At 37.6% G+C, this 72,089-nt stretch overlaps 3 protein-coding genes across 5 annotated transcripts; 2 read left to right on the forward strand and 1 right to left on the reverse strand.

The window, feature by feature from the left end:
• The first annotated feature begins 13,481 nt into the window (after window positions 1–13,481).
• LOC130966188 (AT-rich interactive domain-containing protein 4) lies at window positions 13,482–23,637 on the forward strand. Of its 3 annotated transcripts, XM_057890964.1 has the most exons (16): window positions 13,482–14,296; window positions 14,410–14,601; window positions 14,696–14,749; window positions 15,285–15,373; window positions 15,963–16,233; window positions 16,350–16,406; window positions 17,124–17,155; window positions 17,581–17,716; window positions 17,815–17,988; window positions 19,562–20,101; window positions 20,245–20,382; window positions 20,456–20,554; window positions 21,509–21,609; window positions 21,697–21,790; window positions 22,247–22,386; window positions 23,408–23,637. In XM_057890964.1, the coding sequence occupies exons 1-15, from the start codon at window positions 14,129–14,131 to the stop codon at window positions 22,340–22,342; spliced, it is 2,241 nt and encodes a 746-aa protein (XP_057746947.1). In that variant the 5' UTR covers window positions 13,482–14,128; the 3' UTR covers window positions 22,343–22,386; window positions 23,408–23,637. The 3 variants fall into 3 exon arrangements, with proteins under 3 accessions (XP_057746947.1, XP_057746946.1, XP_057746948.1); XM_057890963.1 differs by lacking the exon at window positions 23,408–23,637 and having other exon boundaries at window positions 13,483–14,296; window positions 22,247–22,714; XM_057890965.1 differs by lacking the exon at window positions 23,408–23,637 and having other exon boundaries at window positions 13,484–14,296; window positions 21,700–21,790; window positions 22,247–22,714.
• LOC130966189 (E3 ubiquitin-protein ligase RSL1-like) lies at window positions 22,861–24,294 on the reverse strand. The gene is made up of 2 exons (XM_057890966.1): window positions 23,387–24,294; window positions 22,861–23,149 (listed from the first exon to the last, which is right to left on the reverse strand). The coding sequence occupies exons 1-2, from the start codon at window positions 24,292–24,294 to the stop codon at window positions 23,071–23,073; spliced, it is 987 nt and encodes a 328-aa protein (XP_057746949.1). The 3' UTR covers window positions 22,861–23,070.
• Window positions 24,295–59,058: 34,764 nt separating this feature from the next.
• LOC130966190 (uncharacterized) lies at window positions 59,059–59,643 on the forward strand. Its single transcript, XM_057890967.1, has one exon. The coding sequence runs from the start codon at window positions 59,059–59,061 to the stop codon at window positions 59,641–59,643; it is 585 nt and encodes a 194-aa protein (XP_057746950.1).
• Window positions 59,644–72,089: the final 12,446 nt, after the last annotated feature.

Here is a 72,089-nt window from a genome sequence, read left to right on the forward strand (position 1 = left end):
GCTTATCTAAAGAGCCGCCTTGAGACATGACACTTAAAGTCGAGGTCAAAGCACAGAAACTATAAGCTGCTTCAAGGTGATTACATATAAAGAGATCTCCATGATACCATTTGGATGAAAATCCTAAGACCTACGACTCCCAATATGTAAAGACTAATGAGCACTGAAACCCTTGCTTGAGCATAGAATTTAGAGTTCACCCCACTGTTACTTAATCACTTCTCTCACTGTACTTTACAAGTGTTCCTCAATCCATCTTAACTGAAAGAACCTTTGAGCATAATTCATCTCTTGCTTGGGGACAAGCAAGCTTTAAGTTTGGTGTTGTGATGACAAGTCATCTTAGCCTAGTTTCACTAGTCTTTTTCTTTTGTTTTCACTTGAATTATGCACTTTCTTGAGGCTTAAGCAAGCCAATTTAGGTAGATTTTCATGCTTCCGTTGATTGAATCAACCATAGATAAATTAATGCAATTTCATGAGGTTTGATGCCATAATTGGTGCATATTAGGATAGAATGATCATCTCATGATTTCAAGCATAGCTTTGATGTGTTTGGTTGATTTATGATAGGGGAAGAAAGCTTGGAAAAGGATTGAAGTGAGAAGGAATAGCTAGAAGCTAAGAGAAGACAATGAAACAAATGCAATTGAATCAGGAAGAATGAAGTTGGAGTTGAAGTTAGCCTCAACGTTAGCCCCCTAACTTGGAGGCTAACGTTGGAAGCTAAAATTTCCTCCCAGGGCTAGCCACGTTAGCGCCAACGTTAGCCCCCTAACTTGGAGGCTAACGTTGGCATGAAATCTTGCTCCCAGGAAGGCCAACGTTTGCGCCAACGTTAGCCCCCTAACTTGGAGGCTAACGTTGGCGCCACTCCAACACTAAGCAAGGCCAACGTTAGGGTCAAAGTTAGCCCCCTAACGTTGGCCCCAACGTGAGATGCAGGAAGTTGTGTTTGCTGCTAGAAAAAGTTAGCCTTGAAGTTAGCCCCCTAACTTTGAGGCTAACTTGGATCCAAATTTGCAAAACTCACATCCGGTTCAATTGGTTCACTTGGGTCTCTCTCCAAACTTCAAGAGCAATCAACCAAGGCCTCTTTCAACCCAATTCCATCAAGAGCAAAGGCCCAACTCAAGGCTTGAAGATCAATTGAAGAAAGTGTATAAATAGGCTAGAATTCAATTCATTCGGGGAGCTTCCCTTTTATAGTTTTTAGAGAGTTTTCTTTTCTGTTTTGGGAGCTTAAGTGACCTTGTTTAATTGCTTTCAATTTCAATTACACTTGTCTTGGATCTTGGGTTAGAGAATTGAAGGAATTCTGTTTCAATCTCACCTTGGATCTTGTTTACTTTCACTGCAAATTGAATTTCCTTTTCTGCTACTTGCTTTCTCATTTAATTTCCTTACAATTTACAATTCCTTTGATATTGTTCTTGTTGGATCTAGGAAGGCATTGAGATCTAGACTTGGTTTTCTAGTCTCTGGGTCCTGAGATCCAATTTCCCATTTCGATTCCCTGCTCCTTGCTTTAATTGTTCATTTAATTTCCTGTTTCGAATCTGTTTCAACTCATTCCCCATTTACTTTTCTGTTTGATGCAATTTAAATTCTCTTTGTTTAATTCTTGCAAATTAAAGTCCCAATCCCCTTTACAATTCAAGTCATTTACAATTCTTGCCATTTAAGATTCTTGCAATTTACATTACTTGCCCTTTAAGTTTCTGCCATTTAATTTCTTGCTTCTTAAGATTCATCACTTTAATTTCTGTTCCCTTTAAATTCATGCCAATTCCCCATTCCCTTTACTTTCAATGCAATTTAAATTCTGCAAATCATCAATCAATCAACCAAATCTTGATTCGCTTGACTAATTCAACCACTAAACTAAAATTGCTCAATCCTTCAATCCCTGTGGGATCGACCTCACACCCGTGAGTTTTTATTACTTGATACAACCCGGTACACTTGCCGGTTAGATTGGTGTGTTTTGGGAGAAATTCATTTTTTTCCTTCAAAAATATCCCATCAAGTTTTTGGCGCCGTTGCCGGGGATTGATTAGATTGACAATGATTAAGTGAGGTGGTTATTTAGATCAAGCATTTTTTTCTTAATTTTTTTTGACTAACCCACTAACTGTTTGAAGATTTGCCTCTACTAGCCCACTAACCATTTGAAGTTTTGTCTCAACTGATTACACTCAATTTTCAAAAATAACCACTGTGTGTTCCGTTTGTTGAATTATGTCACAGAAAAAAAGAGAGGCACGAGGGAAGGCTGTCATTGAAGAAGAGATTTCGAAAGAAAAACACCACAACATGAAGCCGCAACTCGTTACACTAATCAAGAACAATTGCTCCTATGGTGGAAGTCCATTGGAGGATCCTAAACAGCATATATCCACTTTTCTGAGAACTTGTGGTGTTGTCAATCTCGAAGGTGTAAATCATGACACCTGGAAGCTCTCGTTATTTCCCTTCTCATTAAGGAATGAAGCTGCACAATGGCTCGAAACTATGCCCCAGGGCAGTATTACTAGTTGGGACGAATTGGTTACCAAATTTCTGACCAAATTCTCCTCATCCCAACAAAACATCAAGATGAAAGAGGGGATTCAGCCATTCATACAAGGAGGGGAAGAATCATTGTTCAAACCGGGGGAAAAAGACAAGAAAGCAAATGACAAAGAGGACTTCCAAGCGTTCTATATAGGATTGACCTCAGAAACAAGGAGAGCAGTGGATTACGTCTTAGATAACCTCTTCAAAGCAACAGCAGCTGGCCAAGGAACTACAGGGCTCAAGAACAAGAGAGCCAACAACCAACACTCACCTGAGACTCCACAGAATGCAACTTCAGATGAGGAGATAAAGAATCTTGAAGGAGTGAAGGCAATCATGAATCAAAGCAAACAGCTACATCAGCAAACTCAGCAACAATTGGGGTCAATAGCTAGACAAATTGACTTTCTCCATTCTACTACAGTGAAAGCACAATTTCCACCATGGAAACCACATTCGTATCTAAGAATGAGGGAATCTCACTATCATGAACAAAGGGACTTCAGCTACAACAATCCCAATTTCCCAACCTTGCAACCACACTACACACCCTTCCAACCCATAACACCCCATAACCAACCCAGTCCACAAGACTTTCAGAGGATCACTAATCTGGAAATCTTAGTAGAAAGAATGATGACACATCAAGAGATGATAAGCAAGAACAATGAGGAATCACTCAGAAGAATTGAGAGGCAAATAAAACAATTGGCTAAGAACATCACAGAAGTGAGTGAGGAGATGGTCAAAGGAAAAGAATCACTCATCCAGGATGAACTTTCTAAGGCAAAGTCTCACTTAGGAGGACAAGGGGACAAGGAGAAGGAAGCACAGAATCTGAGCTAAACAAGTGCAGAGGATGTCAAGCTAGTGACACTAAAAGAGCGCTTGTTGGGAGGCAACCCAACCAGAGGTAACCATCTTTTCGTATCTAATTCAATAAAACTATTAATTAGTTTCATCTAGATTGCAAGAAGCTAAGTTCGGTGTTACACACCAAAGACAATCTAAGGGAGAATGAAGGATTTTAAGTTTGGTGTTCCACCAAATTCACATCATAAAATACATTCTCACTTTCTGCCATAAGGCTAGCTTCATGCATTTAGACAAACTAGTAAATTATCTTGCTGTTTTCTAGTTTTTAGTCTATTACCTTAGAAAAAGAAGAAAGAGTTTCACACATGGTTAATTTGATGCATTGGCAAGGTACTAAGTTTGGTGTTCCCACACCAAAGTAAGTTCAAAAAGCCCACAAATAAATCATGCAGACTAACCATTGTTTTTAAGTGCTTGGGGAACAAGCAACTTTTAATATCATTGCAGAATGTCATACAAACTTTTGGAGGGATTTATCATCATCAATCAAAGAAGCAAAAGATGAACATAAAGGCTAGCATTAATGATGATGAGAAGGAAAGCAAGTGAACTCCAACAGGTTGTATTGTTAAATGATTGTTTTACATCAATTGTTGCTGTGATTGAAAGTTAGATTGTATCCTTAATTGCCCTGATTGTTAAGGCCTGGCCCACAGCGTTCCTTCTCCCTCCACTCCACTATCATCCACACCACAGGAACCTTCAACCAATCAGCTGCTCCTTCAGATCCTTGAGAGGTTGGACCGGCAAGACCGACGGGCCAAGCGAATGGAGCGCTATAACAAGCACTGATATCACTACCTGAAGGAGCTGATTGTTGGCACTCACCATCCTAGAAAAGAGATAGATATCCCGGAGTCCGCTTCGACTCATAGCATGGAGAGCCATGACGAGCGAGCCAGTGGAAGCAATGCTCCCAACACCACTTTTTTCATCACTAACGGCACGGAGGACCATGCCAAACCTTAAGTGTGGGGAGGTCGGAATGACTTTCAGAGATAACAACTCTCTCTCTCTTTCAACACCAATATTTTCCTTTTCCCTTGTTACATGGAATAACTTGCATGACTAGTAGTAGTTGCTGCATTTAGGTACTACTTGGTTGACTGATATATTTTTTCTCAAGACACTATTCTATAGTATTTCATTAATTCAAATTAAATATTTCGTTAAACTTGTTTGAAGATTTTAATTTGGAACATAGTTTAGAGCTAAGAACACACAACCTGTGAGATTTTGAGCTTAATCATATGGTTACATTATTTTAACCATGATTTTTCTTCTTGTGTATTTCCTTCTCTATGATTATAATATTTGATTTGTTCCATTCTATATGTCCATTGTTTAGTGTATATTCATGCATACATGTGATTGAGGCCATCATTTGACATTAGCTCACTTATCCCAAATAGCCTACCATCTCAATTACTTTTGCTTGCCACTTTGAACCTTTTAAACCCCATTTGTTCTTTATAATACCACATCACTAGCCTTAAGCGAAAAAACAATTAATCACCCTATTTGAATCTTTGGTTAGCTTAAGATAGAGATTGTGTGTCAACTAAGTGTGGAGAATTGTGGGAATTATGGTTGATGAGAATGTCTTTTTACTCTTATTGACAAATATTGGGAATTTAGGTGCTCACTCGTGTAAAATTAGAAAAACCATATGCATTGATAAATTTTACTTCCAATTAACAAAAGAAAAAAAAGAAAAGAAAAAGAATAAATGGATAGGGGACAAAATTACCCCAATGTTAAGTTTAATAAAAAGATCAATGCATATGTGAAGGAATTAAAACTAATACATAGTGTGTGAAATTTGGCAAAAATGAGAATTTGGGTAGCTAAGCATGATTTGAGAATTATATAGAGTGTGTGTATGTGTTAGGTGAGAACTTAGGTTAGTCAAAGATTCAAATCATAGCTCATTTGGCCATACATATATCCTCATCCTTATCTTAGCCCCATTACAACCTTGAAAAGTCCTCATGATGTTTGCATTTGTACACTAAATAGTTGTTGATTGGTTAGATGAAGAACAAAATTTTAGAAAGCATTACTAGAGGAGACTAGAGTGGATTAACCCTAGACACTTGAGTGATTAGAGTGCATATACACTTCCAGTAAGGGTTCAATGCTCAACTTTATGTTCCCGGCTTTCATGATCTTTCTTCTTACAAGTTTAGTGGTATCTTATTGTATGATTTAAATTATTGGAATCTATTTATATTTGTCTTAGAGAGTTTGTTTACTTTTAACCAAGTAGGTAGAACATTTTAGTATGTAGTTGCATTCATATAGGTACGTTGCATTGTATAAGTCTCTCCTTTCCTCCTTTACTCTTTTAGTTTCCTTGAGCTTAGCATGAGGACATGCTAGTGTTTAAGTGTGGGGAGATTGATAAATCACTATTTTATGGTTTATCTTGTGCTAAATAGAGTGGATTTTATCAACCTTTTATATGATGTGTGGAAAACGATCCAACACAAAACTCACCGGCAAGTGTACCGGGTCGCATCAAGTAATAATAACTCACATGAGTGAGGTCGATCCCACAGGGATTGAAGGATTGAGCAATTTTAGTTTAGTGGGTGATTTAGTCAAGCGAATCAAGTTTTGGTTGAGTGATTTGTGTTTAACAGAAAGTAAATGACAGTAATTGTAAAGGGGAAAGGAGAAAGGGCAGTAAATTGAAGAACAGAATTGTAAATGTGCAGAATCTTAAAGAGCAAGAAAGTAAATGACTGAAACTTAAAGTGCAAGAAACTTAAATTGCAGTAACTTAAATGGCAAGAAAGATAAATGGCTTGAATATAAAAGGGAACTGAGGAATGGGATTGCAAGATCTAAACAAAGAGGAAATAAAGTGCAACAATTAAGGTAGCAGAATTTGAATTAGGAGCAATGGGAATTTAAACAGCAAAGAAATTAAATGCAGCAGAGGTTCCAAGAGGAACCAAGTAAAATTTGGGTCTCAGGTCTCAAGAGACTAGGTAGCAGAGCCTAGATCTCTATTTGCCTTCCTAGATCCAAGTAAACAAAGCGATTGACAGAAAATTAAAGAAGAAGTAATAGATGAACAGAATTTGAATTGAATTATGCAGAAAACAAAGTGCAAAGAGCTTGAATGGGAATTGGGACAGAATTTCCCCAATTTCACACACCCAATACTCAGAAACAGAAGAGTAAAACTGCTAAGGCAAGAATGAGGGAGAAGAGAGATCAATTCCCTCCCCAATTCTCAAAAATCTCCAAAGGAAAACTCAAAGTGAAAATTCAAAAGTAAAGGTCCAAGTGAAATTGGCCAAAGGTCCTAATTACATCAAACTAACTACTATTTATACACTTTCTATTCTTGGATGATGGGATTTGGATGGGCTTTTGGATTGGTGAAGAAATGAATTCAAATGAATTTTTAATTTGAATTTTGGCCCAAAAACCACTCCCAGGAGGCTGCCCTGCCCTTGTGGAGGGCAGGGCAGAAAATTGATGCTTGGTGCTTGGAGTTGGTGCGGCCATGGTGCGTTTTGGTGCTGCGTGGTGCGCGTCTGGCATGAGGTTGGTGCGCCAGAGGCTGCCCTGCCCGTGCCAAGGGTGGGGCAGAAAATGTTGATGCGCCAGAATTGAGAAGCGCGCGTGCGCGCGATGCACGTTGGTGCGTGGGACGCTGCCCTGCCCGCGCCAAGGGCAGGGCAGGATCGGTTTGGTGCGCCAGGGAAGGAACGCGCGCGCCAGATGCTGCCAGGACGAGGAAATTGGTGCGCCAGGAAGCAAAGTTGGTGCGCCATTCAAATTTCTGCCCTACCCGCGTCAAGGGCAGGGCAAGGTCCCTTCCTTCACATCGTGGGTTCGATCCTGGGAGGGTGCAAACACGCTAATTATTTTCTTGGTTTCTTGGCACGCTAGTCACCCTTAGTCTTTGGCTTCCTTATGGTCCCTTGCTCGAGCCTTGTAGCATGCATAGTTGATATTTTCTCCTTGATTTTCTTCCTCATGGAGCCCGATTCTGCTCTCCACAAGGGCAGGGCAGAGATTGCTTTCTCTTGGTTCCTAGGCACCATTTTGTGCTCTGCCCTTGGAGTGGGCAGGGCAGAGTTGCCTTTCTTGGTTCGGTCACTTAATGCTGCCCTCCTAGAGGGCATTCTGCCCTTGTGGAGGGCAATGTTGCTTCTCCCATTGTGATGCGGCACGCTTATCTCCTCTTTGGCCACGCTTTCCTTTTCTTGGCTACACTTCTTAGGCCACGCTTTTCATTTTCTTTTCTTTTCTTCACCTATAATGAACCAAACAACCACTCAAAGTATCACTAAATTCAAGAGGCTTATAAATCAATTAAAATTCAATTAAAATGAGCTCAAACCTCAATGATTAACATTAAATTCATGGTGGTTGCTTGATTTAAAGAAGTTATGCATTTTCACTCCAAATCACTAACTTAGGATGCAAGAAAGTGCATAAATGCTAACAAAACAAGTGAAATTAGCTTGAAAAATGGGTATATGATGACTTGTCATCATTATACACTTATTCATATGAATGCATGGTTTTACATTTGCCTTCCCAAATTGATGCTATGATTGATAACATGCTTCTTTGGCCTTAAATTCACTATTTTTAATTCTCTCTTATTCCCATTTGATGCCGTGATATATGTGTTCAGCGTTTTCAGACATTACAGGGAAGGAATGGCGTAAAGGATGGAAAAGAAGTATGCAAAAGAGGAAGGAAGACAAGGAATTAAAGATTTCATGGGCGAGCAACGACACGCACGCGCGAAGCACGTGTACACGTGGTTAGGAGAAAAAGCAGCAAGTAGCAACGCACATGCGCATAGCACACGTACGCGTGATTAGAGGAATGCACATCGACGCGCACGCGTGGACGACGCATACGCGTGGAAGGCCGTCACGTGCTGCATATCAGAATTCACCGGGGGCGATTTCTGAGCCCCTGTTTGACCCAGTTTCAGGCCCGAAAGTCCAGAATAGATGCAGGGGTGTAGCTGAGACTTGACACACTTTTTTATTCTCATTTTTTTAGTTTTAGTTTGGAAAGAATTCTAGAGAAGAAAACACTTGCTCTCATAGGGTTCTTAACTTTTCATAATTTTTCTTAGTTTTGCTTGGATTGGATCTTGAGAGAGAGTTGCTACTATCTTCGGTGGAAGTATTCGTCATTATAGTTTGCCTTTCTCTTACCTTACTCTTGTGCTTTTCCATTCAATTGCTTGGATTTATGTTATGATTTTCTTAATTTTACATTTCTTAATATAATGAACCAATTTCAGTTTTAATTCCATTACTTGTTGAATTTCTTTCAATTACTTACCATCTCCAATTTTAGTTTGATTAATTTTAATTTTAATTACTGATGAGTGGATAATTTATACGCTTTTTGGCATTATTTTTAGGTAGATTTTAGTAGGATCTAGCTACTTTTTAGTATATTTTTATTAGTTTTTAAGCAAAATTTACATTTCTAGACTTTACTATGAGTTTGTGTGTTTTTCTGTGATTTCAGGTATTTTCTGGTTGAAATTGAGGGACCTGAGCAAAAATCTGATTCAGAGGCTGAAAAAGGACTGCAGATGTTGTTGGATTCTGACCTCTCTACATTCGAAATGAATTTTCTCGTGCTACAGAAGACCAATTGGCGTGCCCTTAATTGCGTTGAAAAATAGACATCCTGGGCTTTCCAGCAATATATAATAGTCTATACTTTGCCCGAGTTTTGACAATGCAAACTGGGGTTCAAACGCCAACTTCCTGCCCTATTCTGGCGTTAAGCGCCAGAAACAGGATAAAAGATGGAGTTAAACGCCCAAACTGGCATAAAAGCTAGCGTTTAACTCCAAGAAAAGTCTCTATACATGAAAGCTTCAATGCTCAGCCCAAGCACACACCAAGTGGGCCCGGAAGTGGATTTTTGTATCATTTACTTATTTCTTTAAACCCTAGTAACTAGTCTAGTATAAATAGGACATTTTACTATTGTATTAGACATCTTTGGATTATCCTTAGATCATCTTTGGAACGTTTTTCCTTAGACTTAGAGGCTGGCCACTCAACCATGCCTAGACTATTTTCACTTGTGTATTTTCAACGGTGGAGTTTCTACACACCATAGATTAAGGTGTCAAGCTCTGCTGTTCCTCGAGTATTAATGCAAAGTACTATTGTTCTTCTATTCAATTAAAGCTTATTCCTATTCTAAGATATTCATTCGCACACAAGAACATGATGAATGTGATGATCAAGTAACACTCATCACCATTCTCACTTATGAACGCGTGCCTGACAAACACTTTCGTTCTACAAGAAAACAAGCTTGAATGCATATCTCTTGCGTTTCTAATCAACGATTCACATCGTCTCCCCTCTGACAATGGGGTATCTGAATCTGAGATTAGAACCTTCGTGGTATAGGCTAGAATTAATTGGTAGCATTCTTGAGATCCGGAAAGTCTAAACCTTGTTTGTGGTATTTCGAGTAGGATCTGAGAAGGGATGACTGTGACGAGCTTCAAACTCGCGACTGTGGGGCGTAGTGACAGACACAAAAAGGATCATTGGATCTTATTTCGACACGATCGAGAACCGATAGCTGATTAGCCATGCGGTAGCTGTGCCTGGTATTTTTCATCCGAGATGAGAAATCCGACAGTTGATTAGCCGTACAGAAACCGTAGAGGACTATTTTCACTGAGAATACGGGAGGTAGCCATTGACAACAGTGATCTCCAACATACAGCTTGCCATGGAAAGGAGTATGAATGATTGAATGAAGGCAGTAAAAAAGCAGAGATTCAGAAGGATTAACGCATCTCCATATGCTTATCTGAAATTCCCACCAATGAATTACATAAGTATCTCTATCTTTATTTTATGTTTATTTATCTTTTAATTATCAAAGCTTAATAACCATTCGAATCCGCTTGACTGAGATTTACAAGATGATGATAGCTTGCTTCAAGCCGACAATATCCGTGGGATCGACCCTTACTCACGTAAGGTATTACTTGGACGACCCAGTGCACTTGCTGGTTAGTTGTGCGGAATTGTGAGGAAAGTGTTGAGATTACGATCGCGTGTACCAAGTTTTTGGTGCCGTTGTCAGAGATCACAATTTCGTGCACCAATTACCATGTCATTTCTCTACTCCCTTCATATGTTTGTGGAAATGGCATTCATATCAATGGAGTAGAGCTCCCAACTTGACTTTGGAGTTGATTAATAGGGAACCCATGAGTTGGAATACTTAAGTTTTAATAGGTAATTGGAAGTTGCTGCCAATTAGATTATCACTAACTCTAATCCTCCATTGGGAAGCGATTAGGACTTGTGAATCGAAGTTGGTTACCTATTTGACTTTCCTTTATTAATTAAAGGATAACCAAATAGAAGCAACAACCATTTCTCTATTATACTTGGGAAACCAATAAGGAAAGAAATTTCGATTAATTTTCTCCTAGTCAAGGCTTTTTATTTTAACTATACAACATCTCTTATTATCATTCTCCGCTTTAACTTTTAGCTATTTAATTTTCCGTTTTCAAACCTCATAAATTTCATAAAAAACTCCTAATCAATAATTCGCACCTTGTTTCAACTCGTTGGGAAACGACCTAGGAATTCTACTCCCAGTGTTTTATTCTTAATTGTGACACCCTTTTTAAATTGATAAGTGGAATTTTCGCCGGTTAAGAACTGTGCTCGCAATACTATTCTTATTATAAATTCTTAATTGGCAATTTTTCGCGCGTCATGAATCCAAGAGAAGAGTGCAAGGCCATCACCTCTGAGGCTGAGGTCGAATCTGGAGAGAATGGGGTGGCGTTGAATGCCAGTGAAGAGCATATCACCGGGCGTTCAACGCCCAAGCTGACAGCAAGCTTGGCGCTGAACGCCAGTGAGGAATCCCTCACTGGGCGTTCAATGCCCATCCTGGTAGCAGAGCTGGCGTTGAACGCCAGCCACGGAGCACTGGCTGGGCGTTCAACGCCCAAACAGGCAGGCATTCTGGCGCTGAACGCCAGTGAGGAACCCCTAACTGGGGATTCAACGCCCACACAGCCAGGGAAGCTGGCGTTGAACGCCAGCAAGGATACCCCTGCTGGGTGTTCAACGCTCAAAAGGATAGAGGAACTGGCATTTAACGCCAGTAAGGGTGCACAACATGGGTGTTTAACGCCCAAAGAGCTAACAGAGTTGGCGTTAAACGCTAGTGAAAGCACACCTTCTGAGTGTTCAATTCTCACTCAGGAAACCCCTATCCCAGAACCAAAGGAAGCCAAGGCTCACATAAAAACCATAGAGGTTTCTTTGCATGCACTTCTACAATGCATGAGTTCTGATGATTACTCATCCTCTGATGAGGATGAAGTCACTAGGGAAGAGCAAGTTGCTCGGTACCTAGGAGCTCTCATGAAGCTGAATGCCAAGTTACTTGGTACAAAGCCTTTGGAGGAGGAACCTCCATTGCTTTCCAAAGAACTCAATGCTTTGGTTCAGCAGAAGCTACCTCAAAAGCTTTCAGATCCTGGACGCTTCCGGATTCCTTGCACCATAGGCACCATGACCTTTGAAAAGACTCTGTGTGACCTAGAGTCAAGCATAAACCTCATGCCACTCTCTGTAATGGAGAAGTTGGGAATCCTTGAGGTACAAGCTGCAAACATCTCATTAGAGATGACAGACAAGACAATGAAGAAACCATATGGCTTAGTAGAGGATGTCTTTGTAAAAGTTGAAGACCACTACATCCTTGGAAACTTCATAGTCTTGGGTATTAGAGAGGATGAGGATGACTCTGTCATCCTTGAAAGACCTTTCCTAGCCACTGCCAATGCTATCATTGATGTGGCTAAGGGAGAACTGACTCTACAACTAGGGGAGGACCACATCTTGTTCAAGATGCCTCATCCCAATTGTCCCTCAAATAAAAGAGAGATAACTGTGCAACACCTAGTGTTCCAACCCTCTCTTTTTGCATAGAGCTTTACAGAGCCCCCAAACATCAATTCTAAATTTGGTGTTGGGCAGCCATCAACAAGCTCTAAGCACAAAGGTACTAAGAAGAAAGTACCTAAAGGCTGGAGGGATAAGAAAGTCCCAACCGAAGGCCTCTCCCCCTGGCATAATAGTTGTCTTCACAAAAAAACCAGTCTTACCACATAAAGTGAGTTGTATCTTGTCTCTGGAGCATGTGGAGTTCATTCATGAGAAGACAGAAAGAAAGTTCACTGTAAGAGGCGAAAATCTGAGTCCATATTCACCTCCGTAAGGAGCTAACTGTCAAGCTAATGCCGTTAAAAAAACGCTTAGTCTTATGTCAAAATTCTTGAAGATCTAATGGTTACTTTATTCAGAACAAATATAATTTGTATCCATTATTTTTTTGGTCTCCATTACTATTTTATTTGATTTGGCCTGTATGAATTTTATGAACCTTAAAGATTACAAGCTCTGGAAAGTAAGAAGAACCTCATGTGGTACAACAACAAAGAGAACCAATTGTTCTATCCTTGGGAACTATAGAACACAAGAAAACATGCTGAGGTTGGTGTTGGTGGTGTTGTCGTTGTTGGGATTGGGCGCAAAGTTATTAATTTATTCTTCCTTTCTAAAAATTACGGAATCGTGTGAAAGAGATTTCTCAATTCTCATGCCTCTCATTTAATTTAATACTATATAAAATAAGAACAGGAATTTATCTGTCTAGCTATCTATATACAATTATCATTTTCATTTTCATTCTCCCCTTCTATTATTTTAATCTATTTCTTTTGGATTTGATCTCATTATATATATTGTTTCGTCAAAAGGTTAAATCTAATCAGAATCGTACGTATATGGATTTAGGAAATCGCTGGCCAAACAACAACAACAACAACAACGTGGGCAGGATTTTTAATGCTTTTTGTGTGGTTATGTTGGTTACTTTGACTGACCCCAATCACTTGTGCTTTCAAGAGTAAGAATGTTTTAGGGACTGTGCCCTCAATACACACAAACACAAAAAGGTCTCTCAGTTTTTCTTTCTTTCTTTCTTTCTTTCTTTATTCATTTTGTTTTTGTTTTAAGGCGCATAAGTAATTTGTTATTTTTTTATTCCTTTTATTTTTCTGTCTAATTTACTAACGGGTCTTTTAGTTTGGTGGTGAATTGGGGGTTAAAGAATTTGCTTCCTTTTCAGACCTATTAGGCAGCGTTTCTTCGATTTAGGGGTTTGGATTTTCCTTCTGATTTCTTCGTTTTAGCCTAGCTGTGGATTGAGGATATTACCTCGTTTTGACCAATTTGGTTCGCAGAATTCTCGCCTCCCCTTGAGCTTGCTCGCTGCCTTCTCTTCTTTCTCAAAGTTCCTTTATTTTATTCGCCAAATTGCTGGGTTTTTGCAAGCCAGAACCTTCTTCATACTTGCTTATTTCTTGGTGGATTTGCCATCTTGAGGAGTTAATTTGGTGTTCTATGATTTCTTTTGTTTTGGTGGTTTTGCAATGGTTAGAGGCGTTGGGTTGATAGATAGATAGATAGATAAGTAGATAGATAGACAGATAGACCAGTTGGGGAACATTGAAGAAGTTATTGTAGTAGTTTTGGGTTTTTAGTTCTTTTAGTGAGAATTGTTAATGTGCCCTTTTTTTACTGATATTTAACTGGAGAAGTTGTGCCTCTGGCATGCATAAAAAATGATGTTCCATTCTCAGGGTTCTTCAAGGCCTTCTAGTCTTCTTGCTGTCCTGAATGGTGGTAAATCATGTGAGGATAAGCAAAAAGAGAAGCAAGAGGAAGCTTCTGCTTCGGAGAATCAATCACAATACCCCTTTCCGGAGCTTTCTTCCTCTGGTCGTCTTGAGGTGACCACTGAGTTCGTTCCTTTTGTTTTAATTTTTTTTTTTTGTTTTGTTTGATTTGCATTTAGAAGAATTCTGATGGAATGGCATGTTGAACTTGTGTGAGAATTCTTTAGGTGACGGTATTAACTAAACCTACTGTGGATGAACTCGGTCGAGTAATTGAGCAACTGCAGCCAGATTTTGTTTACCTACAAGGTAGACAGCTAGAAGAAAGTGGAGAAATTGGATCTCTTATATGGGAAGATTTTGACCTGTCTAGTCCAGAAGCATTATGTGCATTGTTTTGTTCAAAATTACCTAATACTGTGAGTGTCATATGAATAGTGATTTTCTTTCATGATTGTTTGACATGGATGGTGTGGTGTTTTGTTCCCAACCTATTTTCCGGTGATTTTGTAGGTTTATTTGGAAACTCCTAAGGGAGAAAACTTGGCAGAGGCACTCCACTCTAAGGTCACATTGATAGCAGGCAATCTATAGTAATTTTTTTATCTGAAAAGTTAGATTGGTCTGAAAGAATTTAAAGAGATCATTGTTAAATTTGGGTGCTAAAGCAGGACTTACCACCTGTTCCGATAAACCCGCGTATCATTTTATTTTAATTCTATGGAAGTTAAAAAGAGACAATTTTAATATTTTTTGGTCACATTTAGCCATAAAGCTTATAACATCCCAAAAAGTCATTTTTAGTGCTTTTTGAGAATCTAAAATATCTAGCTTCTTAATCTGCATTTTTTCAGAAATACTCGAAAGAAACACTTATGTTAATCTTACCATATACCTTCTATAATATAACTTATGCATTAGCTATTTTTTAGTAGTTCGTTTCATAGAAGTGCTTAAATAACTTATCTACTCGAAATGGCCCTTAAAGACGTGACAGTACAAGATATGGGCTTTTTTCTAATGAAAATTAGTCAATGTGATTATATTTTTCCTAACTCCCATTTCCAGTGAAAAGCAATTTAATTAAGGTTCTGTTTGGCAGGGAATTCCTTACACCATATATTGGGAAAATGACTTTTTAAAGTATGCAGCTTCTCATTTTCATCAAGCTTTGTTCTCAGTGGCACAGAGGTATGGTCATTTACCAGGTTGGGGCTGTTGAGCTTTACTTTTATCATTGTCTGTACTCATTTGTCATTTCTGTTATTTCCTGGGTGGCAATGGGTTTATGATTGTGATAGGAACTGAGATCTAGCAGAATTAGGGATTTTATTGATGAACTGGGGATTGTGAATCACAATCCCCTTATTGAAGTATACTGTTGGAACTAACCAACTCTCTGGGAGAATTTTTCCTCTCCTGAACCAACAAACTGAACAGATTTTTTTCTAACTGACTTAAAACTAACTAATCCCTAGTATTTATGAGCAGCAGCTAGGCCTAGCCCTACTGCTACTAAACCTGCTAAACTAGCTTAAAAGGAACAAACAACTTGTTTCTATCCGATTGTCATCACACTTCACTAATTAACTTTGGCTTCTAGTAATGAAGCAATGACATGAGATATTTTTGCTCCTTTTAATTGCCTTTAGCAAGTTGCAGAAATTGGATGCAGTTTTGTTATGGATTGTTTCTTATGTATATACATATATTAATCAATATATATAGCATGTATATGAAGTAATATTTTGTTTCTGATGATTGATATTATGCACTGCAGTACATCGAGTCACACATGGGATGCTTTCCAGCTTGCTCTTGCAACTTTCAGACTATACTGTGTACGAAACAATGTCTTTCCTCCTAACAATAATAAAGGTGGTGGCAAGCTTGGGCCACAAATTCTTGGTGACCCTCCCAATATTGATGTTGGTACAAGTGAACATGACATAGAACAGGAGGAGACTGAACCTGAGAGCATTTCTGCTATAACAATATATGATACTGATGTGAACATGAGATTTCTTGTTTGTGGAGTTAATTGCACTTCGGTAGGCATGCATGACTTAGCTATTTGGCTTTTGAGAAGGTTGTTATTGTAACTCCCCTTAATACTTACCTGTTAAAAACTAATTTTTTTTGCTTCTTCTTTCTTTCCTTGGAAAAGGATGCTTTTTTATTGGGGTCATTAGAGGATGGACTTAATGCTCTCCTATGCACAGAAGTAAGTGGCCTGTATATGATTGTTTGCAGTTCTTGGGTTATCTTTTGTTCCTTTTTGGGTGTTGGACGTACAGCATTTTCAAATGCTTAACAACTTGTAATATGTGCTCTGAATAAAAGGATTTGCTGCATCTTTGTATGCTTTTTCCTTGAAATTGCTTGCTTTCCTTTGATCAGCTGTTGTACTAAATTTGGACCTTAAAAAGATCTGTCATTATTTGAAGAAAAACTTATTGCATTTTTCAAATTGTCTGGACAATACAATCTACATGAACATAATACGATAGAGGAATATGGATGGATCAGTTTGGTACTTGTTCCTAACCTTTTTTTATTCTTAAAGGTTGTTATGTTTCATCAATAACACACCCAAAGTAAACTGTTTATCTAATATCAAGATCACATCGAGGATAAGTGCCAAATGATGCAGTGGTTTTTCCTTAAATCACTGGAATAATGAAAATCTGGTATAATTTAGTGACCATATAAGTGTAACAACACCAAGCTTTTTCCCAATATACGGGGGTCAAAGGACATAATGATATTATCATGTAAAATTTGTTTGTCAACACAATTTAAATATAGTGGTTTTATTCTACCTTTTAACTGTTGACCTCAAATCCATCTGGTCTACTATTTGTACTCTCCTTACTGGGAAGTTCTTTTAATTGCTGATGTCTAGTATTTCTGTTTTCACTTTGTTCTGGCTTTTCTGCAGATACGTGGATGTAAACTTTACAACCGAACAAGGTATTTGATGTTTGTGGTAGATGACACATTTATATTCCTGTGATGTTTAATTATATATTATTCTGTTGAAAATAGGAATATAGGATTATTTTGGTTGACTGGGATATTTTATAAGTGACTGTCAAACAAATCCACACGTGTATTTTTTAGGAGCACTAATATTTAACTTTTGAACTGATATGACTTGTTTAACAACAATAACTCAAATATCATCCTCATAGGTGGGGTCAGTTATATTGATTAAATAACATCATAACATCTAGTGTAAATAACACAAGAATTTGTGGAATAGGCAAAGAGTTGGCCATACTAGGACTATGAGTTTTTATTCTCTAGTTTCTTCTCTTCTTTTTCTTTCTTTTTTTCTTTTCAACATCTTATTCTGTCATTATTTAATTATTTTTCCCATTGAACGTATTTTATAGTGCTCCACTACCACCTCTCCAAGCAGCAACATTCTCACGTGGTTTGGTGACCATGCGTTGTGATATATCCACTTGTAGTTCTGCTCATATATCACTTTTGGTGTCTGGTAGTGCAGATACTTGTTTTAATGATCAGGCAAGGGTGAATTATGTTTTCATGACCTTCAACATCTGTACTCTTTTAACTTCTTATTTACTCGTACTATTTTTCTACTTTCTTTGGGATTTCCTCAGCTTTTGGAGAATCATATTAAAAAAGAGCTCATTGAGAAGAGTCAGCTTGTTCAAGCAGTTCCTAATCACGTACGAAGCAAATTGTCTTACTCTGAGCCTCGAAGATCATCCTCAGTAGCCTGTGGATCAAGCGTCTTTGAAGTTTGCATGCGTGTTCCTGCATGGGCTTCACAGGTTAATGATCAACTTTGATGGTGTCTTTTTTATATGGAAGTTCTTGCTTCTGTTATGATGATGAATAACTGGGTTACTTGGATGCACTAGTTATATTAACAAGATGTATGGATTTATGAGATGCTATATGTAGATTTAATAAATAAAGTGGTGTACACTGCTCAAGTAAATAATTCCATTTTGTTAGTTGGTGAGAAGATTAAGCAATGCTAGCCAATATAGGAGGATTTGCAAGACAGGATTTCTCTATTGTGTTATATATGATTATTATAAACTTTGTTTATGAAGCCTTACATGGTTGATGGTCCTTCATTTCCAGTATAAGGTCACATAAAATGTTGTTGTCTTTTAACTTATGCTTTAAAGGTCCTTATACTGGTCTCTCAGACTTTTTAAAGCAGGCATGACTTCATTCTAGAAATAGAAGGAATAGCTGAAATTGTTTGAATGCCATCTTTTAGTTATTTTTGGTGTTTGTGACAGAAATAATAAAAAAAAAAATCGAACTTTATCTATCATAATCAAACTTCCGTGGTACATGCTTTTTTGTCGATGACATCATCTTTATGGGAGAATCAAGGGAAGATTTAAATTATATATTAGATTTGTTTAGAGAAGCTTTAAAGATGAATTCTTTGTGCATAAGCCATAGTAAGGCTGAATATATGGAATGTAAGTTCGAAACGAGGAGGGGAAACACTAACATAGAAGTGAAAACTGGGAAAGCATCTTATTGTACAGGATTCAGGCAGGCTGGTTAGTGTTGAAGTGTGTCTAGTTTTATGTGACAAAAAAGTACCTATAAAATTTAAGGGTAAATTTTATTGCACTATAATTAGGTCAGCTATGTTATATGGAACGGAGTATTGGACCATAAAAGGGTAAGTGTGAACACAAGTTTAGTTTAGCAGAGATGTGGATGTTTAGATGGATGAGCGGCCAAACACGTATAGATAGAATATGGAATGAGGATGTAAGAGAGAAAGTTGGTGTAGAATCTTTTGTTGAAATGATAGTAGAATTTTGTTTTAGGTGATTTGGACATGTGGGAAGAAGATTGGCAGAGCAATCTAGTTAGAAGGGTGAGACAAGTGCTGAAAGATAGAGAAAGACCTAAAAAGACTATACACGAGGTGGTGAAAGGTGATCTATGCGCAAACAGCGTTGCTATAAACATGATATATGATATGGCATAATGACGTCATTTGATCTATGTAGCTGACCCCACTAGCGTCGTTGTATTAGGTCTGTAACATTACATTGTGAGCTTCTCGGCTTTTCTATATTTTGAACAGCTAAATATTATTTTGGCAGAACATATGAAGTTATTTATAATCCTCTCCTATGAATGGCGTTGTTGTTGTATTAGGTCTATATTACATTGTTAGCTTCTCGGCTTTTCTATATTTTGAACAGCTAAATATTATTTTGGCATTATTATCCTCTCCAATGAATTGGCTTGATCTTTTAAGCAGTTGTGACGGCATGATCTTTGTTGAATTCTCATTACTTAAGTTTCAATTTAGTGCAGGACCTTATCTTTTGACTTGGGTGTTTTGTTATTTGTTCACAGATTCTGAGACAGCTGGCTCCTAATGTATCATACCGTAGCCTAGTGATTTTGGGAGTTGCTAGTATTCAAGGATTGCCAGTTGCATCATTTCATAAAGATGATGCTGAACGTCTCCTTTTCTTTTGTACTAGGAAGGGGAAAGAAAACTCTAGTAATGATCCTGTTTTCTCTGGGTATCCTACATGGCTGATGCCTCCAGCACCTAGTCGAAAAAGATTTGAACCATGCTCTAGGAAAAAGTCAGAGGATTTTCGTAGTGATAGACATAAATTAGATTTTGCTGCAATGAGACCAATTCCTCATTCTAATTATCATAAGATTCTTCCCTTTTCGGGATTATCTGAGGGTGAAAGGCATGGGGAACATGGAAAGTCAAATCAGTTACTTGCTCCTATTAGGCATAATGTTGTAGGCATAAATTCTGTACCAAAGAGGAAATCTGCATCAAACACATTTCAAGCTCTTCAGGTTATTTCTTTAAATCCGCTACCTATGAAAAAGCATGGTTGTGACAGAGCTCCGATACGAGTTTGCTCAGAGGTGTTTACTTGATTTTTGCTTGGTGATCTTTGCTATCCTCATTGATATCATGCCATGTTTGACCTTATCCTTGTGTCAGATATGATATTATCAATGCAATTTTTTTTAATCTTTGACTGGGTTTCTCATAAATTGTCTGGCAGGAGGAATTCTTGAGGGATGTGATGCAGTTTCTAATCCATCGAGGGCATAATCGCCTAGTCCCACCGGGTGGGATAGCGGAGTTTCCTGATGCCATTCTCAATGCAAAACGCCTTGATCTTTTCAACCTGTATAGAGAGGTACGAACATTTGACTATGTATAGCTAGTTGCATGGTATTCTAGAATTTGTGACTAACACATTAGCATTTCAGGTGGTTTCAAGAGGAGGCTTTCATGTTGGGAATGGTATCAACTGGAAAGGGCAAGTTTTCTCAAAGATGCGGAATCACACTTTGACAAATAGAATGACGGTATGGATTGTAATGTTATCTCTGTTTTCCTCATTACAAGTCATTCCCCCCTGCTAAATACTGTTACCGAATGTTTCCTTACATTTCACGTCATTCCCCCTTGCTAAATAATCCTTTTTTTTATTGACAGTTTTATCAAGCATCTTAAATTTGAGATCAGTGTGGTTTTTTTTTTACCTCTGTTTTCCTATGTTGTTCTTGTCCATATCAAGCATTCAGTAGTTTGTTTTAGTTTACAACAGCATGGTATGCATACTTTTCCCCTTTTTTTTAGTACTCTCTTACATAGTTAAGCATTCATTGTAGGATATGCATTGCTTATTCCCTTGTTTAAGTATTAGGAGTTCGTGTTCTTATCATTTCCCTCTCCTACTTTTTGCATTGAAGTTTGAACATAACTTGTTCTGGACTTGGGAGGTGAGTAACTTGTCTATCCTTGGTGCTTCTTTTGTTGCTGCTAATTTTGGTAAATTCCATTGGCACGATGTCAAGCTGATTTGCATGTTTTGTACTTATGTTTGATTCTGATAATCAGGTGTTCCCTGAAGTGCAATTATTGTGAGCTCTAGTGAACACCAAAATGTTAAATTGTATATGCAAATGCTGACTTAGACGTGGCGTACCTAAGTCAATTGCTCATTGTGCTATAATTATCTGATATTCTAGTTACATTATCCATTGTGTCAGCTTTGTCAGAGATTCTATTTTCCTTCACATGAAATACTGTCTGTTCTTTTCATAACAAGTTCTACAAAATGGAAAAGGAAAACAAGAAATATTTTTGTGCGCAACATCTGTTTAATCGTTCTTAGAACTTTGTGAATAAATTGGAAACATTTTGCGTGTATTTGTGGTTTGCAAACGATTGCATTCATGCTTATTGCTATTCTCAGGACTTTTAACTTAAGAATATGTGCAATCTTAGAAGCATTGACAGTTTCTTTCTGTTATCAGGGTGTTGGCAATACATTGAAGAGACATTATGAGACTTATCTTTTAGAATATGAATTAGCTCACGATGACGTAGATGGGGAGTGCTGCTTGTTGTGTCACAGGTCTGTCTCCTCTCTAGTCTCTATTATATAACTGAAATTTGCCAAATTATGTCTTATTACTATCTTTTACTTTTCATGTTGGCTCAGCAGTAGTGCAGCAGGGGACTGGGTGAACTGTGGTATATGTGGTGAGTGGGCTCACTTTGGATGTGATAGGCGGCAGGGACTTGGGGCATTTAAGGTATTATGGAACTTTGATTCTTTAGTCTCAATGCCTTGTTGATCTAAATTCTTAACAACTAACAATTTCATGGTTAGTAAAAGCCTTAAAAGATTTACCGCGTTTTTTTTGTCAAATATGTTGCAATTTAAGGCTTAATGGCAATTGTCTTTGTTGCCATTTTGGTGGGTGAAAAAATTTCAAGGGGAAGTGAAGTTGGATTTGAAATTTCAATTGTCTTTATTTTGGGTTGGATTGTAATTATTAAGTTATGGTCTTGCTTGTGGCTTAGTCACAATTGGGATGTGTATACAAGTGAATACCAATTGAAATGCGATTTTCGCATCTGGGCAGCAAGTGTCACTGTGCGAAAAATCATGCACTTTAATTTTCACGTCATCTGGCATATAGCCACAAACTTTAAAGAAATGAATAGAAAATTTTTCATCTTTGTCTCTGATTTGTTTATGATGGCAGGACTATGCTAAAACTGATGGGCTGGAATACGTTTGTCCTCACTGCAGCATTTCAACTTACAGAAAAAAATCTCAAAAAACTCTCGCATTTGACTAGGAAAAATGTAAATGGCAAGGGTCCTAAACCGTTCAATTGTAAGGGTATGTTCTGAAAATTGTTGTTCTTTCGCACGTGTAATTGATTTTGAACCTTCAACATAAACATATTATGCTCCCCAAAAGGGCCATTAAAATTTTCCGCATCACTAATATATTTTCTTAATGGTGCAGTCGGCTATAGTATATGCAACATGACAATTTTGACCCTCTTTTTGCTTGATGTGTCTATATACTCTATTGTTATTGCTTGCATTTGAATCTCATTGAAAATATGTTATCCCATACAAAAGTTGCAATCTTGAAAGAGGAACAATAGTTGAGTTATCTCTGAGATCTCACTCACGGGTTTAAACCGTGAAAACAGCCAGTGATGTATATATATTACGTCATTTGGATGTGGTTTTTCCTGGACCTCGCGTGAATGAGAAATGTTTTTGCGCTGAGCTGTCATTTTATACAAAAGTTGCAATCTTGTGCAGAGTTTTAAATAGAAAAAGGGAAAAATAATATGGCTGAATTAACAAACATATAAGTTCCAAATTCAGTATTAGATAAAACGGAATTATGGGATAAACTATATTCAAGCCTTTCTTAAATATTATGATTTGAGCAAATAAACTAACAAAAATCCATAGGCATTAACATCTATACAAGTAGTTAAAGGATGAACCACTAGTTAAGGGTTTTGGTGGTCTGCAGTAATTCTTAGCTCTAAGAACTATGCACTTAACGCTTGCAGCTGCTGCAATAGTGGGTATTTTTGTTGGAAAGAGCTCCACAGCTGTAACAGAAGGCATATCCACATCTGTCACCCAAAAACACAGGAAAAATATTAACTAGGGAATATGTAGCAATACGGTATGATGTAGCAGCATCATCAATGGTTTTAATCTTCTAAGATTACATGAAGATGAATATGGATAGTTATGCACGTAATTTTGTCTTGTTAAACACCCTAGATTAAAGGGAAACAGAATATGAGAGTTATGATATAATAATATTAATAACCACAAGTCAATCAAATATCAATCGAACATCTAACCTGCATTTCATGTACATGCAGCCCTCAGATTTCTCAACATAATACTTGCACGTGGGGCACCTCTTCCACTTCTTGGTTTTAGCCAGATTCATCAGCATAATATCCTCCTTCTCCCTCTCATCCTTATTCAGGGTCTGAAACTCGTCGCAGCCAATCCCATCATGCCAAGCAACCTTGCACTGGGCACAGAACAGCCTCCGACAGTTAGGGCACTCTGATTGCCTCACCAACTCTCCGCCGTCGTTGATCATAAGCGCTGAGCAGTCCTTGAAAGGGCAATAGAATCTCTCACCCTCAACAACCACAGCCTCACACATGGCCATCCCCCATCGATCGAAAACCTCCTTCGGGAGAATCTCACGACAATCTTCCAGCTCTAAAAGCCCCTTGCATCCTGGCACCGGACACCGAATGTTAATCACATTCTCCTGAAGCTTCGACCCAACATACAGTATCACACAGTCGTTGCAGTAAGAGTGGTGGCAACCGGTGACGCAGAAAGACTCCACTAATGACTTTGTTTCAGTGCAGATTTCGCAGATGAATGGTGGGGCGCTGTTGGAGGACTCGCCTTTCTCGTTCTCATTGTTGTCCCTCTTTCTTCGTTTCCCGAAAGGGGTATTTTCGGGTTTTGCAGCGAGGATGCTGACGTCGTCGTCGTCGTCGGAGGATAGGTTGATGAGATGAGGTAGCGGGACAGCGAGGGAGGCGGCGATTGCGAGCTGGAGGTCCCTGTCTAGGGCGTAGTGTTCGACGGAGATGGGTGTGGTCTTGTCTGTGCCCTTGTGAGTGACTGGGGTGAAGACGAAATTGTCAACGTCGATTACATCGTTGGAAGGGGGAATCGGTGCAGTCCTTCTCCTTCTGTTTGATCCTGTTTGGGGATTCAGAGGGGACTGGAGGCTCATTGTTAGCAGTGGTTGAATTGAGAGCACTTGGTGTGGTGTGATCGTAAAGGGGGATTGCGGGAAGGTCTGGGCACAGACGGTTAGTGATTTATTTGAGGAGATTAAGAAAAATTTTAAATTTTTTTTGCCGATCACGTATTTTTCAACCTGACAGGTCTGTTACGGATCGTAACTCTTTAAAAAATTTGTGATTGGTCAATGGGTTATTACATGTATAAAGCAGGATTCAAATTTCTAACCCTTAGTTAAGCAAACAAGTGAATTGACTATTTGACCAAACTAAATCGGTTAAAAAAAATTCTTTAATTTGAGTTAGGTATTTTTTTTTATTGGTTCTTGCTTTCATAAGAGAATTACCTTGTGCGTATCAATACTATAAAGAAAATAAACGAGTACGAAGTCGACAAGTGAATTATATTTTTTTAATCATTATTTATTATTTATTTATTTTTTAAAAATATTATATCAAAATATATATATATTATAAATTGATATGTATATTTTTATGATTATTTTAATATTTTTTGTTAAAAGAATAAATAATTTTTTTATTATTGTAACCAAAAGATCATTTTACAATTAAAACATAAAAATTAATTATTACTCTAATAATTTCAAAAAAATTAAAACAAAATTTTTAGAAAACAAATTAGAATTTATTTATCTTCTCAGTTAATGTTTTTTTTATAGAAGTGAAATGAGTCATTGTAAGACTCTAAATTTTTAAAAATTAGATTATGTTATTTATTTATGATTTTAAAAAAAAATTCATTTAAAAATAATTTGTAAATTGAAGAATAATTTAGTATTTTCAAAGTTAATTATGTTGGATTAAATTTAGTTTTAAATTAATATTCTACTCCTTAATTGTATTAAAATGACCAAAATTACTTAAATCCTAATTTCTATCCACACCACTCAAACCCTATAATAACACAACATACACTCACCCACACCATACCTTAGCCGTCACCCTTCACCCCCTTTGGAGAGAGATGTCGCAGGCACAACTACCATTGTCACAGTCGTTGGAGGGCCGTCACCATTGGCTGAGGGTGAGAAACGCGAGGAGGGAGAGATGTGCGAGCTGAAGGAAGTTGGAGGAGTGCCGCCGCCTTTCGTATGTCGTCGTCGTCGCCTGTCACATCCTCCATCGGCGCTACTGCACGCGAGCTGGAGGAGAGGGAACTGCCGTTGCTAATCATTTTGAGTTGCTCCGTCGCCGCTGTTGGATCTGTCGTGGTGAGAAACGAGATGGAGGGGGAGCCGTTCGCCATTGTCGCTGCTGTAGGCTACGCTGCCATGGCTGTGGGCGTCGGAACCATTGCTTGAGCCGCTGCTGTTCGGTTTAGTCATTCCTCTTTAGTTACGGTAAGCGTTTTCATTCTGGAACCCTTGAAAATCAGTTTCTGTTATATATTGCTGAGATTTTTGTGGCTTTATTGCCATGGAGTTGAGTTTCGATTCTTGCATGTGCGATTAAAGTTGCTACGGCTGTTGCGAAAGTAGAGTGGAGCTAAAATTGCGGTTGCTGCTACTGCAGGCCGAGAGAAAAAGGTCTTTTTGCGCGTTTTATAGCTTTTGGATTTTGACTACTCGAGGTAGGGGCTTTTTCTTAAATTTATTTTACTTCCAAGAATTGTTACAAGTCGATATTGATGCGAAAAACGTATTTTATGATTATGTGAGTCTTATGGATTGAACTGAGTTGTTTTTATAAATGTGATTGTTTATTTGATTGCTTTATTGATTGAATGAGAATGTTTGGTTAGTGGTTGCCATAACGCTATGTTTATTGTGGGATTGAAATATGATGAGTAATTGATGAAGTCGGGGTTTAATGATTAAACTAGTTTTTTGAAATTGGTTTCTGGATTGTGATAAAATGATTATCGAGTGTTTGAATGTGTTTTGATAATTGCGGTTGAATTATTGTGATTGATGGGATTGGTTGCTTGAATTCTGGATTTTGTTAATTTCCTTGAGTCGAGTTGGTGTTGTTGTGATAATGGTTTATTGGAAATGATTTGGATGGTTGAGAGATGTCTAGTTTGGTTTGGTTGGGACTCTTGAAGGGTGGCAAAGTTCGAGTTTTAGAGGAGATACTGCCGAAACTTTTATAATTATACAAGTGATTTTAAATCATTTGAATTTGATTGAACGGAAATGGATTTTTGTTTGATTAACTTTGGTTTAAGGACTATATTTTAAAGAGTTTTAGAGGAAATGAAACTAATAGAAGTGAATTGGATATTCAACTTATTTCGGTTTGGCTAACTATGAAAAGAAATATGTTTTGAGTACTTGCTTGAATGGAAACGAGTTTTATTAATTGATTTAAACTAAAGAGTGATGTTTTGAGGATTTTAATGAAAAATAAAGCAATGAAAATGAGTATTTAAGAATAAAATGACTTTTGAGTCTTTTAGAAAAAGTTTCATGCTTAAGTTAGTTTTGAAAAACTTGGTTAATTTGAAAATGAGTTTCGTTTGATTAATTCTAATTAAAGGGATTATGTTTTGAAAAGATTTAGTGAATTTGAAGTATTTAGATTCGATTGGCGAAATAGAATGCTTTCTAAGACTTTGGAAAGGCCCAAAATTCAAAAATGAAATTGAAATTCTTTTCAGAACTTGGTTACTTGAAAATATGATTAGATAAAATTGTAGATCTGGTTATGATATTGAAATATGATTAAATATAATTGCGGTTTTGATTCCGATTTGATTAAAGTTAATGATTATTGATGAAACATCTGATGTAAGGATTGTGGTTTTGTCCCACTTGCTCTAGGTTGAGACTTTAAACACCCGCCTGGGTAAGATGCAAGAGTTGTGGTTTGTCCCACTTGCTCCGGATTAAGCGAGTAAGATGCAAGGGTTGCGGTTTGGTCCCACTTACTCTGCATTGTGGTGTTCCATATCCGGGTTAGGTACCGGGTGTATGTTGGGTTTGGCATTATAACTGACAAGTGAGCTCATGACCAATAGGACTGGCATGCATCATATGCATTTATGTGACATTGTCTGGGTGTGTATATTGTATTTGGTTTGCCTATATGAATATTTTTATCTAACTGCTAATTGTCATACTTGTTGTAATTTCTCTTGATTGTGTTTGAACTTTATTACTTGTGATTATGGCTGTTGGTTCGGAATTATGGTGGTTAATTGATTATATGTTGGGCCAGAGGCTATGGTTTGCTTATATGTTGGGCCGGAGGCCGTAATTAGTTGAATTATTGGTAAGTCTGGTTAGAGTAGTTTGTTGGTATGTGGTAAAATCTTTTGGATATTATGTTTGATTGAGTCTTTTTAAAAATTAAAATGTGAATTCAAATTTTGAATGATTAGCTGCTGCTTTTCAAAAAAAATTATAGGAAGAGCGATAATCATTTACATTTGAAATCCCTTCATTTCTTTATAGTATCATCTTATAATAATTCTAAACTTCCTGGTGAGACCATGTGGTTAGGTTCTCACCCCCTACAGCCTTATCTTTTTCAGGAAACGGATGAGAAAGCATATGAAGAGTTTTCTGTAACACCCTACCATTTATTACCTTATGCTTAAGTCATAATTCAATTATGGTTTGGTGCTACGACACAAGGTTAAGATATAAATACGTATATATAGAAATGAGTATTATACTAGAAGTCTGAGAAAGGATTTAAAACTCGAGGAAATTCGTTGATCGCTCACACACGATAATGTATATATATATAAGCGCGTTGGGAGAAAGGTAGATAATTAAAAGCTCGAAGGAAGAATAAGAGTAAATAGACATATATAAGTATATATAAGTATCAACTAATCTCAACCCACGAAGATTACGCCGACTAGAGTTACAACATTAAAAATAGTTGGATAGACATAACCTATCTCTCCAAAATACATCATAAGCCTCTAAAGGAAAGTCTTCAAAACAAGTGCATAATATAAATGTTTCCAAAAGAAGGAGAGAGTCTAAGATTAGAGCAGAATAAAAGGTCTTCTTCACTGTCCTTCCAGATAAATCTCTTGCTCACTGAGAAGCGCCGGGACCTGCATTTGAAAAGTAATAATTTTCGAAATAGATGAGAACATTATCCCTTACGGGGTTTTCAGCAGGGCAATAATTCCAAATAGAGAGTATGTAAAACCACATGAACCCGTTAGGTAATCCCAATCTCCAATCACACAAAGTTCAAGCCTAGGGTTCTTTCTAATCCGATCAAGGTAGATAAACTAAATCTCAACTATATTAGTGATCTTTAAATTTCAATTTTTCCTTATACAAATCATCATCTCTCTCAATATCATAGATTCCTAACTCATTTAATAATTCAATATTGAAATTTAGTTTCAATATTATCAATTCATTCTCAGTTTTTCTTTTCTTTTTTTTTTCCAGAATGCTTAATCATCACCTTTTATTAAGAACAACACTCAGCATTACCACCGTCAGTATAAAGGATCTCTTAGCTCTGCAAACACATATAAGACAATACAAAGAATACACAAATAGAGAGAACAGATAAAACAATTAGCATATAGGTATAATTATTCAAATAGGCAAGTCCAATACAAGATACACACCCAAACAAAACACACAAATGCCAATAATGTATGCCTGTCTTTTGGCCAATGAACTCATCTGTCGATTATACAGCGAAACCTGACATGTCCGGTAGCTAACCCTGGACAATCCCTCGGTGTGCGCATCCCCAAGTTCAAAGTCATATTCATTGATCAATGTCAATGGGAAAACATCCGGGAATATACAAGTGCCCGGCCACATCTTACGACGGAGGGTCAACAAAGTCTCAATTTTGACCGGGAGCAAGCGAGATAAAACCATCATCCTTGCATATTACCCCGAAAGCTCAAATACATACTGGGAGCAAGCGGGACAAAACTACAATCCTTGCATCTACCCTAAAAGCTCAAATACCGACTGGGAGCAAGGGGACAAAACCATAATCCTTATATCTACCCCAGAAGCTCAATTATCAATCAAATTCATTCTCATTATCCTCTCAAATCAACTCGATCTCATCATTCAATCATATAATCTCATTCTCATTATACTCTCGAATCAACTCAATCTCATAATTCAATCATATCATGCCATTCTTACTATCTAATCATATTAACTCATTCTCATCATCCAATCATATCAAATCATTCCTGCAATCAGTTCAGCTCACCTCAACTCAATATTTTTCTTTCCAACACTTTCTACCTTCTAATTCACCGGTTCATACCCGTTATATACGATTTACGAAAGTTTGGAAAGTTAAGGAAATGGTTTAAAGGCATAAGATTCATTCCAAATCCTAGGGGAAAGTAACCTAGGTTTTCACATAACCTTACATAATGCCTACTCAAAACTACCACCCGTACCTTAATGTCACAATTCCAAGATTTCAAGCCTTTCTTTCTAAAATTTTACCAAGCCAAGCTTCCAATTACTCGATTTAAGACCATATTATATAATTTGGCACAATATTAAAAACTTGAATTTTCATAAATTGATGAACTAAGAGGAAAAAAGGGTTCTTTACCTTTACCCACTGAAATTAGTGATGAACACCACCAAGAACACAAGTTAGAGAGTCCCTATAATATCAAAAACACCAAAAGTCCTCAATACCGAAACAAAAAATATGATTTTAGCTTTGAATGAGAATATGGGATTGGGATTTCAAGTTACTTACCAAACTATTTTAATAGAATTGAAGAGGGAGAGACAAGCTTCGCATGGCTGCAAATGGTGCAGCAATCAGAGCTTCGTAGCAAAATTTATGGAGGTTTAAAGGTGGAGCTAGGATTAGGTTTTCTCCTCTCTTTTCCCTTCTCTAAATTTCAGTTGCCCCCTTCCAAAATGAACGAGGAATGTGCTGAATTGTGTGTTAAGTGTGGGTAATACTTGGGCTTGGGCCCGGTGTGGCCCAATTTTATTTTCTTAGTCTGCTGGCCCAACTTTAGGCCAAAACCCTTAAGATAAGCATTTTAATTTGCACCCTAAATATTTTTATTTCTCCAAATTATAAATATTAATTCTCTAATCCTTTTATGCTCTCATTTAATTTATTTGTTAGCTGTTAATTATTTATTTAGTATTATGCGAGATTTTACATTTTCTGTGCTTTTTGGTTGTGATTTATGGTTGTGTTATCTTAGATTTTTGTTCCCTCGCCCTGGTTGTCGATGTTTATATTTTTGTATAGAGGAATAGGAGTTGTGGTTTTATGACAGGGTTTTGTATATATCTACATATATTGAATGTGAATGTAATAGCATTGTGTATATATATATAATTGTATGTATGAATGTGTGGAGTAAAAGAAAAAGTACTTTTGGTTTTTCAAAGAAAACAACCATACGATTTTGAGTTAAATGCTCCTATTTTATTATTCAGTATATAGAAGTCGTTGTAATATCCTCACTATTAGAGTGGCGCAGCCGGAAGCGTAACATTCTGATAGTAAAGATATTATAGTCATATACCTCAACATTATGATTTTGGGTATTTTTCAAAACTGTGGGAGAAACCAAAATCGGAAGGTCCGAGTTCTGTACTTTAAATTTTTGAAGAGAAATTATCCAAATCAGTTGCTGAGTATTTTAAAAGCGGACACTTTAGTCCCCAAGAAAAATTAATACACAAAAATATCCCCAAAGCTTTTCTCTGACAGACAAATCAATCCTTGGCTTGCTTTCCCCATTTGTACTTGACCGAAAATGATGAAGTGTCATGCTTAGACGCCACATGACCTGTTACATGTTAGGGTGACGCAGATGGACAAAAAAGTCCCCATCCTTGTCAGCAGAACAATGCCATTTCTTGCTGCCTTCCTCGTATTTGTTCTTTGGAAATAAAAAACCCTACATTTTTCACGTTCAAAATTTGGGTGTGTTCCAATGGCAAGTAGTGGAGGAAGCTTAGCCGCTTCTAGCCGCTACAAGATGTAATGACCCAACTTCTAGCACGTCATGATCGTACCAAAAGTAAGGCATTACTAACCTAATTTCTTTATTATCTATTTAATATTGAGCCTTTACATGTTAATCTATCTACAGTTTTTTCAAAAAGTTAAAAGTTTTGCATCAAGAATGAATAACACATATTCACATACTTAATATTAATAATACATTATAGTATTACATACAAAACCAATTACAAAACATACCCCTCTGAATAAAACTCCAACTAATAAGGCAAGGGAAAAATAAATCCTAACAACAACTCAACTCGCAAACATATTCTTCTATGCTTCTACAGCTTTGCAATAAGCCTTCACACTTGTAACTGAAAGGATTGGAAATAGGGGGTAAGAACTAGGGAGTCCTTAGTAGGGTCGGGGTTGCAGTTAAGTTCATTTTATTCTTTATTACACAGCAAACAAGAAATAGAACTGATACAACTTCAACAAACAAAGAATAGAAAAGTAATTAACCAAAACTACACATACATTCACAGAAATACACAACACAGAAATATGCGCAACCAAATATGATGCATGTCTATTCTATGCAGGCCATGAGCTTATGTGTCGGTTTACACCATACAACCCGACATTATCTAAGAACCGGTTTTAGATATGGTTTTCAATTGCATGCTGTACGTGCATATTGGTCGATATGGTTAAGAACACCATCAGTACGTGACCACCAGCAATCGTCGCAAAGCTAGATGCCATAATATATGCACAATGGGAATCATAAATCAACAGTACGTGGGCGTCCCTAAGTTTAACAATCAATTAGTACATGGGTTTTTCCGAGTTCAACAATCAATTAGTACCGTGGGTTTTCCGAATTCAACAATCAATCAGTACGTGAACTGGACAAGCGGGACAAAACCCTCGCCCTATCTAGGCAAACCTTCAATCACTTAATTCTCATTTACCAATCCCTATATCTTTCTCAAATTCGAGTTCTCAGTTAATCTTAGCCATTCTCATTCTCTGTCATTTGTTCTTTCATATTGTTTTTGTAAAACATTATTTGAGCCTCCTTTCTCTACTTTCTATGGCAATTATTTTTTCAAATTATTTATATTTTCTTTAAATATTCTATTAGAGCGAAAATTCTTTTCGTTATTTAAAACTCTTCCTTATCTTTCACTTCTTTCAATGTCTTACATACCTTTTCCTATATATTTTGTGAAGAGGATCTAAAGGTTCTAAGATTTACTTTGTCTTTCTAAAGCTTTTAGAAAAGATTACCGCTTTACTTTTTTATTAAAAATTATTCAAACTAAATAATATCTTTAATAAAAGGATTATAATTATATTATTATGAGTAGACTAATATTAATAATAAATGGGTAATATCATTATTATTTTAATAATAAAAACCTGTTTATTAAAAGTCTTATCGTTAAACTTTTAGGAATTATATTTTAATTTTGAACTTTTAGAAAGATTTATATCTTGAACCATGGTACTTTACGAACTTACTAAAATAATTTATATACATTATAATTATCAAAAAATATCCATATACTTTTATAAAATATCTATTTTACTCATTTTTACTTATTACCCAAAATACGTATAAACTTATAAAATTACTATCTTTAACTAAAATCTTTTATCAAAATACAATCTTACCTTCAAAAATAAATTTTGTGTTGGTGTTCACTCTTCCATACCAAAACCGAACCTCTCCTTAAGTTTTCTATTTGATTTTTAATCAATTTTCGAGCTTTTCGGTTATCGTTTTTTTTACAGAGTTTACCTTAACCTTTCAACCACTAAATCTTATCAAATTATAACTTGAAATCATTCCCAAACACATCCAAAACAGTTCGGTTCATGATTGTCTCCTCAAGGCCGAACCATAAAGTTCACAAAATCACCAACATTTCAACAAAAATCAAGCATAAATTCATTCAATTTCAAGCAATAATCATCAAACTAACAATCACACATTAAGAATACATTTAATTATTATAAAATTATCAAACTCACCTTCTCCTCACTTTGGCTGAACCATGCAAGCTTAGAAAAAACTTCACTGTTGATTTCTCCCGAACAAAAGTGGCATCAACATGAAGAGGAGCAAGATACAAACAATTTAATCGAATGAGATTTTTAATTGGAGTTACAGAACTAAAAAAATCAAAGTTGAAAGTTCATGGAGGAAGTCACAGTTTCTCTCTTCTTTCTCTCAGCTCTTTCTCTCGTTTTTCATCAAAAATGGATCATGCATAGCTGAATGATGATGATTAATGGGATAATGATGATTAGGTGTCTTAAGGGGGGTTCTGTGTTGCGATACAAAGCTGATGAGTCAGTGATTCAAGTTATAAATATCTTACACGAAAAACTATAAAACTTGGATATATTAAAACACAAGTAATAATATATATATAGGGATGAATAGGTAGGAGTTACTAATATAAATGGCATTAGTAACATAATGATTATAAGAATAAAAGATATATGATGAAGTATTAGCAAAGCTAAGTTCATTGAAGAGTATCGATATTTACTCATACCGGCTGATTTTGAACTCGATAATAATATTATTGAATAAATCCTTATTTTAATTAAAGTGGGTAAAAATAAAATATCAATATGATGATAATAATAATAATAATAATAATAATAATAATAATAATAATAATAATAATAATAATAATAATAATAATAATAATAATAATTTTAACTTTTTTAAAAATATTTCATTATAATAAAAATTGTATAAAAATCCTAATTAATTTAAACTCTAGTTAGCATAAAATCAATCACGTAAAATATCTTATTATAGAAAAATTATATAATAATATTAATTAATTCAAACTCAAATAATAATAATAATAATTATAAAAATTAATTTAATTTTATCTATTAAAATAGTTTCTAATAAATAGTTCAAACTAATATAATAAATTATAATTATTTTAAACTTTAATAATTTTAAAATTAATGTAATTACTTTTAATGAAATAGTCCATTATAAATTTAGGTTAATAAAATAAATCGTAAATAATTTATAATAAAAATTTCAAAAATACGAATTGTTACACAAGAGAGATTCATCTATGAGAGTGATGATAATCTAATTATCAAAACAAGACTATCCTTGCCTCTCAGAGGATTATCTTCATTCAAGTCGGTCACTAACTTTGCATTACCATATCATCTTCATTTAAGTCAGCCACCAAAACTGCAGGAATAATCTGCCGAAGAAATGTAACGATCCAACTTCTAACACGTCATGACCAATGCTAGTTTGCCAAGTATTACTTCACGGTTAACTTACAGCCCATTCCAACTTACATACATAGATATGGGTAAAGTATTAAATTGGTCCCATATGTTTGGGCGTAATCCTATTTTGGTCCTTAAAGTTTAAAGTGTCCTATTGAATCTAAAAAGTTTCGTTTAGTTTCAATGTAGTCTCATCGTGAGGTTAAAGTTAAATAATTAACGGAATGTCCTACATGACAGCAATACAAGAACGAGGTTGATAATCTGAAGAACAAATACAAGCTCCAAAGGCATAAAATCAATCGTGGATTTATCAATACATTTATTTATCATTTTTCTTACAATTTAAATGAAATATTTTCTATAGAACTAAGGAGAATGATAAATAAATGTATTGATGTATCCATGGTTAATTTTGTGCCTTTGGAGCTTATACTTGTTTTCCATATTATCCACTTTGTTCTTATACTACTGTCATGTAGGACATTCCGTTAATTATTTAACTTTGACCTCCCGGTGGGACTACATTGAAGCCAAATAAAATTTTTTGGATTCAAATAGGACACTTTAAACCTTAAGGACCAAAACAAGATTACGCTCAAACGTAGAAGACCAATTTAGTACTTTACCCTATAGATATTTACAAAAGCAACTAGCCCTCTAAAAATCTATACAGATCGAGGGCAACTACTACTACTACTGAGGAAACACTGTGCTGAAACAAGGAGAATATCACTCGGACACAACCGTGATATTGTTACTACTCTTGTAACAACCCAAGTTTTTTAAAATTAAATAATGAATTATTTATAATTTATAATATTTATTGAGAATTTTATTTTAAGAAAATTATCTTACTAAAAATAATTAAATAAAATTTTATGATATTTCGAGTTTAAAATTAATTAGGATTATATGTAATTTTCCTAAGAATTGGGTATTTTGTTATTTAAAATTTAAAGTTTTAGTAATTAAAAAATAATGAGATTTTAATAATTAATTTGAATAATTGAGATTTTTAGTGTAATTTTATGAACTAAAAGAAAATTAATTAGATTATGTCGAATTTTAAATTAGAGTACTTATCTTAAAACAATTTTTAAGTTGATAAATACGTAAAGTAATTTTAATGGATTATATTTGGTCTTAAACTACTATTATACCTTTAAATTTGATCAAAATACCTATTCTACCTTTATCCCTTTATAAAATTCCTAACTCTAATCCTAAAATTCCTAATTTTAAACCTTAATTTCACAAAAACATACACTAACACTAGCTCTTTCACCCAACCGCCACCCTACCCCCTTTCAACCTAACAGAACACTGATGCACCACTATTTCGTGGTACATTTTGTGCGTAATTAAGTGAATTTTATCCACTACTTTCACACTTATTCATAAAATTCGCATGTTTTACATTTTCCTTCCTGATTTTGTGCTATGATTGAAAACATGTTTCTTTGGTCTTAATTTAGCTAATTTAATCCTTTTTCATTACCATTCGATGCATTGATATGTGTGTTAAGTGTTTTCAAAGATTACAGAGCAGGAATGGCGTAGAGGATGGAAAGGAAGCATGCAAAAGTGGAAGGAATACAAGAAGCTGAAGAAACTGCAAAGCTGTCAACCCTGACCTCTTCGCACTCAAATGGTCATAACTTAAGCTACAGAGATTTAAATGAGGCGGTTCTAGTTGTGTTGGAAAGCTAACGTCCGGGGCTTCGAAATGATATATAATTTTTCATAGTGGCCGTACAGCTAGGTGACGCACACGCGTGAATCACGCGCACGCGTGCATCACGTGCACGCATGCATCACGTGCACGCGTTACATCTGCGAAACTTCAGCGTATCAGAATTTGCCCCCAGTAATTTCTGGGCTGTTTCTGGCCCAGTTTTAAGCCCGAAAAATACAGATTAGAGGCTGCAGAGTGGAGAAATCAAGGGACGCTTCTCATTATTCTAAATTTTAGGTTTTAGATGTAGTTTCTAGAGAGAGGGGCTCTCTCATCTCTCTAGGTTTTAGGATTCATAGTTCTACGTTTTGGATTGGATAATTGAAGAGAGTTACTACCTCTGTAGAGTCTTTATCATTATAGTTTGTTTCCTATTTCCTTATTCTTTTATTTTTCATTTATCTTATTCACGAGTTACATATGAATATTTTTGATTTTGGAATTAATTAATGCAAAGATACTTTTCCATTTAATTTCATTATTTCTTGATTATTTTTAATTGAGTTTTATTATCATGTCTTCTTCCTACTCCCTTTACATGTATGCGAACATGGCATCCATGTCAATGGAGTAGGCTCTCAACTTGACTTTGGAGTTAGATTAATATTTGGAGACCCTTGAGTTGGAAGACTCAAGAGTTAAATTGTAATTGGGTTTATTGTTGGCTAGCTCTCTAGTTGCTACGCTAATCCTCCCCAAAGGAGAGGATTAGAACTTGTGAATAGAAGTTGGCTCTCAACTTGACTTTCCTTTATTCGGTAAAGGTCAACTAAGTGGAAACAACAACCCATTATTATTAATCTTGGAAAATCCAACAAGGATAGAACTTCTGATTAATCTTCTCCAAGCTAAGGCCTTTATTTTAATTACATAAAACCTCTTGTAAATTTTCCTTGCTTTAATTTATAATCATTTATTTTTTCATTCTTCAACCCCAAAAATATAATTTTCCATAACCAATTATAAGTACACCTCCCTGCAATTCCTTGAGAGACGATCCGAGGTTTAAATACTTTGGTTATTACTTTTTAGGGGTTTTGTTACTTGTGACAACCAATCTTTTGTATGAAAGGATTCTTGTTGGTTTAGAAGCTATACTTTCAACGAGAACTTATTTGTGAAATTCTAAACCATCAAAAATCCGTTCGTCAAACACACACACACACACACACACACACACACAAACATGCGTGCAAAGGAGGAGAGAGGGAGAAGAAGAAGAGAGGAAATGTGATGGAGGAGAGGAGAAGGTCATGCTCTGTCATTGTTGAAGCCTCCATGGCCACCGCTGCCATCGAGCTGCCATAAAAGGAAGTTGTTGCCACCATTGAGATGCTCCGCCATCGTCGCCAGGGTCCGCCGTGGAGGGGAGCACGAATGGGAGAGAACAGGGAGTTCTCTGTCGTCGGGAACAGCATTGTTGATGCTGGAGAGGGCTGCTGGGATTGCTATTCTGGTTCCGTATAACTTGCCCTATTTTTATTTATTTCTGTTCGTTGCTCAACCTTCACCTAAGCCCTCTACCATGTAAACCTTAGGAAATTAATAAATAATTATTTAAGTAGCAAGCGAAGTTGAGACCAAATTCTTATTGCGAGAGGATTTTCACCTTAGAGATAATTTGAGTGGGCGATAGACTTAGTATTGAAAACCAGATTAGTTTCGATTGTATTACGTAAGGTAACACCATTATAATCGGCATAACTTGGGAGCTAGTTGAAGGGAGTAATAGGAAAAAAATTCGTTCGACCAAGTATTTCCCTGTGGGGAGTGCCGGTTATATCAGGTGAACAAGAAAGACAACAACAAGAAGCTTTATGCGAGGAAGAGAGTGTGCCAACGAATCTTCCCGACTCAATCTTGCCTTTCTTTTGTAATATGCTTTGGAATTCTATCCCAGAGTTCTTCTTAAATGATTTGACCATCTTTTCAATTTTATTCTTTACGTGCATGAATCTTGTCTCTTCTGGGATAAGCCTGAGCTTATCTTAGTATAATCACATAATCTTTGAATCTTGAAAACCTGTTGTAAGTGGGGTTGTGCTTCTTCGAACCTTGCAATCCTTTTGACAACAGCCAATACTTACCTGATTCGATACACTTTGTTTTCTCTCTATCAATGTTTTAATTTGAATTCCTTTATTAATATGCACCTTAATTCTTTTCCTTGTGCCTTTCGTTATTTTCTAAGACTTAGTTTGATCACCATACATGACATCCTTCTACTTTCTAGCAAACACCATTTGTATTGTTTGGTCGCCTTTGAGCCTAATAACCTTCTGGAAATCAACTCGAGCTTAGTGAACATCTCGTATAATTCCAGGATATAACTATCAAGAGTTTAGATCCTTAGGGCAAGACTTCTGAATGCAGGAGATGAAATGTGTAAGTATGCAACATTAAGGGGAGTTTTGGAGCCTTAATTCTTACCAACCGTATTGCGTGTGATTAAGTTGACACGCCAGGATGCACCGATTGTATGGATGCCTAAATGCGAATAAAGTCTTTGGACCTTAAGAGAAAGATTAACCTCAGTGCCAGTATTCGTAATACCCGAACCTAATGAACTAATTGAGGACTACTGCGATGTATTATTGAAGGGCTTAGGATATGCGGGGATACAACATCATGATGTGGTGATAGACGTCCTAAGCAGAAAGTCTCTAAGTGCTACTTGGATGCTGATTCAGGAGGAAGAATTGTTAAGTGAATTGAGTCTTAATTTGGATGTTGAGAAAGTGGCTGGAGAAGTTGGACTGAATCAATTGCAACTACAAACAATGGAAAGACTGAAATTCAGGAAAGCGCAGGATTCTCGCTCATGTGAGGAAATGCCGTTTGAGCAAGATTCTCGTTTAGGTGAGAAAGTGCTGCTCATGAAAGAATCTCATTTGGGTTAGAAAATCTCTTTTAAGCGAGTTTTCAGATAGCTTCTCTTTCAAATTGCTTTTAGAATACGCTTTTTCACTCCATTTTTTTCGATCCTTTGAGGCCATTGATATATGTTAACCCTGAAACACTTAAAGAAATTTCATATTAATATTAAATAGCATAAAAATATATTAAGAAATTAATAATTATGAACAAATTTTTTTTTCATACACAACTTGGTCAGAAGTAAGATTCGAAAAATTCAATTAATTAAATTAAAATTATGTAAGTTAATTGATAGATTTTATATTTTTTAATATAATTTAAAATGATAAAATAAAATTTATCACTCAATTTATTTTCTGAGATTGTTTTCATGTGAGTTTCATCTTTTTTAAATTCAGAAGATACCTAATTTACTTATAATACTTAAGGAGTTTTCTTTAACATATTTTGAGCAAATATTAAATAGTACATAATTCTATTAATTATCAAAATTCAATTTGAAATATCTTCTAATATCTACCATCTAGATACTACGTATCATTCGTTCTTTTAAATGTAAGACAAAATTTGCATAATCTTTTATGTGACTTTAGGTATTTAAATCCATTTAGATCATTTTATGTTAATTTTTCTTGCTTTTGTCAAAGTGTATTATGTGCTAGTTTAGATTGACTTTTTTTAGTGAAAAAAGTACTTTTTTTTAAATAAAGTTCTTTTATTTAGTTTAAAATCTATTTGGATACGTATTTTAAAAAAAAATATTTTTATTAAAAAAATAAATTATTTACTTTTTTTAAAAGCTAGTAATACCTTACTTAAAAAAAAAAACAAAAATAAAAGATATTTTTAATACTTAAAAATTTTTTAAAAAATTTATCCAAATATAAAATAATTTTTATCCGTTAAAAAAAAATAAAACAAATAAATATTTTTTAAGTCAATTCAAACTGAACCTATAATCGTTAACATTTTGTATAGTTTATCACGAACTAATTTTTTTGAAAATGAAACATCATCATGTAACATGACCACGTCTTTTGCATTTATAGCAAATGTTCCTTCTAGCTAAAATAGGTAGGCTACATGAGAATTTTACTTTTATGTTTTTTGGTTGCGAAATTTTCAAATTTTTCTTTTTCAGTTTTACAATACATCAATTGGCTTTTCTTTTGATATTCAGAACTAGATTTTTTAAAAGCGAACCTTTGATTAACAAGCAATTTGTCAAGATTTTCATAATCTTGAATAAATCTAGCTAAATCTTGATAAAACAATGCGTCAACGATCAATTTTTTCAAAGATAACATAGTCTTGGCTCCAACATTAGAAATTGTTATAGAAAAAATCTAGTTAAGCCCTGATTCATTATGTGTTGAAGAGGGAAACAAGGAAGTTGAATTGGATGCATTTTCTCCTCAAAATTTAAATGGGATTAACTGTTCTAGTCTTCCATTGCGTGAATCTAATCCTCAAAGTTGGTGTTCCAGTCATGTTGCTTACTATTGATCAGTCCAATTAATTATATAACGATATGAGGTTGCAAGTAAGGAGATTGTGCAATCATATCATAGAATGACTAAGCTTGATTGGCAATAAAATTGATGGGTTCCAAATATGAATCATATTTCCAATAATGAACATTGCCTTGAAATTTTAGAGGAGATAGTCTTCAATAATTGTTTCCTTTGCAACGACTATAAATAAATCGCATGGTCAAACTTTGTTAAGAGTTGGAATATACTTGCCCAGACCAGTATTCATTTATGGATAATTTTATGTTGTTTTGTCAAGATTGAAGAGAAATAAAGGTCTGTGTCTTCTATTGAAGGACGACTGTGATAACTCAAATTATTTCTAATAATTTATTTCATAAAGTAGTCATCATGATTATAATTTCATGTAATAATTGTAGATTTGTTAAATAAAATTAAAGTTGATGGATTAAAATAGTTAATTAAGGATCGAGGAACATAAAGAATATTTGGAGATAGAAATGAATATTTTGGAGAGAAAAAAGTCACTAAAACATCACTCCAAATAATTTGAGCGAAAATTCACTTATTCACGTTTAATGATGTATATATATTAAGAAGATTTTATTATATTAATATATTATTACTATTTAATTAGCATTTTATGAATGTGAAATGAGATTTAATTAATTTTATCACCTTAAATTTACTATTATTTTGAATGTTATAACTTTTTTTTCAACATTAAATAAACAAATCAAATATAAACAAATTTTAATTGGATTGAAAAAATAAAATAACACTAATTCAATTCTATTTACAAAATTATATGAGATATATTTTTAAAATATATGAAAATAGTTATGTTTAAAGAGTTATATCTCTGTGACTTGTTAAAGAGTTTTAACTTATTAAAAGATTGTGACACATGGAAGAGTTATACCTAATAAATTCCAAGGTGGGTTACCAGAAACGAAATGAGGATTAGGTCTGTCAACCATTTTAAATCTGTTTCTTCGTGTATTATTGGGACGATGATTTCGGAATACCTCTAAAGAACTCGATGTCAAAATCATCAAGTATTTTAGTAAAATATGGTTAGAAGTGAATGATATTTTACCTCAAGTGCGATGATATTTTGTCCCTAAAGTTTACTAAAAGTTTTAAAATTACCCCTATGTTTCAATTTGTTTAAATTTTATCCCAAAAGTTTTCGACTTACATCAATTCTACCCTTTAAATTGATGCCATTTAAATCAGTCACAAATATTAATGATGTGGCAAAATAGAGTGTCTAATGTGGCAAAGAAAGTGAAGTCCCCAAAATACCCATGTGTGAGTAACCCAAGTATACCAATTAGCTTCCTTTTTCAAACGTAACCCATTTGTCTTCCCTTTGGCACAAAGGAACATAGTCAGAGAAGCAGAGTCGCACGAAGAAACTTGGTGGGTGGTTAGACGTCTGATAAACCACTATTTTATGGTTTATCTTGTGTTTAGTTGAGTGGTTTTATCAAGTCTTTACCAACTTATTCATATGAACTGCATGATTTTACAATCCCTTCCTAAGTTTGTTCTATGGTTGAAAACTTACTTCCTAGAGATCTTTAATTTGTGTAATTCAATTCCCCTTTATACCATTCAATGCCGTGATCCGTGTGTTAAGTGTTTCAGGCTTCACAGGGCAGGAATGACTTAAAGAATGGAGAGGAAGCTTGCAAAATGGAAGGAACACAAGAAACTAAGGAGATAACCAGCGAGCATCGACGCGCGCGCGTGGCTCACGCGATAGCGTGGAATGGAGAAAATCGCAGCGACGCGTGCGCGTGCCTGACGCGTACGCACGGATTGAAGTCTGCACGAATGACGCGCACGCGTGGACGACGCGTACGCGTGACAAGGAAAATCGCTGAATGACGTGCACGCGTGACTTGCGCGATCTGCAGAAATAACAGAAAACACTGGGGGCAATTTCGGGCCGAGCTTTGACCCAGTTTTTGGCCCAGAAACACAGAATAAAGTTAGGGAACGTGCAGAGACTCAACACACATCAACACACATTCTCATTAGGATAATTTTAGGATTTTAGATCTGAATCTAGAGAGGAACTACTCTCCCTCTAGGTTCTCTTTACATTCATAGTTTATTAGTTCTATGCTTTTTTTGCTTCGAATATTAAAGAGTCATCACCTCCGTTGAAGATACTATTCTAGTTTGTTTCCTTACTTGCTATTTTATTTATTCCATATTCTTAATTCTTGTTTAAAGTGGTAATTGGATTATTTTCATGGATTATTGATATAGAGGATTCCTTTTATTTTTAATTAATTTTTCAGTCTCTATTCTATTTAATTTATTATGTCTTCTTCTTATATTTTTCTGAGTATTATATTCATGTCAATGGAGTAGATCCCCTACTTGACATGGGGGTTGATTAAAAGGAGACATTTGAGTTGGAAGACTTAAGTGAAGATTAAACTGGAAGTTGTTGGCTAGTTCTGTATTTACTAACGCTAGACCTTTCCAAGGGAGAGGACTAGGATTTGTGAATAAGAGTTAGCTCGATCACTTGACTTTCTTTTATTTAGTAAAGGTTGACTAAGTGAAAACAACAACCTTTTTGATACTACACCTAAGAGATCCCAATAGGGATAGAACTTCCAATTGATCATTCCCTCAATCAATGCCTTTTATTTAGAATATTAATAATCATTCTTAGTTTTTATTTTACAACTATTTAATTGCTCATTATTCAACTCAACTCTCTTGAAAACCCCTGATTAATAAATTAGCATTCTCTCTGCAACTCGTTGGGAGACGACTTAGGACTCATACTCCCAGTATTTTATTTCTAAAATTTGGGGACAACACTTTTAAATTGATACATGGAATCTTCATTGGTTAAGAGCTATACTTACAACGCCGTTTTCTCTATAAACTCTTGATCGGTGATTTTCCGCCACATCAATTTTTGCCGCCGTTGTCGAGGAGTTGCAACAGTGTGCTAATTTTTTGGTTGGATTTTTATTTTATTTGCACTTTATTTTATTTTATTTTATTACCATGAGCTGTATGTCTCTTTCATTGAATGACGCATTCACTACCTGATCCGACTCTACCCGTATTTGATCCTGAAATTGAAAAAACTATCTCACATATAAGACGGGCTTGGCGTTGGTTAGTCCTTTCTGAGGACAAATTGAAAATGTCATTTAATGAAGAAACAGGTTCTCTTTCTACTGATTCGGTTGATTTGAGCGCAGAGGACATGGTAGCTCCCAGGAGGATTACTCTTCAGGAGGTAGGAGCTCCAAATTTTACATTACCACCTTTCCAAGCGCGTAATCCAAATCTGGGTGCAGATATTGAACTGAAAACTGCACTAATTAATTTATTGTCGAAGTTTCACGGCTTACCTTCTCAAGAGCCTTTCAAGCACCTCAGAGATTTTCAGACAGCCTGTTCTACTGTTAGGCGTAATGGTGCGTCTGAGACTTCTATTCTGCTAGCCGCTTTTCCGTTTTCTCTTGAGGGAAAGGCGAGGGAGTGGTACTACACTCAACCTGAAACAGTTGTTACTAACTGGGATACACTCAGGAGAGAATTCCTAGAAAAATACTTTCCAGCTGAAGTTACTGGTAGACTAAGGAAAGAGATTTCAATGATCATCCAAGGCGAATCTGAGACTCTCTACGAGTATTGGGAGCGCTTCACTAATCTCCTAGACGCATGCCCCCACCACATGATTGACAAGTTGGTGTTGATCGGCTACTTCACACAAGGCATGAAGCCTCAGGATAAGACTACATTAGATGGTGCAAGCAATGGTTCCCTGAAAAAGTACAAGACCACAGATGAAGCATTGCAACTGATCGCCGACTTGGCTGAGTCTGCTCGGACTCACAAGTGCAATAGGAACAACCACCCCAAGGCCGTGGCAGTGGTTTCCTCTAGCAGCGAGAATACTGCTCTCACACAATCACTATGTGAGATGACCAACCTACTGAAGCAGATACATCTGGGCCAATAACAGTCTCAACTTCCTTTACCACAACGTAGTCAACAACTGGTTCCTCAGAGAGTATGCGGAATATGTCCCGATTATAGTCATTACACTGATAAATGTCCACAGCTCCAATATGAGGACAACACCTTGGCAGCTACTCACAATTTCTATGATTGCCCGAACCAAGGATACTATCAACAAGGCAGCAACTATAACCAAGGTGAAAACTTTAACCAAGGTTGGCAGGACAACTCCAACCAGGGTTGGAGAGATAATTCCAACCAGGGATGGAGGTACAACTATAATAGAAGAGGCAGAGACAACAATAAAAATCAGAGGTGGAATAATAACAACAGACAACAGAATCAAAACCAGCCTTACAGAGCACCTCACCAAAGACAGTCCCAAGCACCACAGAACAACCAACAGCAGAACCCTTAGATTACTTACCCCCTTCCTTTTCTAATGACGAGTTACTACACTCGATTGATCAAAGACAAAAGACCATGGAGAACAACCTCACTTCTACCTTGAACGGTCTAAACTCTACCTTGCAAGCTCTTGTCTCACAGATTGGATCACTAAATAACTCCAACAACCAGCCTTCAAACTCCAGTGGAATTCCCTCTCAACCTTTACCCAACCCCAAGGGAGGTATTAATACCATCACTTTGAGATCCGAAACCACACTGCAAGAGAGGAATTTGAAAGAGCCAAGCTCACTAGAACACACCCCAATGGAGGACATGGTTGAAGTGGAGAAAGTTGAAGAAGAAGATGAAGTGCAAGACTTGGTTAAAGAAGAAATACCTCACCCCAGGAATGAAGCACCAAAGGAAGCAGAAGCTGCAAATGGTGCCATTCCTATCCCATTTCCACACCTTACATGGAAATCCAGAAAACAGATGGAACTTGATCCCAAAATGGTAGAAATTTTCAAAAAGGTTGAGGTAACTATTCCCCTTGTTGATGTTATTCAACAAGTACTTAAATATGCAAAGTTTCTGAAAGATTTATGAATACATAAAGATAAAATTAATGAATTAGAAATTATTCCTTTAGGTAGTTCTATATCTGCTTTAATGGGAGGTATACCTGAGAAATGTAGTGATCCAGGTCCATGCATGGTCAACTGTACCATTGGAGGTGTATTATTTTCTGACTACATGTGTGATTTAAGAGCGTGTGTTAGTATAATGCCATTATCTATATATGATGCTTTAAGGCTCCCTCCCTTAAGAAGGTCGGCAGCTCGTTTTGTGTTAGCAGATAAAAGCATTATTACAGTAGTTGAAATTGCTGAAGATGTATTAGTGAGCATTAAGGAGCTCACATTTCCCATCGACTTCTATATCCTGGAAATGCCCCCTAATGACTCAGGAAGACTGTTGGTGGAGGAAATTGTGATTCATATGTTTATGTAAAATTCATTGCTCTTTCTTTCCCTGGTAATGGTGCCAAAAACATGATGCCAATACCATGGTTCACAACTATGTGTGGACATAACTCCGTTCAACTAACCAGCAAGTGTACTGGGTCGTCCAAGTAATACCTTACGTGAGTAAGGGTCGATCCCACAGAGATTGTTGGTATGAAGCAAGCTATAGTCATCTTGTAAATTTTAGTCAGGCGAATTAAACCAATTGATTATGGATTTTCTAAAATAAATAGTAAATAATAAACTTAAAATAAAGATAAAGTTACTCATGTATTTCCATGGTGGGAATTTCAGATAGGTGTATGGAGATGCTGTGCTCCTCCTGAATCTCTGCTTTCCTACTACTTCATCCAGTCCTTCTTACTCCTTTCCATGGCAAGCTGTATGTAGGGCATCACCGTTGTCAATGGCTACATCCCATCCTCTCAGTGAAAATGGTCCAAATGCTCTGTCACAGCACGGCTAATCATCTGTCGGTTCTCAATCAGGTTGGAATAGAATTCCTTGATTCTTTTGCGTCTGTCACTAACGCCCAGCCTTTAGGAGTTTGAAACTCGTCACAGTCATTCAATCCCAGAATCCTACTCGGAATACCACAGACAAGGTTAGACTTTCCGGATTCCCATGAATGCCGCCATCAATTCTAGCTTATACCACGAAGATTCTGATTAAGGAATCCAAGAGATATGCGCCCGGTCTAAAGTAGAACGGAAGTGGTTGTCAGTCACGCACGTTCATAGGTGAGAATGATGATGAGTGTCACGGATCATCATATTCATCAAGTTGAAGTGCAACGAATATCTTAGAACAGAAATAAAGAGAATTGAATAGAAAATAGTAGTAATTGCATTGAAACTTGAGGTACAGCAGAGCTCCACACCCTTAATCTATGGTGTGTAGAAACTCCACCATTGAAAATACATAAGTGAAAGGTTCAGGCATGGCCAAGTGGCCAGCCCTCAAGGTCTAAGGACTAGGCGTCCAGAGATGTCTAATACAATAGTAAACTATCCTATTTATACTAGACTTAGCTACTAGGATTTACAGGAATAAGTAATTGATGTATAAATCTACTTTCGGGGCCCACTTGGTGTATGTTTGGGCTGAGCTTGATCTATCCACGAGCTGAGGCTTCTTTTGGAGTTGAACGCCAAGTTGTAACGTGTTTTGGGCGTTCAACTCCGAGTCGTGACGTGTTTCTGGCGTTTTATTCCAGACAACAACATGAAATTGGCGTTGAGCGCCAATTTACTTCGTCAATTTCCAAATAAAATATGAACTATTATATATTGCTGGAAAGATCTAGATGTTGACTTTCCAACGCTGTTGAGAGCGCGCCATTTGGAGTTCTGTAGCTCCAGAAAATCTATTTTGAGTGCAAGGAGGTCAGATTCCAACAGCATCAGCAGTCCTTTAGTCAGCCTCCTATCAGAGTTTTGCTCAGGTCCTTCAATTTCTGCCAAAAATTACCTGAAATCACAGAAAAACACACAAACTCATAGTAAAGTCCAAAAATGTAAATTTAGCATAAAAACTAATAAAAACATCCCTAAAAGTAGCTTGAACTTACTAAAAACTTCCTAAAAACAATGCCAAAAAGCGTATAAATTATCCGCTCATCACAACACCAAACTTAAATTGTTGCTTGTCCCCAAGCATCTGAAAATCAAATAGGATAAAAAGAAGAGAATATACTATAAATTCCAAAATATCAATGAATATTAATTCTAATTAGATGAGCGGGACTTGTAGCTTTTTGCTTCTGAACAGTTTTGGCATCTCACTTTTTCCTTTGAAGTTTAGAATGATTGGCTTCTCTAGGAACTTAGAATTTCGGATAGTGTTATTGACTTTCCTAGTTAAGTATGTTGATTCTTGAACACAGCTACTTATGAGTCTTGGCCGTGGCCCTAAGCATTTTGTTTTCCAGTATTACCACCGGATACATAAATGCCACAGACACATGACTGGGTGAACCTTTTCAGATTGTGACTCAGCTTTGCTAAAGTCCCCAGTTAGAGGTGTCCATAGCTCTTAAGCACACTCTTTTTACTTTGGATCACGACTTTAACCACTCAGTCTCAAGCTTTTCACTTGGACCTGCATGCCACAAGCACATGGTTAGGGACAGCTTGGTTTAGCCGCTTAGGCCTGGATTTTATTTCCTTGGACCCTCCTATCCATTGATGCTCAAAGCCTTGGATCCATTTTACCCTTGCCTTTTGGTTTTAAGGGCTATTGGCTTTTTCTGCTTGCTTTTTCTTTTTCTTTCTAATCTTTTTTTTTTGCCATTTTTTTTCGCAAGCCTTTGCTTTTTCACTGCTTTTTCTTGCTTCAAGAATCAATTTCATTGATTTTTCAGATCATCAATAACATTTCTCTTTGTTCATCATTCTTTCAAGAGCCAACAGTTTTAACATTCATAAACAACAAGATAAAAAATATGCACTGTTTAAGCATTCATTCAGAAAACAAAAAGTATTGTCACCACATCAATATAATTAAACTAAATTCAAGGATAAATTCAAAATTCATGTACTTCTTGTTCTTTTGAATTAAAAACATTTTTCATCTAAGAAAGGTGAAGGATTAATGGAATTATTCATAATTTTAAGGCATAGTTACTAAACACTAATGATCATGAAGTAGAGACACAAAACATAGATAAACATATAATATAAAAACCGAACAGCAGAGAAATAAGAACAAGGAATGAATCCACCTTAGTGGCGTCTTCTTCTTGAAGGACCAACAATGTCCTTAAGCTCTTCTATGTCCCTTCCTTGCCTTTGTTGCTCCTCCCTCATTGCTCTTTGATCTTCTCTTATTTCATGGAGAATGATGGAGTGCTCATGATGTTCCACCCTTAATTGTTCCACATTGTAGCTCAAATCTTCTAAGGAAGTGTTGAGTTGTTCCCAATAGTTGTTGGGAGGAAAGTGCATCCCTTGAGGCATCTCAGGGATTTCTTGATGATGAGCTTCCTCATGCATCTCTTGAGATCCGTGGAGGGTCTCTCTTGCTTGCTCCATCCTTTTCTTGGTGATGGGATTATCCTCTTCAATAAGGATGTCTCCTTCTATGATAACTCCAGCTGAGTAACATAGATGGCAAATAAGATGAGGAAAAGCTAGCCTTGCCGTGTTGGAGGACTTATCGTCTATTTTGTAGATTTTATTGGAGATGACTTCATGAACTTCTACTTCCTCTCCAATCATGATGCCATGAATCATGATGGCCCGATCCACAGTAACTTCAGATCGGTTGCTAGTGGGAATGATGGAGCGTTGAATGAACTCCAACCATCCTCTAGCCACAGGCTTGAGGTCCAGTCTTCTCAGTTGAACTGGCTTGCCTTTGGAGTCTCTTTTCCATTGAGCTCCTTCCACACATATGTCCATTAGGACTTGGTCCAACCTTTGATTAAAGTTGACCCTTCTAGTGTAGGGGCGTTCATCTCCTTGCATCCTGGGTAAGTGGAATGCCAACCTCACATTTTCCGGACTAAAATCTAAGTATTTCCCCCGAACCATTGTGAGATAATTCTTTGGACTCGGGTTCACACTTTGATCATGGTTCCTAGTGATCCATGCATTGGCATAGAACTCTTGAACCATTAAAATTCCGACTTGTTGCATGGGGTTGGTTAGGACTTCCCAACTTCTTCTTTGGATCTCATATCGGATCTCCGGATACTCATTTTTCTTGAGTTTGAAAGGGACCTCAGGGATCACCTTCTTTTTTGCCACAACATCATAGAAGTGGTCTTAATGGCTTTTGGAGATGAATCTTTCCATCTCCCATGACTCGGAGGTGGAAGCTTTTGTCTTTCCTTTTTCTTTTCTAGAGGATTCTCCGGCCTTAGGTGCCATTGATGGTAATGGAAAATAAAAAGATTATGCTTTGACCACACCAAACTTAAAATATTGCTCGCCCTCGAGCAAGAGAAAAAAGAGGAGAAGAAGAAGAAGAAGAAAATATGGAGGAGAAGGGGGAGTGTAGGTTTCGGCCAAGGTAGGGAAGAGGGGGTTGTGTTGTGTGAAAATGAAGTAGAATGGAGGGGTTTATATAGGAAAAGGGGGGAGGGTAGGTTCGGCCATTTAGGGTGGGATTGGGTGGAAAAGTGTTTTTGAATTTTGAAGGTGGGTGGGGTTTATGGGGAAGAGTGGGTGGATGTGAGTGGTGAATGGGTAATTGGGAAGAGAGATTGAAGTTGTTGGGAAGTGTGTTTTGGGGAAGAGTGTTATAGGATTAGGAGGTAAGGTGGGAATATGTTAGGTGGGGATCCTGAGATGATCCTATGGGGTCCACAGATCTTGAGGTGTTCCTGTGGGGTCCACAGGTCCTGAGGTGTCAAGGATTTACATCCCTGCACCAATTAGGCATATAAAATGCCTTTGCACACCATTCTGGCGTTTAAACGCCGAGATGATGCACACTCTGGGCGTTCAACGCCCATGTGTAGCATGTTTCTGGCGTTGAACGCCAGTCCCATGCTTGTTACTGGCGTTCAGCGCCAACTTTCCTCAAGGCACATTCCTGGCGTTCAAACGCCAGGATGTTGCTTGTTTCTGGCGTTCAGCGCCAGATTCATGCTCTGTTCTGGCGTTGAACGCCAGTTTGTCCTCCCTCCAGGGTGTGATTTTTCTTCTGCTGTTTTTGATTCTGTTTTTAATTTTTATATTTTTTTCGTGACTCCACATGATCATGTACCTAATAAAACACAAAATAACAATAAAATTAAAATTAGATAAATAAAAATTGGGTTGCCTCCCAACAAGCACTCTTTTAATGTCATTAGCTTGACAGTGGGCTCTTATGGAGCCTCACAGGTGATCAGGTCAATGTTGTATAGTCCCAATACCAAACTTAGAGTTTGGTTGTGGGGATGTAACACCAAACTTAGAGTTTGGTTGTGGCCTCCCAACACCAAACTTAGAGTTTAACTGTGGGGGATCTTCTTGACTCTGAACTGAGAGAAGCTCTTCATGCTTACTCTCTTTTGTCATAGAGGGATGGCCATGTGCCTTAAACACAAGGTAGTCCCCATTTAATTGAAGGACTAATTCACCTCTGTTGACATCTATCACAGCTCCTGCTGTGGCTAGGAAAGGTCTTCCAAGGATGATGCACTCATCCTCTTCCTTCCTAGTGTCTAAGATTATGAAATCAGCAGGGATGTAAAGGCCTTCAACCTTTACTAACACGTCCTCTACTAATCCATAAGCTTGTCTTAATGACTTGTCTGCCAAATGTAATGAGAACAAGGTAGGTTGTACCTCAATGATCCCCAGCTTCTCCATTACAGAGAGTGGCATAAGATTTATCCCTGACCCCAGATCACATAGAGCTTTTTCAAAGGTCATGGTGCCTATGGTACAAGGTATTAAGAACTTGCCAGGATCTTGTCTCTTTTGAGGTAAAATTTGCTGAATCCAGGTATCTAGTTCACTAATGAGCAAGGGAGGTTCACTTTCCCAAGTCTCATTACCAAACAGCTTGGCATTCAGCTTCATGATAGCTCCTAAATATTGAGCAACTTGCTCTCCAGTCACATCTTCATCCTCTTCAGAGGAAGAATAGTCTTTAGAGCTCATGAATGGCAGAAGGAGATTTAATGAAATCTCTATGGTCTCTATATGAGCCTCAGATTCCTTTGGATCCTTAATAGGAAACTCCCTCTTGCTTGAGAGACGTCCCAGGAGGTCCTCCTCACTAGGATTTTTGTCCTTCTCCTCCCTTGTGCATTCGGCCATATTGATCACATCAATGGCCTTACACTCTCCTTTTGGATTTTCTTCTGTATTGCTTGGGAGAATACTGGGAGGAGTTTCAATGACTTTCTTACTCAGCTGGCCCACTTGTGCCTCCAGATTTCTGATGGAGGATCTTGTTTCACTCATGAAACTGAAAGTGGCTTTTGACAGATCAGAGACTAAATTTACTAAATTAGAGGAGCTTTGTTCAGAATTCTCTGTCTGTTGCTGAGAAGATGATGGAAAAGGCTTGTTATTACTGAGCCTATTTCTTCCACCATTATTAAAGCCTTGTTGAGGCTTTTGTTGACCCTTCCATGAGAAATTTGGGTGATTTCTCCATGATGAGTTATAGGTGTTTCCATAAGGTTCACCCATGTAATTTACCTCTGCTATTGCAGGGTTCTCAAGATCATAAGCTTCTTCAGAAGCTGCCTCTTTAGTACTGTTGGATGCAATTTGCCATCCATTCAGACTTTGAGAGATCATGTTGACTTGCTGAGTCAACGCTTTGTTCTGAGCCAATATGGCATTCAGAGCATCAATTTCAAGAACTCCCTTCCTCTGAGGCGTCCCATTATTCACGGAATTCCTCTCAGAAGTGTACATGAATTGGTTATTTGCAACCATGTCAATGAGTTCTTGAGCTTCTGTAGGCATTTTCTTTAGGTGAATGGATCCACCTGCAGAATGGTCCAGTGACATTTTCGAAAACTCAGATAGACCATAATAGAATATATCTAATATGGTCCATTCTGAAAACATGTCAGATGGACACCTTTTGGTCAGCTGCTTGTATCTTTCCCAAGCTTCATAGAGGGATTCACGATCCTTTTGCTTGAAGGTCTGAACATCCACTCTAAGCTTGCTCAGCTTTTGAGGAGGAAAGAATTTATCCAAGAAAGCCGTGACCAGCTTATCCCAGGAGTCCAGGCTATCTTTAGGTTGTGAGTCCAACTATATTCTAGCCCTGTCTCTTACTGCAAAAGGGAAAAGCATGAGCCTGTAGACTTCAGGATCTACTCCATTCGTCTTAACAGTCTCACAAATCTGCAAGAACTCAGTTAAAAACTGGTAAGGATCTTCAGATGGAAGTCCATAAAACTTGCAGTTCTGTTGCATTAAAGCAACTAGTTGAGGCTTAAGCTCAAAATTGTTGGCTCCAATGGCAGGAATGGAGATGATTTTTCCATCAACTTTGGACGTTGGTTTTGTGAAGTCACCAAGCATTCTCCTTGCATTATTGTTGTTGGGTTCGGCTGCCATCTCCTTCTCTTGTTCGAAAATTTCTGAAAGGTTGTTTCTGAATTGTTGTAATTTAGCTTCTCTTAGTTTCCTCTTCAGAGTCCTTTTAGGTTCTGGATCAATTTCAACAAGAGTGCCTTTTTCCTTGTTCCTGCTCATATGACAGAGAAGAGAAAAAGAAAAAAAGAAAGAGGAATCCTCTATGTCACAGTAAAGAGGATCCTTATTATTAGTAGAAGAAGAAAGGGGAGAAGAGTGAAGAAGAATGGGTTCGGATTTTTTTTAGATGAAGATAGGTGAAGAGAAGTGTTAGTAAATAAATAAATAGAAGAAGAGAAGAGAGGGAGAATTCGAGGGGTTAGTAATTTCGAAAATTAAAGATAAGATATAATTAAAATTAAAAATTAAAACAAAAAAGAATTTTTGAAAAAGAGATGAGATATTTTCTAAAATTAGAGAAGGAAAAGTAGTTAGTTTGTTTTGAAAAAGATAAGAAACAAACACAAAGTCAAAGAGTTAGTTGAAAAAGATATTAAAATCAAATTTGAAAAGATAAGAAGATAAGGAGTTAGATAAGATATTTTAAAAGCAAATTTTGAAAAAGATAAAATTTTGAAAAAGATAAGATAAAAAGATAAGATTTTTTTAGGAAAAAGATATTTTGACAAAGATTTAAATTTTTAAAATTAAAATTAATTACTTAACTAACAAGAAACTAAAAGATAAGATTCTAGAATTTAAAGATTGAACCTTTCTTAACAAGAAAGTAACAAACTTCAAATTTTTGAATCAATCACATTAATTGTTAGTGTAATTTTGAAAATTTGATATAAAGATAAGAAAAATATTTTGAAAATAATTTGAAAAAGATTTTTGAAAATTTTCGAAAAACAAAGATAAAATTGAAAAGATATGATTTTTGAAAAAGATTTTGAAAAGATAAGATTTTTGAAATTGAAAAATTGACTTGACTTGTGAGAAATAACTAATTTTAAAAATTTTTGACCAAGTCAACTCAAATTTTCAAAAATTTGGAGGGAAATAAGGAAAAGATATTTTTTTATTTTTGAATTTTTAAAGATGAGAGAGAAAAACATAAAAATGACCCAAAGTATGAAAATTTTGGATCAAACACATGATGCATGCAAGAACACTATGAATGTCAAGATGAACACCAAGAACACTTTGAAGTTCATGATGAACATCAAGAACATATTTTTGAAAAAAAAAATTTTGATGCAAAGAAAACATGAAAGACACCAAACTTAGAAATCTTTAATGCATGGACTCTAACAAACAAAAAATGCATATGAAAAACAACAAACAACACAAAACAAGAAAACATCAAGATCAAACAAGAAGACTTGTCAAGAACAACTTGAAGATCATGAAGAACACCATGAATGCATGTTTTCGAAAAATGCAAGTAAAATTTTTAAAGCATGCAATTGACACCAAACTTAAAAATTGACTCAAGACTCAAACAAGAAACACAAAATATTTTTGAGTTTTATGATTTTATTAATTCTTTTGGATTTTTATTAATTTTTTCGAAAAAAATTTTTGGAAAAACGAAAAAGAAAAATTTTGAAAAAGTTTTTTAAAATATTTTTTGAAAGGAATAAAAAGAAAATTACCTAATCTGAGCAACAAGATGAACCGTCAGTTGTCCAAACTCAACAATCCCCGGCAACGGCGCCAAAAACTTGGTGGACGAAATTGTGATTCATATGTTTATGTAAAATTCATTGCTCTTTCTTTCCCTGGTAATGGCGCCAAAAACATGATGCCAATACCATGATTCACAACTATGTGTGGACACAACTCCGTTCAACTAACCAACAAGTGTACTGGGTCGTATAAGTAATACCTTACATGAGTAAGGGTCGATCCCACAGAGATTGTTGGTATGAAGTAAGCTATAGTCATCTTGTAAATCTCAGTCAGGCGAATTAAACCAATTGATTATGGATTTTCTAAAATAAATAGTAAATAATAAACTTAAAATAAAGATAAAGTTACTCATGTATTTCCATGGTGGGAATTTCAGATAGGTGTATGGAGATGCTGTGCTCCTCCTGAATCTCTGCTTTCCTACTACTTCATCCAGTCCTTCTTACTCCTTTCCATGGCAAGCTGTATGTAGGGCATCACCGTTGTCAATGGCTACATCCCATCCTCTCAGTGAAAATGGTCCAAATGCTCTGTCACAGCACGGCTAATCATCTGTCGGTTCTCAATCAGGTTGGAATAGAATCCCTTGATTCTTTTGCGTCTGTCACTAACGCCCAGCCTTCAGGAGTTTGAAACTCGTCACAGTCATTCAATCCCGGAATCGTACTCAGAATACCACAGAAAAGGTTAGACTTTCCGGATTCCCATGAATGCCGCCATCAATTCTAGCTTATACCACGAAGATTCTGATTAAGGAATCCAAGAGATATGCGCCCGGTCTAAAGTAGAACGGAAGTGGTTGTCAGTCACGCGCGTTCATCGGTGAGAATGATGATGAGTATCACGGATCATCACATTCATCAAGTTGAAGTGCAACGAATATCTTAGAACAGAAATAAAGAGAATTGAATAGAAAATAGTAGTAATTGCATTAAAACTTGAGGTACAGCAGAGCTCAACACCCTTAATCTATGGTGTGTAGAAACTTCACCGTTGAAAATACATAAGTGAAAGGTTCAGGCATGGCCGAGTGGCCAGCCCCCAAGGTCTAAGGACTAGGCGTCCAGAGATGTCTAATACAATAGTAAACTATCCTATTTATACTAGACTTAGCTACTAGGGTTTACAGGAATAAGTAACTGATGTATAAATCCACTTCCGGGGCCCGCTTGGTGTATGTTTGGGCTGAGCTTTATCTATCCATGAGCTGAGGCTTCTTTTGGAGTTGAACGCCAAGTTGTAACGTGTTTTGGGCGTTCAACTCCGGGTCGTGACGTGTTTCTGGCGTTTTACTCCAGACAGCAACATGAAATTGGCGTTGAGAGCCAATTTACGTCGTCAATTCCCGAATAAAGTATGAACTATTATGTATTGCTGGAAAGCTCTGGATGTCTACTTTCCAACGCCGTTGAGAGCGCGCCATTTGGAGTTCTGTAGCTCCAGAAAATTCATTTAGAGTGCAGGGAGGTCAGATTCCAACAGCATCAGCAGTCATTTGTCAGCCTCCTATCAGAGTTTTGCTCAGGTCCCTCAATTTCAGCCAGAAATTACCTAAAATCATAGAAAAAGCACACAAACTCATAGTAAAGTCCAGAAATGTGAATTTAGCATAAAAACTAATGAAAACATCCCTAAAAGTAGCTTGAACTTACTAAAAACTTCCTAAAAACAATGCCAAAAAGCGTATAAATTATCCGCTCATCAACTGTCATCAATCCTGCTTGGAAGACCATTCCTGAAGACTTCGAAGTTCAAGTTGGATGGATTCTCAGGAACTTACTCCTTTCAGATAGATGGCAGAGCAGTGAGTTTCAGTTTGAATGAAGCTATGAAGCACCCTCCGGAAGACCATTCTATCTTCCAGTGCGACATCATTGATGAAACTGTAGCTGAAGTTCACCAAGAAGAAGTAGAAGAGAAGCACTTGGAGCAAGGTCCAAGTGTGGGGACACCCTCTGAACATAATGAGGACACTTTGCCATTATCAATAACCCCGGATAATCCAGAGCCTAGCCATGAGCAGAGATCGGAATTGAAACCCCTCCCTCCACACCTCAAGTATGCATACCTTGAGGATAATCAGAAGTTCCCAGTTATCATTGCAAGGGAACTCACTTCCCAACAGGAGGAGCAGCTGCTCAGTGTGCTGAGACAACATAAGAAAGCGATTGGGTGGAGTTTGGCGGAAATAGTAGGCATCAGCCCTCAAGTCTGTGAGCACAGAATATTTTTAGAAGAGGGATCAAAGCCTGTCCGTCAACCCCAAAGAAGACTGAATCCCACGATCTTAGAGGTTGTCAAGAAAGAAGTAACCAAGCTACTTGAAGCAGACATCATCTACCCCATTTCAGATAGCGAATGGGTCAGTCTAGTACAAGTGGTGCCCAAGAAGTCTGGGGTCACAACAGTAAAGAATGAGCATGGAGAGCTCCTGACAACTAGAGTGCAGAATTCATGGAGAGTTTGTATTGATTACAGGCGTCTCAACCAAGCCACTCATAAGGATCACTATCCCCTGCCATTTATTGATCAAATTCTTGATCACTTGTCAGGTAAATCCCATTACTGCTTTTTAGATGGTTATACAGGCTATTTTCAAATTCATATAGCTCTTGAAGATTAGGAAAAGACTACTTTTACATGTCCATTTGGGACTTATGCTTACAAGAGAATGCCTTTTGGCTTGTGCAATGCACCGGCTACTTTCCAAAGGTGCATGATGAGTCTTTTCTCTGATCTTATTGAGAATTGTATGGAAATTTTTATGGATGATTTTAGCGTATACGGTGATTCTTTTAGCCTTTGCTTAGATAGTTTATCTAGAGTAATAGACAGGTGTGTTAGTTCAAATCTTGTATTGAATTTTGAAAAGTGTCATTTTATGGTAAAACAAGGGATTGTTCTAGGACATGTTGTCTCTCATACTGGTATTTCTGTGGATCTAGCAAAGGTAGATGTCATTTCTAGTTTACCTTACCCCTCTTTTGTGAGGGAAGTCCATTCGTTCCTTGGCCATGCAGGTTTCTACAAGAGATTTATTAAGGACTTCAGTAAGGTAGCATTACCTTTATCCAGACTACTGCAGAAAGATATTGAGTTTGAGTTCAGTGAGGATTGCAGGCAAGCATTTGATAAATTGAATATCGCCCTAACTCAAGCTCCAATTGTGAGAGGACCAGACTGGAGCCAGCATTTTGAGATTATGTGTGATGCCTCCAACCATGCAGTAGGAGTGGCACTGGCTCATCGCGAAGGTAAGGATCCTTTCATAATAGCTTATGCGTCTAAGACTTTAGACGCTGCTCAATCTAATTACACTACTACTGAAAAGGAGCTTCTTGCTATTTTTTTTGATCTGGATAAATTCCGAGCCTATTTACTTAGTACTAAGGTAGTAGTGTACTCGGACCATGCAGCTCTAAAATATTTATTAGCTAAAAAAGAGTCCAAACCAAGGTTGATACGGTGGATACTGTTGTTGCAAGAATTTGACTTAGAAATTAAGGATAAGAGTGGTAACCAGAATTTAGTGGCAGACCAATTGAGTCGCCTTGAGCACATTAAGGATGACTCCACTCCTATCAATGATGCTTTTCCATTTGATAGCTTGCATGCAGTATCTGAAGTAGCTCCTTGGTATGCACCTGTAGCTAATTATCTAGTTAGCCATACTTTCCCTCCCAATTTTACTAAGCAACAAAGAGACAAGCTAAAAAGCGAGTCCAAATATTATATATGGGATGATCCATATTTGTGGAGGTGTGGTGCTGACCAGGTAATTAGAAGGTGTATACCTCTATCAGAATTTCAGTCCATTTTAGAGGCCTGCCACTCTTCTGAGAGTGGAGGACATTTTGGCCCTCAAAGGACAGCTAGAAAAATTTTAGACTGTGGATTCTGGTGGCCTACTGTTTTTAAAGATGCTGCTATATTTTGTAAATCTTGTTCCCCATGCCAAAGGTTTGGTAATATATCCAAGAGGGATGAGATGCCTCAACAGATTATGCTTTTCTATGAAATTTTTGATGTTTGGGGCATTGACTTCATGGGTCCAATTCCAAACTCTAGTGGTTACCTTTATATACTGTTAGCTATAGATTATGTTTCTAAATGGGTGGAAGCAATTCCTACCCATACTGATGATGCTAACACTGTTGTTTCCTTTGTTAGAAACCATATTATCTGTCGCTTTGGATCACCACGAGCAATCGTGAGCGTCCAAGGCACTCACTTTTATAACAGGAGACTAACATGATTACTGAAGAAGCATAGGATTATTCACAAAGTAGCAACATCTTATCATCCCCAGACCAATGGGCAAGCAAAAGTGTCTAACAGAGAGATTAAACACATTATGGAGAAGATAGTAAAGCCTCATAGAAAGGACTGGAGTGCCAGGTTACAAGATGCGCTCTGGGCATATCGAACAGCATACAAGACACCCATTGGGATGAGCCCCTTCCACTTAGTGTATGGTAAGGCTTGCCACCTTCCAGTAGAAGTGGAACACAAGGCCTTCTGGGCTATAAAGGAATGCAACATGGATTTTAAGGAAGCTGGTGCTGAAAGGAAGCTGCAACTAGCAGAATTAGAGAACCTTAGCCTAGAAGCATATGACAACTCCAGGCGGTACAAGGAAAAGATGAAGGCCGTCCATGACAAGCACATTAAAAGGAGAGAATTCAGACCAGGGGAGTTAGTTCTTCTTTACAACTCCAGACTGAGGCTTATGCCAGGCAAACTGCGATCAAGATGGGAAGGTCCCTACAGAGTAGAAAAAGCAGAGCCATACGGAGTTTTTCACCTGCGTCATCCTTCTAGCTCCAAATTTATTAAGGTCAATGGACACCGCCTAAAGCTTTATCATGGTGAGAAGATGAAGGATCACAAAGAGCTAGAGGTCTTCCTCCTAGAAGACTCACCAACAGAAGCAGAATGAGCCTAAAGACCGTCCAACTTAAGGACGTAAAAGCAAAGTGCTAGGTGGGAGACAACCCACCATGGTATGATCGTTCCGTTTCAGTCTTCATTTTATTTTCATTTTCTACTTTATTTTTTCTTAGTAACTCTTCTCATAATCTCTGCACATAGTCTACATTGGCATTCGTATTCTGCATAAAAAAAGGAGTAAAAAGCACGCAACGCACAAGCGTCGCTGACGCGTACGCGTCATATGTGCTTTCGTAACACAAAGAAAAGAAGCAGAGAAATATGCGGGAGCTTGGCTAGAGGCGTGCCATAGGCACAAACACGCCCACACAAACGCGTCCCAGATGCGTCTGCGTCACTTGCAAAATCAGCCTTCCACGCATGTACGTCACTCACGCGCACGCGTGACCCTGCGATATCGACGTAAAATAAGTGTCTGGCAGAAAGTTATGATGGATTATGGCTGGAAATGTGCTGGAAGCACCAGCCCCATCACGTGAATGCATGCCCCACGCGTCCACGTCATTATTCAAGTAGAGGCCATTCACGCGTGCGCGTCACCCATGCGCACGCATCATCCTAAATTTTGGCAATGTACGTATGAATCAGCGACTTGTGCGTGCACGATGCTGCTTTCGCACCAATAGCACAAGTCAGGTCACGCGTCCGCGTGACCCACACGTCCACGTCAACTGAAATTATCACAAACCACACGACCGCATGCCCCACGCATCCACGTCACATGCGACGCACAACTTATCCAGATCAGTGCCAGATATCTTATCTTTTCTTCCCCAATCCTACTTTCTCTTATCCCTTCTTATTTCTTTCTTCTCCCTTCTTCCTTCTTTATTCTTTCTCACTTTTCACTCTCTCCTCCCTTATTTTTCACATCCATTATCAAGGTTCTTTACTTTTTCATTATTCTTTTTCTTTTTATTTTCTTCTTCCTTTTTCCTTTTTCCTCTCATTATCTTCGTTTTCTTTTTTCTTTCTTTTTTTTTATATTCTTTTGATTGGTGTTAGAAATTTAATTGGGTGCTTGTTTTCTTCTATATTTTGCTTGTGAGTGTATTAAAGAACAGCTTGACAATTAAACATTACTTCTTAAAAGGGTTGCTTGCATGTTCAAATTAATGCTTTCAATCACATATTTACCACACATGCTAAGTGTTTGTGAGAAAGCCCGTATGGCATTGTACATTATTTTAAATTATTCTATTCTACCACTCTAATGCCTGTTTTTCACAAAACCCCTTTTATATTTTATTGATTAAATTTAGTTGTCAATACAAATAGATTGTTAGTTTGAAAGAGTTGATAATATAACTTGGACATTTAATGCTTGATCTATGCTACTCATGCCTTTGCCGGCATGCCAATAAACATCTTGCATCTAATTGCCATCACATGTACTTGCTATGTTTCCATTGATGAACTGATCACATGTAGTCATGACCATGTGTTAACCACATCCTTCTTTACCGTGCATTGATTATAATGTATCCTATCCTCTTCCTTGCTCTAACCCTTGTAATTTTAAAGTACTTACCTTTTCCCTTTCAGGATGGCCACCAAGAAGTGTGATGAGCGGATAATTTGTATGCTTTTTGGCATTGTTTTTAGTATGTTTTTAGTATCTTTTAGTTAGTTTTTAGTATATTTTTATTAGTTTTTAATTAAAATTCACTTTTCTAGACTTTACTATGAGTTTGTGTGTTTTTCTGTGATTTCAGGTATTTTCTGACTGAAATTGAAGGTTCTGAGCAAAAATCTGATCCAGAGACTGAAAAGGACTGCAGATGCTGTTGGATTCTGACCTCCCTGCACTCGAAGCGGATTTTCTGGAGCTACAGAAGCCTAATTGGCGCGCTCTCAACGGCGTTGGAAAGTAGACATCCAGGGCTTTCCAGCAATATATAATAGTCTATACTTTGCCCAAGATTTGATGGCCCAAACCTGCGTAGCAAACCGGCCTCAGAAATTCCAGCGTTAAACGCCGGAACTGGCATAAAACTTGGAGTTAAACGCCCAAACTGGCATGAGAACTGGCGTTTAACTCCAGAAAACGTCTCTACACATAAAAGCTTCAATGCTCAGCCCAAGCACACACCAAGTGGGCCCGGAAGTGGATTTTTCTGTCATTTACTCATTTCTGTAAACCTTAGGATACTAGTTTACTACTTATAGGACCTTTTGACTTTGTAATCAGTACGGAATGCGACCTTATGACATTGTACACCTTTTCTTCCACAGCATGAGTCTCTGAACCCTATGGTTGGGGGTGAGGAGCTCTGCTGTGTCTTGATGGATTAATGCAATTACTACTGTTTCTCATTCAATCATGCTTGCTTCCATTCTAAGATAATACTTGTTCTTAATCCGGATGAATGTGATGATCAGTGACAACCATCATCATTCTCAACTATGAACGTGTGCCTGACAACCACCTCTGTTCTACCTTAGATTAAGTAGTTATCTCTCGGATTCTTTTATCGGAATCTTCGTGGTATAAGCTAGATTGATGGCGGCATTCAAGAGAATCCGGAAGGTCTAAACCTTGTCTGTGGTATTCTGAGTAGGATTCAATGACTGAATGACTGTGACGTGCTTCAATCTCCTGAAGGCGGGGCGTTAGTGACAGACGCCAAAAGAATCACTGGATTCTACTCCAGTCTGATTGAGAACCGACATATGGAATGCCGTGCCGTGACAGGGCATTAGGAATCGTTCCAATGAGAGGATGGGAGGTAGCCACTGACAACGGTGAAACCCTACACACAGCTTGCCATGGAAGGAGACTTGCGTGTTTGATGAAGAAGACAGTAGGAAAGCAGAGATTCAGAAGATGGAGCATCTCCAAACCTCAACCTGTTCTCCATTACTGCAAAACAAGTAATCATTTCATGTTCTTTTACTTTTCACAATCAATCCTGATAATTTCTGATATCCTGACTAAGATTTACAAGATAACCATAGCTTGATTCAAGCCGACAATCTCCGTGGGATCGACCCTTGCTCACGCAAGGTATTACTTGGACGACCCAGTGCACTTGCTGGTTAGTTGTGCGGGATTGCAAAAGTGTTATTGCAATTTCGTGCACCAAAGGGTAAAGAGAAAGCTACATCCAAACCACCAGCAAGGAAAGGAACAAAAAGAGCACTAATGACAGAGTTATCTTCAACAGCTGTAAAGCCCTCAACAAAGCGAATCAAGAGGATCATCAAGGTCGATAAAAAAGAGAAAGCCTTTCCAGCAAAGGACACTGCGCGGTTCACTAACCGCTACTGTGAGCAGATGTTCCCCATCCTGGCTGAGAGGAATTATAACAATGAGTACCTTCTTATCCTCCCGACCAACATTGTTGAATTTGTTGGGCCCCGACAGGTTAATCTATCATGGGTAGTTGGTACGCGAAACCGTGATCTCACACACTTTCTTCACAAAAAGGATGACACAGCTAAGGCTGGACATCCAAGGCTTTAAACAAGAGGATAATGAATCCCTTTATGATGCCTGGGAGAGGTATAGAGGTATGCTCAGAAAATGCCCCTCTGAAATGTTTTCAGAGTGGGTACAGTTAGACATCTTCTACTATGGGCTTACAGAAAAAGCTCAGATGTCTTTAGACCACTCAGCTGGTGGATCTATACACATGAGAAAGACAATTGAAGAAGCTCAAGAGCTTATAGACATTGTTGCTAGAAACCAATACTTATATTCTAGCAAGGAATTCGTTCCACAAGAAGAGGTCATGGCAGTAGTCAATGATCCTGATCCTCAAGAACAGATGAATGAGCTTAATCAACAATTGCTCCTGATGACAGAACAGTTAGCAGAATTTAAAGAAATGCTCCATGATACTAAGGTTGCTAATAGGAGCATAGAACTGCAGTTGAATCAAGCAAAACAACAAATATCTAAACAAATAACAGAGGAATGTCAAGCAGTTCAATTGAGGAGTGGGAAGACCTTGAATAACATTATTCAAAAGAGCAAAAAGTCAAACAAGGAACAATTGACAGAGGACAACCAAACCTCTGTTCAAAATCCCTCTGAGGACAGTAAGAGCCCAGAGAGGAATATTGGCGTTCAAACGCCAGAAAGGGAAGGAAAACTGGCGTTAAACGCCCATTCCTTGCCCAGTTCTGGCGTTCAAACGCCAGAAAAGGAAGGGAAGTTGGCGTTTAACGCCCAAACTTCATCCACTCCTGGCGTTCAAACGCCCAAGGAGAATCAGGCACCTGAGAGTTCTGATGATTATCCCCCTAACAAGGCCTCTTCAACCATTTCTGTAAGGAATAAACCTGCAGCATCTAAGGTTGAAGAATATCAAGCCAAGATGCCTTATCCTCAGAAACTCCGCAAAGCGGAACAGGATAAGCAATTTGCCCGCTTTGCAGACTATCTAAGGACTCTTGAAATAAAGATTCCGTTTGCAGAGGCACTTGAGCAAATACCCTCTTATGCTAAGTTCATGAAAGAGATCTTAAGCCATAAGAAGAATTGGAGAGAAACTGAAAAAGTGTTTCTCACTGAAGAATGCAGTGCAGTCATTCTAAAAAGCTTACCAGAAAAGCTTCAAGATCCTGGAAGCTTTCTGATACCATGCACATTAGAAGGCACTTGCACCAAGACAGCTTTATGTGATCTTGGAGCAAGTATCAATTTAATACCTGTATCTACTATCAGAAAGCTTGGGTTGATTGGAGAAGTCAAACCAACCAGGATATGCCTCCAACTTGCTGATGGCTCCATTAAACACCCATCAGGCATAATAGAGGACATGATTGTCAAGGTTGGGCCATTTGCCTTTCCAACTGATTTTGTGGTGCTGGAAATGGAGGAGCACAAGAGTGCAACTCTCATTCTAGGAAGACCTTTCCTAGCAACTGGACGAACTCTCATTGATGTACAAAAAGGGGAAGTAACCCTGAGAGTCAATGAGGATGAGTTCAAGTTGAATGCTGTAAAAGCTATGCAGCATCCAGACACACCAGAGGACTGTATGGATGCTGACATTATTGACTCTCTGGTAGAAGAGATCAATATGGCTGAAAGCCTAGAATCAGAGCTTGAGGACATCTTCAAAGATGCTCAAACTGATCAGGAAGAGCCAGAGGAGGCAAAGGAATTTTCGAAAATTCCTCAGGAGGAGGATAAGCCTCCCAAGCCTGAACTCAAACCATTACCATCATCCTTGAAATATGCATTTCTGGGAGAGGGTGACACTTTTCCAGTGATTATAAGCTCTGCTTTAAATTCACAGGAAGAGGAAGCACTGATTCAAGTGCTAAGGACACACAAGACAGCTCTTGGGTGGTCCATAAGTGATCTTAAGGGCATTAGCCCAGCTAGATGCATGCACAAGATCCTGTTGGAGGATAATGCCAAACCAGTGGCTCAACCACAGAGGAGGCTAAATCCAGCCATGAAGGAAGTGGTGCAGAAAGAGGTCACTAAATTACTAGAGGCTGGGATCATTTATCCTATTTCTGATAGCCCCTGGGTGAGCCCTGTCCAAGTTGTTCCCAAAAAGGGAGGCATGACAGTGGTTCATAATGAAAAAAATGAACTGGTTCCCACAAGGACAGTCACAGGGTGGCGCATGTGTATTGACTACAGAAGGCTCAATACAGCCACCAGAAAGGATCATTTTCCTTTACCATTCATAGACCAAATGCTAGAAAGACTAGCTGGCCATGATTATTACTGCTTTTTGGATGGCTATTCAGGCTACAACCAAATTGCAGTAGACCCTCAGGACCAAGAGAAAACAGCATTCACCTGCCCTTCAGGCGTGTTTGCCTATAGGAGAATGCCTTTTGGTCTGTGCAATGCACCTGCAACCTTTCAGAGGTGCATGCTCTCTATCTTTTCAGATATGGTAGAGAAATTTCTGGAAGTCTTCATGGATGACTTTTCAGTATATGGAGACTCATTCAGCTCCTGTCTTAACCACCTATCACTTGTCCTGAAAAGATGCCAAGAGACTAACCTGGTTTTAAACTGGGAGAAATGTCACTTTATGGTGACTGAAGGAATTGTCCTTGGGCACAAAATTTCAAGCAGGGGAATAGAGGTGGATAAGGCAAAGGTAGAGGTAATTGAAAAATTACCACCACCTGCCAATGCTAAGGCAATCAGAAGCTTTCTGGGACATGCAGGATTTTACAGAAGGTTTATCAAGGATTTTTCGAAAATTGCAAAACCTCTAAGTAACCTGCTAGCTGCTGACACGCCATTTGTGTTTGACACACAGTGTTTGCAGGCATTTGAGACCCTGAAAGCTAAGCTGGTCACAGCACCAGTTATCTCTGCACCAGATTGGGCATTACCATTTGAATTAATGTGTGATGCCAGTGATCATGCCATTGGTGCAGTGTTGGGACAGAGGCATAACAAACTTCTGCATGTCATTTATTATGCTAGCCGTGTTCTAAATGATGCACAGAAGAATTACACAACCACAGAAAAAGAATTACTTGCAGTGGTTTATGCCATTGACAAGTTTAGATCCTACCTAGTAGGATCCAAAGTGATTGTGTACACTGACCATGCTGCTCTTAAATACTTACTCACAAAGCAGGATTCAAAACCCAGGCTTATCAGATGGGTGTTGCTTCTGCAAGAGTTTGATATAGAAATAAGAGACAGAAAAGGGACAGAGAATCAGGTAGCTGATCATCTGTCCAGAATAGAGCCAGTAGTTGGGGCGTCCCTCCCTTCTACTGAGATTTCTGAGACTTTCCCAGATGAGCAATTATTTGCCATTCAGGAAGCTCCATGGTTTGCAGACATTGCAAACTATAAAGCTGTGAGGTTCATACCCAAAGAGTATAGTTACATGCAGAAAAAGAAATTAATTTCAGATGCCAAGTACTACCTTTGGGATGAACCATATCTCTTTAAGAGATGTGCTGACGGAGTAATCCGCAGGTGTGTACCCAGAGAAGAAGCACAGAGGATCCTATGGCACTGCCATGGATCACAGTATGGAGGACATTTTGGAAGTGAGCGAACAGCCACTAAAGTCCTCCAATGTGGCTTCTACTGGCCTACTCTCTATAAAGATTCCCGAGAGTTTGTGCGTAACTGTGACAGTTGCCAAAGAGCCGGTAACCTGCCTCATGGATATGCCATGCCTCAACAAGGGATATTAGAGATAGAGCTGTTTGATGTATGGGGAATTGACTTCATGGGGCCATTCCCACCATCATACTCAAACACTTACATTCTGGTGGCAGTGGACTATGTATCTAAGTGGGTAGAAGCAATTGCTACACCCACTAATGATACTAAGACCGTACTGAAATTCCTCCAGAAGAACATTTTCAGCAGATTTGGCGTTCCCAGAGTGCTAATCAGTGATGGGGGCACTCATTTCTGCAATAAACAACTATACTCTGCTATGGTCAGATATGGAATTAGCCACAAAGTGGCAACTCCGTATCATCCACAGACAAATGGGCAAGCAGAGGTCTCTAACAGAGAACTAAAAAGAATCCTAGAATGGACTGTAATGGCCCGAAGAAAGGATTGGGCAAAGAGCTTGGATGATGCTCTGTGGGCATACAGAACAGCATTCAAGACTCCTATAGGCACCTCTCCATACCAATTGGTGTATGGGAAGGCCTGCCATTTGCCTGTGGAACTGGAACATAAAGCCTACTGGGCAACCAGATTCCTAAACATGGATGCACAGTTAGCTGGTGAAAAAAGACTGCTACAACTGAATGAGCTAGAGGAGTTCAGACTCAATGCCTTTGAAAATGCAAAAATTTATAAGGAAAAGGCAAAGAAATGGCATGACAGGAAATTGTCAACCAGAGTCTTTGAGCCAAGACAAAAAGTTCTGCTCTTCAACTCTAGGCTCAAACTGTTTCCAGGAAAACTCAAATCCCGTTGGGGGGGTCCATATGTGATTACAGGAGTGTCACCATATGGATATGTTGAGCTTCAGGATATTGATTCTGATAAGAAGTTCATTGTTAATGGACAGAGAATCAAACATTATCTTGAAGGAAACTTTGAGCAGGAGTGCTCAAAACTGAGACTAGAGTGATTCTCAGTGAAAGTCCAGCTAAAGACAGTAAAGAAGCGCTTACTGGGAGGCAACCCAGTCATTAGTAGGTTGTATGATTTGTTCTTACAGAGGCAAATATCAAAAAATGAAGGAATTCACAGAGTTACAGAAGGATTCAGCTCAAAAAGCAGAGAAAATGAGCTTACTGGCGAAAAAACGCCAGTAAGGTGCATTTTGGGCGTTAAACGCCAGAATGGGTACCATTCTGGGCGTTTAACGCCAGTAATGGTACCATTTTGGGCGTTAAACGCCAGAATGGGTACCATTCTGGGCGTTTAACGCCAGGTGTGCAGCATCACTGGGCGTTCAGAAAAACGCCCAGTGAGGAAGCTTTTCTGGCGTTTAACGCCAGCCAGGGTACCTGGCTGGGCGTTAAACGCCCAAAAAGGGTGCCAAGTGGGCGTTAAACGCCAGAATGGGTGCCATTCTGGGCGTTTAACGCTAGAAAGGTGGGGGGACCACATTTTTGTTTTCAACTCAAATTTTTTCAAACTTTCCTCTTTTTACCCATAATCTTCTACATAAATGCACTTCAACCTTTCATCATTCACTTTCAAATCTTCACAAATCAAAACCATTCTTCAAATATATTTCAAAATAATCTCAAATCTTCTTCAAAAACTCACCCTTTTCTGAAATTTTTTTTTAAAATCTTTTCAAATTTCCTTTCAAATCTCTCTTTTGTTTTCGAAATTCTCCCCCCCCACTCTATAAATGAACGTTCCTCACCCCTCCTTCCTCACACCATTCGAATTTCCTCTCTCTCTCTCTCTCTTCTCTTCTTTCTTTTCTTTTTGCTTGAGGGCAAGCAAAACCTCTAAGTTTGGTGTGCTTTTCCGTGATCACTAAGCTAAGATCTATCAAGATCATGGCTCCCAAGGGAAAACAAACCAACTCAAGAGGAAAGAAAGAGACTAATCCAAAGAATCTTTGGAATGAAGAGAAGTTCTTAACCAAAGAACATGAAGACCATTATCACAAAATAATGGGTCTGAGGTTAGTGATCCCGGAAGTTAAATTTGATCTGAAAGAAGATGAATATCCGGAGATCCAAGAACAAATTCGAAACAGAGGTTGGGAAGTTCTGACCAATCCTGAGACAAAGGTTGGAAGGAACATGGTTCAGGAATTCTACTCAAATCTGTGGCTAACAGATAAGCAAAGAATGACTGGAACCGCTTACCATACCCACAGAACCATGGTCAGAGGGAAAGTTATGTACTTCCATCTGGACAAAATAAGAGAAATCTTCAAACTACCTCAACTACAAGATGATCCTGATTCCTTCAATAGGAGGATGGTGAGAGTAGATAAAGGGTTGGATCAAGTTCTAGAGGACATCTGCCTCCCTGGGACTAAGTGGATAACCAATTCAAAGGGTGTCCCAAACCAACTCAAGAGGGGAGACCTCAAGCCAATTGCAAGAGGTTGGCTAGACTTTATTGGGCGTTCCATATTGCCCACTAGCAACCGTTCTGAGGTCACCATCAAGAGAGCAGTGATGATTCACTGCATTATGCTTGGAAAAGAAGTGGAGGTTCATCATGTGATTGCTTGTGAGATCTACACCATTGCAAATAAGAATTCCACTGAGGCCAAACTGGCTTACCCAAGCTTGATTTCCTTGCTCTGTAAAGAGGCTGGGGTGAAGATGGGAGTAGATGAGTTCATACCCATTGAACACCCAATCACCAAGAAGTCAATGGAAGGACAAGTGCAAGACAACTCCATCAAGAGGAGGGCGCAGGAATTCCTCCCTGAATTCCCAAGAATTGACTACTGGTCCAGCCTAGAAGCATCTATTAACAAGCTGCAAGAGACTATGGAGCAACTGAAGGAAGAACAGCAGAATCAGAATTGCATGCTCTGCAAATTGCTGAAGGAACAAGAGAAGCAGGGGCGTGAACTCCAAGAGTTGAAACGCCAAAAGCTCTCCTCTCAAGCTGAGGGAGCATCTACTTCTCAAAATCAAGGTTGTTGAGTCCTAACTCTGTGAAAACCTCTATCATTAGGAGCCTCTGTTTTTCGTTTTTTTTTTTATTTTCCTTTATTTTGTTTCTATTTTTCGTTTTTCTAGTCTCATCTTATATCTATATTTGAGTCTTGTTCTTAGTTCATAATTAATAAAATTAATAAAGTTTATGCCTTAAAGCTATGAATGTCCTATGAATCCATCACCTCTCTTAAAAGAAAAATGCTTTAATCACAAAAGAACAAGAAGTACAGGGTTTCAAAATTTATCTCTGAAACTAGTTGAATTAGTTTGATGTGGTGACAATACTTTTTGTTTTCTGAATGAATGCTTGAATAGTGCATATGTCTCTTGAATTTGTTGTTTTTAAGAATGTAAATTTGTTGGCTCTTGAAAGAATGAGGAGAAAGAGAACTGTTATTGAGGATCTGAAAAATCATCAAATTGATTCTTGAAGCAAGAAAAAGCAGTGAATTCAAAAAAAAAAAAAATTTCGAAAAAAAAAAGAGAAAAGAAAAAGAAAAAGAAAAGAAATAGAGTTGTGATCCAAGGCAACAAGAGTGTGCTTAAGAACCCTGGACACCTCTAATTGGGGACTCTAGCAAAGCTGAGTCACAATCTGAAAAGGTTCACCCAACTATGTGTCTGTGGCATGTGTGTATCCGGTGGTAATACTGGAAGACAGAGTGCTTTGGGCCACAGCCAAGACTCATACACTAGCTATGTTCAAGAATCATTGTGCTTAACTAAGAGAATCAATAACACTATCTGAGTTCTGAGTTCTTATAGATGCCAATCATTCTGAACTTCAAGGGATAGAGTGAGATGCCAAAACTGTTCGGAGGCAAAAAGCTACTAGTCCCGCTCATCTAATTGGAGCTATGTTTCTTTGATATTTTGGAGTCTATAGTATATTCTCTTCTTTTTATCCTATTTTGATTTTCAGTTGCTTGGGGACAAGCAACAATTTAAGTTTGGTGTTGTGATGAGCGGATAATTTGTATGCTTTTTGGCATTGTTTTTAGTATGTTTTTAGTATCTTTTAGTTAGTTTTTAGTATATTTTTATTAGTTTTTAATTAAAATTCACTTTTCTGGACTTTACTATGAGTTTGTGTATTTTTCTGTGATTTCAGGTATTTTCTGACTGAAATTGAAGGTTCTGAGCAAAAATCTGATCCAGAGACTGAAAAGGACTGCAGATGCTGTTGGATTCTGACCTCCCTGCACTCGAAGCGGATTTTCTGGAGCTACAGAAGCCCAATTGGCGCGCTCTCAACGGCGTTGGAAAGTAGACATCTAGGGCTTTCCAGCAATATATAATAGTCCATACTTTGCCCAAGATTTGATGGCCCAAACCTGCGTAGCAAACCGGCCTCAGAAATTCCAGCGTTAAACGCCGGAACTGGCATAAAACTTGGAGTTAAACGCCCAAACTGGCATGAGAACTGGCGTTTAACTCCAGAAAACGTCTCTACACATAAAAGCTTCAATGCTCAGCCCAAGCACACACCAAGTGGGCCCGGAAGTGGATTTTTCTGTCATTTACTCATTTCTGTAAACCTTAGGATACTAGTTTACTACTTATAGGACCTTTTGACTTTGTAATCAGTACGGAATGCGACCTTATGACATTGTACACCTTTTCTTCCACAGCATGAGTCTCTGAACCCTATGGTTGGGGGTGAGGAGCTCTGCTGTGTCTTGATGGATTAATGCAATTACTACTGTTTCTCATTCAATCATGCTTGCTTCCATTCTAAGATAATACTTGTTCTTAATCCGGATGAATGTGATGATCAGTGACAACCATCATCATTCTCAACTATGAACGTGTGCCTGACAACCACCTCTGTTCTACCTTAGATTAAGTAGTTATCTCTTGGATTCTTTTATCGGAATCTTCGTCGTATAAGCTAGATTGATGGCGGCATTCAAGAGAATCCGGAAGGTCTAAACCTTGTCTGTGGTATTCTGAGTAGGATTCAATGACTGAATGACTGTGACGTGCTTCAATCTCCTGAAGGCGGGGCGTTAGTGACAGACGCCAAAAGAATCACTGGATTCTACTCCGGTCTGATTGAGAACCGACATATGGAATGCCGTGCCGTGACAGGGCATTAGGAATCGTTCCAATGAGAGGATGGGAGGTAGCCACTGACAACGGTGAAACCCTACACACAGCTTGCCATGGAAGGAGACTTGCGTGTTTGATGAAGAAGACAGTAGGAAAGCAGAGATTCAGAAGATGGAGCATCTCCAAACCTCAACCTGTTCTCCATTACTGCAAAACAAGTAATCATTTCATGTTCTTTTACTTTTCACAATCAATCCTGATAATTTCTGATATCCTGACTAAGATTTACAAGATAACCATAGCTTGATTCAAGCCGACAAT

The sequence above is a fragment of the Arachis stenosperma genome, chromosome 3, assembly GCF_014773155.1.
Source record: "Arachis stenosperma cultivar V10309 chromosome 3, arast.V10309.gnm1.PFL2, whole genome shotgun sequence".
In the NCBI taxonomy this organism is placed as follows: domain Eukaryota; kingdom Viridiplantae; phylum Streptophyta; class Magnoliopsida; order Fabales; family Fabaceae; genus Arachis; species Arachis stenosperma.

Excerpts from the sequence above, each read along its gene's own strand:
- LOC130966188 (XM_057890964.1), top strand. The coding sequence starts at position 14,129 with ATGATGTTCCATTCTCAGGGTTCTTCAAGGCCTTCTAGTCTTCTTGCT. Across the intron at positions 16,234-16,349 it reads GTGGAGTTAATTGCACTTCG|GATGCTTTTTTATTGGGGTC; the intron begins GTAGGCATGCAT and ends TCCTTGGAAAAG. Across the intron at positions 16,407-17,123 it reads ATGCTCTCCTATGCACAGAA|ATACGTGGATGTAAACTTTA; the intron begins GTAAGTGGCCTG and ends GCTTTTCTGCAG.
- LOC130966190 (XM_057890967.1), top strand. The coding sequence starts at position 59,059 with ATGGAGAAGATAGTAAAGCCTCATAGAAAGGACTGGAGTGCCAGGTTA.
- LOC130966189 (XM_057890966.1), bottom strand. The coding sequence starts at position 24,294 with ATGAGCCTCCAGTCCCCTCTGAATCCCCAAACAGGATCAAACAGAAGG. Across the intron at positions 23,150-23,386 it reads TGCATGTACATGAAATGCAG|ATGTGGATATGCCTTCTGTT; the intron begins GTTAGATGTTCG and ends TTTGGGTGACAG.